General features: G+C 39.1%; 4 protein-coding genes and 1 long non-coding RNA gene across 10 annotated transcripts; 4 read left to right on the forward strand and 1 right to left on the reverse strand.

Annotated features, from left to right (window-relative positions):
* Positions 1-10,655: 10,655 nt before the first annotated feature.
* LOC147865580 (uncharacterized) lies at positions 10,656-13,386 on the forward strand. 2 transcript variants are annotated; one of them, XM_087318424.1, is made up of 2 exons: positions 10,656-12,477; positions 12,514-13,314. In XM_087318424.1, the coding sequence occupies exons 1-2, from the start codon at positions 10,755-10,757 to the stop codon at positions 12,657-12,659; spliced, it is 1,869 nt and encodes a 622-aa protein (XP_087174550.1). In that variant the 5' UTR covers positions 10,656-10,754; the 3' UTR covers positions 12,660-13,314. The 2 variants fall into 2 exon arrangements, with proteins under 2 accessions (XP_087174550.1, XP_087174549.1); XM_087318423.1 differs by having other exon boundaries at positions 10,660-12,779; positions 13,007-13,386.
* Positions 13,387-16,691: 3,305 nt separating this feature from the next.
* Positions 16,692-25,346, forward strand: LOC147865581 (ALBINO3-like protein 3, mitochondrial). The gene is made up of 14 exons (XM_087318425.1): positions 16,692-17,098; positions 20,638-20,744; positions 20,914-21,047; positions 21,438-21,509; positions 22,079-22,180; positions 22,279-22,332; positions 22,409-22,474; positions 22,576-22,623; positions 22,826-22,954; positions 24,216-24,271; positions 24,344-24,461; positions 24,565-24,627; positions 24,804-24,913; positions 24,996-25,346. Exons 1-14 carry the CDS (start codon positions 16,797-16,799, stop codon positions 25,081-25,083), a joined length of 1,449 nt encoding a protein of 482 aa, XP_087174551.1. The 5' UTR covers positions 16,692-16,796; the 3' UTR covers positions 25,084-25,346.
* An 11,070-nt stretch (positions 25,347-36,416) lies between these two features.
* Positions 36,417-40,506, forward strand: LOC147865582 (splicing factor U2af small subunit B-like). Of its 5 annotated transcripts, XR_015529667.1 has the most exons (7): positions 36,417-36,737; positions 37,844-37,930; positions 38,319-38,400; positions 38,573-38,699; positions 38,767-39,172; positions 39,253-39,378; positions 39,480-40,506. XR_015529667.1 is itself a non-coding variant. In XM_087318426.1 (6 exons), the coding sequence occupies exons 1-5, from the start codon at positions 36,501-36,503 to the stop codon at positions 39,170-39,172; spliced, it is 939 nt and encodes a 312-aa protein (XP_087174552.1). In that variant the 5' UTR covers positions 36,417-36,500; the 3' UTR covers positions 39,253-40,506. The 5 variants fall into 5 exon arrangements, 3 of the variants coding, with proteins under 3 accessions (XP_087174552.1, XP_087174554.1, XP_087174555.1); XR_015529666.1 differs by having other exon boundaries at positions 38,767-39,378; XM_087318426.1 differs by having other exon boundaries at positions 39,253-40,506.
* On the forward strand, positions 40,011-40,506 carry LOC147865583 (uncharacterized). Its single transcript, XR_015529668.1, has 2 exons — positions 40,011-40,123; positions 40,217-40,506. It is a non-coding gene; the product is annotated as an uncharacterized LOC147865583 (long non-coding RNA).
* A 5,488-nt stretch (positions 40,507-45,994) lies between these two features.
* On the reverse strand, positions 45,995-51,670 carry LOC147865584 (respiratory burst oxidase homolog protein F-like). Its single transcript, XM_087318430.1, has 15 exons — positions 50,962-51,670; positions 50,354-50,513; positions 50,220-50,268; positions 49,981-50,094; positions 49,459-49,881; positions 48,830-49,216; positions 48,625-48,720; positions 48,366-48,481; positions 48,167-48,269; positions 48,004-48,074; positions 47,482-47,641; positions 47,201-47,365; positions 46,696-46,824; positions 46,467-46,545; positions 45,995-46,346 (listed from the first exon to the last, which is right to left on the reverse strand). The coding sequence occupies exons 1-15, from the start codon at positions 51,653-51,655 to the stop codon at positions 46,237-46,239; spliced, it is 2,856 nt and encodes a 951-aa protein (XP_087174556.1). The 5' UTR covers positions 51,656-51,670; the 3' UTR covers positions 45,995-46,236.
* Positions 51,671-72,089: the final 20,419 nt, after the last annotated feature.

Genomic DNA, 72,089 nt, shown 5'->3' on the forward strand with positions numbered 1-72,089 from the left:
GAGATGTGAGCATTGACATGTTGCACCCACCATTAACATTGGTATTGCAAAAATAAACTCATTCACAAAGGAATTTGTCGATGCATCAAGAAGCAAATGCGATACATCCTATTTTCCAAACCATTTATTTATATCTTGCATCCATTTGAAACCCAAAAATTTGCTCCTATATGTCTCTTGAATCTTTTTGCTTGCTTCCTGTGCAATTATAGGAAGTTTGTGCAAGATTTTATTTTTTTAAACGATCAATAATCATATACTCAACAACAATTTTCATGCCCATGATCTTAATGGGACCAATCTTAAGAAGGAAGAGAATTTAATCATTTGTAGCTTGACTCGAAGAAACTTCATAAGGAAGTGCTTTAGGATATATTCTCTCTCTCTCTCTCTCTCTCTCTCTCTCTCTCTCTCGTAATTAGCTTACCCTAGTGGTAAGTCGATAACACTACAAGCATTGTGTCTTGGGTTCAAAACCCAATTTCCTCACCTCTCTATTATATACTTCATCTCTATCTCTCTCTCTCTCTCTCTCTCTCTCTCTCTCCGAGTGGACTTAATGATTCACTTGATAATTCAACCCCATAGAAAAACATCAATGTTGTAAAAATGTCAAAGAGATATTTTTTGAGAACTCAATATTTACTTTGTTTACCATTGCATATATTCTCAAATGCACAACAAGCAATCCATTAGAGAGGTGGGTAGCGTATATTGTACATAATGTATAGTTTATACTTATTTTGAGTCTTCACAAGCATAACCTTTGATTTGGGGCTATAACACAACTTTCTATGCAATAAAAACTTTTCAACATACTCTAAAGTATTTGCGAAAAAACACCACATAAAATTCCCAATTGTAACTTCTTCAATGCCTCCTTGCTTTACAAACCCATGAACCATTTGCCCTAATTCATCAATGCATAAAACATAAGGATTTGGTGAGAGTTGGCATCCTTGCTTAATGCCCATAATGTTGGTGAAAAAATCAGAATTCTATCTCCCATATGCACATGACATGTCACCTTTTCATAGATTTGATTCGTAAACATGTCACCTTTTAGGGGTCGTGAGATTGGGCACAAACTATTGGCATAAAAGGCTGACTCCTTCCAAATTGTATCGTAGTGTGAACTCGTCCAACAAAGTTAGGGCTTAGTATATAAGCAATAACCTAACGGTGTAAAAGAGAGAGAACTTCTTGATCATTGTGTATAGCGATCTCAGAGTGAGAGAGAACAAATGCAATAACAAAGCTTCCATTAAAGCTTAAACCGTGTCTATCTTCTGTTGTATCTTCTTGCCTCCATTTTGTGTAGTTTGCCAAACACATACGACATGTCCTCACATACACACACATACGTTTCCGCGCATATTCGATCAACAACTGGTATCATAGCAACTTGCGGTTCGGCAAAAACAAACAACAGAAAAAGCTGAAAGGAAAAAGACTAGGTTAGTAAAATCTCACTTTCAAAGGCGAACATGGCTTCAACATTTGGAACAGGAGTCGAAATCAGAAAATTCGATGGCAAAAACTTTGCCCTATGGAAGGAGTTGATGTGGGACGTGTTGATCATCATAAGACAAGTCGAAGCCATTCGACACAGTGAAAAACCTGCCTTGATGACAACCGAAGAGTGGAGATCTACAAACGAAATTGCACGCTCCACCATCTGAATGCATCTGGCTGAAAACATCTACGTCAGCATGGCAAAAGAGACGACAACATTCTCATTGTGGGAGAAGCTACAAGCCGCGTACGAGAAAAAATCATCATCTTCAAAACAGATTTTGATCAAACAATTGTTCAACATGAAGATGAGAGACCAATCCGGCTACCTCCCACATCAACACCTTCATCCGGGTGTTGTTAGAACTCTCCTCACAAGGGATCAACTTCGAAGAAGAAGTCAAAGCTCATGCCCTCCAATCGAGCTTGCCGACGAGTTGGGAGGTATTCTGCACGACATACGCCAATAGCCGACCAATCCTAAATCAGGATGAGACGATCGACCAAGTCCTCATCGACGACATTCGGCAAAAATTGATGGGACTCACCATCGTCGAATCGGTAGAAGCCTACCACTCGACTGAGTCGATCAAGAGAACAAGCCGACAAAGTCGGTCGACACCATAGTTGATCGAAAACGAGGGGAGACCGACAACGGTCGAAGTCGAGAACAGGCCGATCAGGCGAATTCTGCACACATTGCAAAAAAGTTGGCCACAATGTTTCCAATTGTTGGTCGATCAAGAGGAAAGAGAGTGGTCGACGATCTGACCGGAATCGAGGACGACCCGACTTGGACCATTCTCCAGTCAGCAGCCAAATCAACCTTGCCGACACCCGATCAAGAGAAATTCTCTCCTTAGCGGATTCAATTATCGGAGAAGTCCTCTACAATGCACAAGATGCACACACGCGGTTACTGGACTCCGGTGCAACATTCCACATGACCCCAACCAACGAATGGTTTTCAAATTATTCAAGCGGCGCTAGTGGCATAGTCCGACTAGGCAATGGGCATGAGTGCAGAATAGCAAGAGTTGGAGAAGTAGCAATTCAATTGTCAAATGGCAACACAATAATCCTGCACCAAGTCTGGCACGTACCCGATCTTAAAAGGAGTTTGGTCTCCATCGGCATGCTAGCCGAAGACAGGTACCGAACGACTTTAAGTGAGTCGGTATGGATGATCAGTCGGGGAAATCTCAGAATTGGGAGTGGACACAAGTACAATGGTGATCAATCCAGAAGGGGTTGTGAACGTGGCCAAAAAGACTGACCCAAACCTATGGCATGGCTGACTTGGCCATATGTCTCAAGCCGGACTTGATCGGTTGATGGCAATCGGCTACATTCCAAAACTCCAAGCAAAAACGGACTTCTGCGAGCATTGTCGATACGGGAAACTGACCCGAAGTCTGCACTCTCTCCACTACGAGACGGTATGGCAACCCCTAGAGCTCATGCACACATATATATGTGGGCCCATGCTAGAGCGATCACTAGGAGGCGCCCGATACTTCATCACTATTGTAGATGACTACACACAAAAGTTCTGTGCCTACTCCATTAGGTCCAAAGACGAAGTGCTCAAGGTCTTCACTCGGTGGATATTTGAAGTGGAGAACCGGTCGGGATACAGGGTGAAGACACTCTGATCCGACAACGGAGGTGAGTACACCTCTAGAGCCTTCAAACAATACTTGTCCGACAAAGGGACATCAAAAGAGCTTTCCCTACGCACCCATGTAGAATGGGGTGGTTGAACGGATCAACCCAACAATCCAAGAGAGGGTGACGACAATGCTACAACAAGTTGAACTAAAGCTGGAGTTCTGGGCGAAGGCATTGCAGACGGCAGTATACCTGGTAAATCTATCACCGTTGAAAGAAATCAAGCTCGAAGTGCCACAAGCACTATGGTCAGGCAAACAACTGACCTACGATAGGCTCCGTATATTCAGATGCGAAGCCTATGCATTTATCCACAAGGAGAAAAGGACCAAGTTGGCACCCCATGCGACGAAGTACATATTTCTCGGTTATGGAACTGATGGGGACTTCGGCTACAGGCTATGGGACCCGGAGAACCGGAAACTGATCCGGAACAGTGATATAGTCTTCAATGAAGACTCTATCTTCTCTCAGCGGAACCAACAGAAAATAGTTGGTAAAAAGGTATCCTTCGAAGCCAACAGAGATGTCGTAGAAGGACTGTCCCACCAAGCCGAATCGGAGATTCGACAAACAGTTGAACCAGACCAAGCCGCCAACATACCTACCAACTCCAAATCGGTAGGAGGTCCACTAGTTGAACTCGAAGACAAAGCCATCAAAGACAAAGCTGATTCAACAAGAGTCGAACAAGGCAAAGTCAACCAGATTCAATTTGGAAACAGACCCGAGTCGGCAAAGTCCATAAGGGAGGACAACATGACATCGCCGAAATCCCAAGATGGGGGCGAGTCACCCAACAGGACTCCTGACTTGAGTGGTTCCACAAATACCGATCGAACAACAGAGCTGATCCAAGAATCCAAACCGATCAATATGGCATTCAGGAGATCCGGACGAAATCAAAGGCCAACAGAAGTTTTATCAATCGGGCCTTGACTACGTCCATTACATCGATGCAGGCGAACCCAACACATACGAAGAAGTTATGGCCGCACTAGACGTTGATACATGGCTACAAGCCATGAAATCCGAAATGGACTCAATTCATCGGAATCAAACATGGGAGTTGGTCGAACAACCAGCTGGAAGAAACCCGCTACCTTGCAAATGGGTTTTCCAATACAAATATGTATCTGACTCAGAGAAACCCAAGTAGAAAGCTCGACTTGTCACGAAAGGATTCAAACAAGAACATGGAGTCGACTACAACGAGATATTGTCACCAGTAGTCAAGATGACCACCCTCAGACACCTACTAGGAGTTGTGGCGACAAACGAAGGAGAGCTAGAGTAGCTAGATGGAAAGACGACGTTCCTACATGGAGATCTGGAAGAAGACATTTACATGTCTCAACTGGCAGGCTTCACGACGACGGGGAAAGAAAGTCACCTCATATGCCGCCTGAAGAAAAGTCTCTATGGCTTGAAACAAGCGCCAAGGATGTGGTACCAGAAGTTTGACTCCTACATCAGGCATCTTGGATACCGTTGATCGGACTCCAACCCATGCATGTACATTCGGCAACTAGCCCACGAGTCTAGGATTTATCTGATCCTATATGGCGACGACATGCTGATTGCAGGAAGCAATCGAGTAGAGATCGGAAAGCTGAAGCGGAGCCTTCACGACAAGTTTGCGATGAAGGATCTTGGACAAGCCCGACACAAACTGGGCATGAGGATTAGGCGAAATTGGATGACCAAGACTCTCCGACTCTCCCAGTCCGACTATATCCGAAAGGTGTTGAATCACTTCAATATGGAGAATGTGAAGCCAACACCAACACCACTTCTGACGTCAATCCGAATATCGGACATAGACTCTCCTTCAAGGGACAAGGAGAGAGAGCTTAATGGAAAGATGCCCTATGCATCGGCCGTAGGAAGTATCATGTACGCAATGGTGGCGACCCAACCCGACCTAGCCTATGTCATAGGGGTGGTCAGTTGGTACATGTCGAATCCAGGACAGAAGCATTGGGATGTCGTCAAGCACATCTTCAGGTACCTGAGAGGGACCGAAGGTATAGAGCTGACTTTCAGTTTGACAACCTCAGTCGAAGTCAAAGGCTACACTAAATCCGACTATGTCGGCAATACGGACAATCGGAAGTCAACATCAAGCTATATTTTTACCTATGGTGGCGGTGCTATATCATGGAGGTCGAAGCTTCAAGAATGCACGGCCCTATCGACCACAGAAGCCGAGTACATAACAGCATCAGAGGCAATGAAGGAAGTGATCTGGCTGCACCGACTCTCATCTACAAGCCGAATCGACCAACCAACGCCAAGCATTTATTGCAACTCACAGAGCATTATACACCTATCTATCATGCAAAGACAAAGCATATTGAGGTGCGGTATCATCACATCCGAGAGCTCAAAGAGCGTTATACACCTCATCAACAATCATGTCTATCATGCAAAGACAAAGCATATTGAGGTGCAGTATCATCACATCTCATCTACAAGCCGAATCAACCAACCAATGCCAACCATCTATTGCGACTCACAGGGCGCCATACACCTCACCAACAATCCTGTCTATCACGCAAAGACAAAGCCTATTGAGGTGCGGTATCATCACATCTCATCTACAAGCTGAATCAATCGACCAACACCAACCATCTATTGCGACTCACAGAGCGCTATACACCTCATCAACAATCATGTCTATCACCGAGAAGAAGCTCGAAGTCCAGAAGATCAACGCCAAGGTGAACATCGTTGATTGCCTGACGAAGCCACTCCCAAATGAATGCTTTGGAACACTAAGGACAAATATGGGACTATGATAAGCGACCGAGCATAAGAAGGCCGAACGAGGAGCAAAAGGTAAGTCGAACCGATCAACTCAGACAAGTCAATCTGATTGACTAACCGAACCAGGCTAGACATTGAACACATCTTTGCCGACTCAGCCACATGCCGATTGACTTGTAAATATAAATTTAGATTAATTTTGTAATCTAGGTTTACGAGGGAGATAACCCCAAACACTTGTACATGTCACGGACACACCAAGTGCGGACTAAGACGGAGCACGGATGATGAGGCTACGACGGAGCGAGGACAGAATGACACAAGAGCATAAAGATAGAGATGAAGATTAAGGAGAGAAGATGGGCGAAACGAGAATACTAGATTGATATGTCCATGACTGGCGTTGTTCACCTTGAATTCCTTCAAGGTGAACTCAACTATTTATACTAAGTGGCATGCATACCTGTTGCACGCATGTGATACAATAGAGCATGTAGGCAGTAGGTACGCATGCATGTGCCAAGTGTAAATAATACAAGGGAGAAATTATGCACATGATGCTAGCTAAAACCTACAATGAGGAAGTATATACATGATTATATGCTAGATGTGTGGTTAACACATAACACTCGATTATAACATGGTCATGTCAAGAGTTCGAATCTTGACAGTACATGCCGGAAAGAGTAGTCCTTTTACGGGGGAGTTTGTTAACATAAAAGCCCGACTCCTTCCAATTTGTATCGTAGTGTGAACTCATCCAACAAAGTTAGGGCTTAGTATATAAGGAATAACCTAACGGTGTAAAAGAGAGAGAAATTCTTGATCGTCGTGTATAGCCATCTCAGAGTGAGAGAGAGAGAATGAATGCAATAACAGAGCTTCCATTAAATCTTAAACCATGTCTATCTTCTGTTGTATCTTCTTGCCTCCATTCGGTGTAGTTTGCCGAACACATACGACAGGTCCTCACATACACACACATACATTTCCGCGCATATTCGATCAACACAAGCATAAACTCATCTGCTCAAGAAAATTAACAAGTGATTAATAAACAAGGGGTTGATTAGTCAATTTTGGAAACTCTGAAATTTTTTTGTTATGTATTTTGTGTTTATGTATTGTAGGTTTCTCTACACCAAGTTGTTATCCCTTGGGCATGCTAGATGTTGATCCTCCGATGGGGACATCTATTAAATACAACTCATGCCCAACAATATAAATTACAACTATAGGATATTTTGCTTGAATTATAAAGATAAATATTAAAGAAGGGCATTTTAAAGATTTAGGGTTACAATATATAGTGATATCTTACAAGAGGATGTGGAAGCTGAAGTGTAAGAGCCATCCATAAGAAAAAGTAAATATTGTTGTTATGTGAGTGGCGGTTCATCAACTTAGTCTTTCCATCCCTTTTCCTATTTAAAACCTCGTTTTAGGGTTTGAAGTGCCAATGTTCCTTTTTAGAGATTTTGTGAATCGTTAATTTAAGATAACTAGGAGCATGAAGCTTACTTCCTCTAAACTCCTCTTTGTATTTAACCCTCCATTAATGAAAGCTTGATTGTTTATTAATTCAATATCTAAACTCCCTTTTGTATTTAACCCTCCATTAACGAAAGCTTAACTCTTTATTAATTCAATATCTAAACTCCCTTTTGTATTTAACCCTCCATTAATGAAAGCTTAACTCAATCTCTAACCTCTTTAACTAAATGTTTATTTCTTGCAATGGTAATTAATCTCTAATGTGAGGGAGTGCATATAAAGAATTTCATCAGTCCATTGTTTATCAGTCCAAATAGAGCCACAACCTTGAGTCCCCCCATTGCAAACCATGAGTAATAATACTATTGTTTCAAAAAAATTTGTGAACATCTTTGGAGACATGGAAGAAACTCAAGGTACTAAGTGGGTATATGTTTTTTTTTCCATAAAAATATCCTCCATTGGTATTGAAATTAAAGTGGCCAAAGGCAATATATAGAATAGTCCACTATTACAATGAATATTGCATATCCCTCTATTTACAAGCTGACTACAAATTTCTTGGCCTTTTCAATGGCTTCTACGCCATTGCAAGCTTGAAATCCCCAAAAAATTGTTATCGCATTTGGAGACACTCCTTGAAGTTGCGAACAAACTTTGGCAAGAGCCACAAAAATATGTGTTGTACCATGTATTACTCAACATTCCTTCAATTTTTAATGCAGTTTGATAGCATCATATAGCATTCCACATCTCACATAACCCATACTAAGGGCATTGGATGACTGTTCATTTTGATTAGCCAGCTTCTCCTAAGCACGCCTCATCCCTGCGTCCAAGGTTCACAAAAACATGCATACAAAATCCACCAATTTAAAAATCCCTATAATGTGATCAAAACTTTGCCGATGAATTCCAATGGTTGGGGTAAATGTATTCTGATGACAACAACACGTAGGGCCTGTGTTGTTGTGTATTCTAATCTCACGACCCCTGAATGTGACATCTAGTTAATGTAAAGAGTTAGATATGATGTGTTGTTTTAAGGTTGAGAGAGAGTGTATTTGTGGGCTTCCACACATAAAGCTCAATGTTCACATACTAATTCATGTATGGGTTATTGATTGTATAAAAGGGGGGGTCTTCACCATAGTTAATTCTTAAGAAGATCAACATGGTTCATTGAATACAAAGTTCATATATTGTTTCATATTATCTTCATATTATAATACATCTTATTCCCTCATCTTGTACAAGCACCATGATGTTGGATTTCGTTCCGAAGTAGCTCAACCAAACCATGGTGGTCCGTCAACAACTTCAATTAGAGAATAGTAATGTCTAGGTGTCCCTACACAAGATCCAAACCAATGCACCCATAACATCAAATTCTAACTCTCCAAACCCTTAGAGCCTAAGAATTTGCCTCCCCAAAAAATTTGACAACATTTGGATCCACCTATGGGGATTCCTAAGTAAGATCCCATTGGTTATTTATCTAAAGGTGTGCGAATATTCAGACAACTTCAGGTGAGTCAAGATTGGCACAAACATGGTTCACACCACAAATGAAAACTTGTCACCCCATTTGAGATATTTCTTAGTCATTTTCATTGACTTTGAAGCAACATTTGGAGATTTCAACAAACATAAATCTCGAGTGGACAATTTTTAAAACCTAAAACAAGGATCTAACATAGTGTTGACATATGCATCAAAGTTCTAGTATTTGGCACATGATGCCCGATAAGCTTTCCTCAATTAATTATGTTCTGGACTGGCTAGGTGGAGTGATTACCCAAGCTATAATGTGTGATAACCAACTATTTGAATTTCATGAAGAACATTACTTGGTGTGTCAACTACAACCAATGTTAACATCAATGTTGCCTCCAATGCCTGCAAATCCCACTCCAATTGCTAGATCTAATGATCACATAAAGATGGATAGGATCAGTTTTTAGCCTCTCATGTATACCCAATGATATCATTCCTTATGGGAGTGGAAGTGACCAAGGGGTGAACCTCGAAAGTCATTTTTATTGGGTGCGGAAAGAGACCATTATGCTAGAATATCGGGATGTTGTGTCACTTTAGTGGCTTGGGGGAGAACCAAATATTTGCGCAGGTATGGTTAAAGGTGCTTGATGAAGCTTACCCATGCAACCGCTCTCGTTACTGTCTACCATGACATCAGTGTTGGTGTTGAGGTTGCATTCATTGGGTACTATTGATGGAGTTTCCAATGATCATGTGGGAAAAGTTCTTATTGTTGGCCTTGCGATCCCAAGTATTGTCTTTGTTGGCAAAACACATCATGAGTGACATATGGGTTGGTGACCACGGTTTGTCACCAAGTTTGTATTTGTAGGACATTGTCAATGATGCCCAAGTTCTCCCTCAAGACTTTATAGAATGATGTAATATAATTGTACATATGAGATCCCAATAGTGACAATCAAGAATAGTTCTATCTCGACATTTCTCAATTTCCTACAAACATTGTTATAGCATAAAAGTCATAAATTCAAGAGACCGCAAGTTTGATTTTCTTCATGGACAAGGCCCCACCCCACAAATTGTGGTCAGTCTCTTGTGGGCGTTAAAGTGACAACCTACCTATCTATTTTATGGTTTTCTTTCACACATGGGTGTCCTAAGACAAAGTGTCGGTTTGATCCTTGTAGTTTCTTTAACATACATATAAGATCGGTTGTGAAAACTCATCGTGTGAAGGCTACCCATGCGCAATGTGGTGTCCTCCGACAAAACCTAGGTTTGCCTGTCTACCTTGAGAACAGATAGATAAGTTTCTCAGCTCTTGATGATGCTTCTACGCGGACAAGGAAAATCCCGGATCGATGAAGTGGGTGACAGGTGTGGTCCTGGATGGAGCGAAGTGTCCGCCACAGTGTGAAAGCGTCCACATTCATATTCCTCTGTTTCTTCTTCCTCTTCTTCTTCTTCTTCTTCTTGATGTGTGTGGCACTGGACCAGCCTCTGTTTAACTGTTGCAGAAGAAGCTTGAGGAGAATTTTCGACATTCGCAGACGCCCCGCGTTTGCGCTCTTTCTGCACACTTTCTAGTGTGAGCCTTCTACCCCCTTCTTTTTTTCTCCTTTGAATTTCCATGCCTCTGAAATGTTTGGTTATGGTTAGGCTGCTCAAATGGTAGGAAAACGAAACCTATAACAAACTCAAGATGATGCAATTGTAGTATAGAAAACCATATGCCGGATTGAGCTCAGTTCTTTGGCTCTAACTTGTCTGCATATGTGTTTTCTTCTCTGTCTTGAGAGAGAGAAATGTCGTATGCTGGCGTCCATGATGATGTGGTCGACTATGGAGAGGGTGATGAGATGATGCCACTTCCTCAAGAAGAAGAAGAGGTTTATGATGACCTCTACGATGACGTCAACATAGGTTTCTTTCAGAAGGAAAGAAATGATGAATTTGAAGATGGGTTAGGCATGATGGATGGCCATGATATTGAAAATGAAGAGAAGATTGATGTGAAACCATCCCTTATATCTAGTCCTACAATTGAACACATTGCTAGCCATGGGGAAGAGGAAAATGTCAAAATCTTCAAGGATGATCCCAAAGAAAGCAGAGACAGTAATGCAGGGTTTTCAAGTCACAATGAAGAGAAAAACGAGGTTCCTCCACCTTCTGCTCCATTGAATGAGAAGGATACAGAGCTGAGCCCTGATAAAAAGCCTTATTCTCCGAGAATTATGTCGACTGCTCAAAGTGATAGATCTTTGGTTGATGAATACCCTAAAGCTTCATCTGGGCCCATGATAGCCACAAGTTTTGATTGTAAAGAAAGAATAGATTCATCATCACTCAATGTGGTCAATAGATTTGTCAACTTACCAACGGTAGAGGCTGAAAGTGCCCCTCGGATGATGACGACCATGCTTCAACAAGCCTATCCTAGTGAAGGTGGGAACACTATGGTTTTCATTGGAGAGTTGTATTGGTGGACAACTGATGCAGAACTAGAGGCTGTTTTATCTGAATATGGGAGAGTGAAAAACCTCAAGTTTTTTGAAGAACGAGTCAGTGGAAAATCTAAAGGGTATGCTCAAGTTGAATTCTTTGATTCTATGGCTGCTCATGCTTGTAAACAGGGGATGAATGGTAGGAAATTTCATGACCGCCCTTGTGTTGTCGCTCTGGGAAATCCAAAGAGCATACAACAGATGGGTTATCAACAAGAAAAGAAAACGCAAGCACAAGTCCAGTCGCAGCAGGAGCATATGACAACCAGAAGGAACAATAACAGCAGTACTACTAATAACAATCACAACAACTCTAACAATAACAATAGTTCAGGTACTGGGAGAGGATCCATTTACCAAGAAAGAGACAATGGCCGTGGCTATGGTCGTGTAGGAGGGGGTAGAATTGGTAATGTTGGCAACAAAGGTGGACAAAGTGGTGGAGGCGTAAGGGGCCGAGGAAACTACATGGGTAAGGGAATCGGCAGTGGCAGTGGGGGGATGCCATATGGTCAGGGACACTCTGGACCAATGGGAGGCCATCAATCTGTGATGATGATGCATCAAGGAATGATGGGACAAGGTTATGATCCAACATATGGACCAATGGGAAGAGGCGGGGCTACATATGGTGGCTATGTGATGCCTAGTCATCCTTATCCAGGGATGATAGGGCCCTTTGGAGCAGGAACTATTCCAGGAGTGGCTCCTCATGTGAATCCAGCATTTTTCGGTAGGCCTAATGGTATAGGGATGATGCCAATGGATGCTACACACCAAGGATGGATTGGAGAGGGTGCATGGGTTGCTTCTGGAGAGGACCAATATGAGAGGCGAGGCATTAGAGATGGAAGCTATGCGACAGAAGATAGTAGTGGCGGGGGTGTCGATCATGGCTATGGAAAAAATGGTGTCCATGAGAAGAGCAGAGTAAATGGGGATTGGCCAGAGAGGCATCGAAGAGATGATCGGGATGGAGAATGGCAGCAAAGAGATCGTTATCGAGAGAAGGAGAAAGATGGTTACAGGGAGAGGGAAAAAGATCTCGGAAAAGAAGAAGACTGGGAGCGAGAGAGACCAACTCGAATGAGGAGTAAGAGTCAGTTTGTGGAAGAAGAGGAAGAGGATCCCCGGGTAAGGTTAATGGACGAGGACTTTGGAAAAAGGCGGCGTGTGATGGATAGAGATCTATCCAATCTGTAAGAAGTGAGAGGAGTATGGGAAAATGTCGCCAGGTGTGTGAACAAGATGTTTTTGCTGTTATTTTATGAGAATCAATGAACTTCTCGTCATTGCCATAGGCATCAACCATATACCATCCAGGTATGCATGTTTTCTTCCTCTCTTCTAAATCTATAGGTGTATTCATCACCAATAGAATATGCATTTCCTCTTCCTTTTTTCAAAAATGTATAGGTGTATCAGCCGCTGATGAAAAATGCTGATATCGATGAATCATATATGTGGGTTTACCTATAAAGACTTTTAGTTATGAGTTATTGATTGGACAGAAACCTAATTATGTTTTTAATTTTCCATCAAATTCAAAGGCTTAAACAGGAGCTTTACAGAAAGGATTGGGAGCTTCTATATCATAAGCAAAACATTATGGATTGTTAAGTTTCAGGATACCAATATGGACATGTATGCCAAACATGCTTAACTCCCTCGGTATTGCAATATTATTTTTTACTAGCCAGTTTTTCAGAGAACAGGAGTTTGACACACATGGATATATTGTATGGTGATCATTTTTTTCTTAAACCCATGTAAAAACAATTGTCTTCTCACATGAGTGGTCCCGATGATGATGATATGGTTATACACTCTCCAATTGTAAAAATATAAGCTTTATCAACGTTGTGATACCTGTTTTTGTAAAATTCTTTTTATGCCATGCAATAAAGTGGGAAAGTTTCATGTATCATAATGGCACCTTGTGTAAAGCTTAATTTCAGTATATTTAGAAGTATTCGGATTTTATTATTGATGCGGAACTTTCCAAGCAAACATAAATAAAGTGCATGTATATCCTTGGCTAGTCCAATTATAAAGTGTTAAAAAGGTTTGATTTGTTTATAAAAATGGCATTCCCGATTTCAAGCCATCTCAATGAAGATTTATTATTGTAACTTATTGTGAGTGGTTCTTGATTAGATGGATGTTTGATATTGAGTCCATATCTTTATGATCCATCTTTCACCCAATTCCAACATTGTAGCCTAATGTGCTTGACAATTGGGTTGTCTTAACTCACTCGCGTGGGTGTTAAGGGATGGATGGATTGGAAGTGAGTTTGGACATAGTTGGAGACCTTGCACAATCTATCCAAAGGCATTTCTTTGAAATTTCATGATGAGATAGAAAGTTGTGCATCCATTGAAGAGTGTAGCACGTACCAAAACATTGGGAAATATGATTGCTTTGCTTACTCTCAATAGATTAATCGATTCCATTAGTAGCAATGGGGGTTATAGTTTTATCGGATGGAACATAGTGCTCGTAGTGGTAAAATTTTAGGTTCCGGCCTTGCTATTATTGTTCAATAATCCATGCTAAGAATGGGGAATTAATGTGGACAAATATTCATGTCATCAATTAAATCATATTGTTGATTTGTTGGTGACATTTAAATGGTTCATTTCTCTTGGTTGTTCAACTCATTATGTGGTTCCTTAAGGGTGTTCTAGGCAAGAAAAAGTGCCATTTCCAGCCCTAAAGAATATTGCTTTAAAGTAAAATGAATAAAACATCTTTGCCCATTGATTAAAATTTTTTCATTATAGTTCAAATAGATGGCGTGCCTTTAAATGACTTCACTATTGGAATTCTTATGAAAATATAACATTCAGTTGTTTTTATCATACAAAGTATTGTTGTAATGTTTCTTTCATAAATGTTTTTCGAAAACGTTGATGGTAGTCTATATTTACAACTAGCACTTAATAATCACCACATGCAAATTGGTGAAATGCATATGATATTGGTAGTGAAGAAGGCCAACTATAAGTTATTTTTGCATTTTCCCTAGGTCATTCTTGAATATGTATGCAAAAGTTCCGTGTTGTTGGGAGGTGGTCTACCTTGACAACATTTTGTTCTCGTAGTCATCATTGATGAACCTAAAGGAGGATACTACATTTGCCATATTTGTGGGTATGAGGGATGTTACTTATGATTGACTTTGTCTTCCACCCCTTTGGGATTGGTAATAAATGTCGTGGTCATTGTCTTGGTGATAAAAAGAGAATGGGATCTTATATTCTAATGCATTTGATATGGTAACACAATCTCCATCTTACAAACATGAGTTCCATACCTTGTATTTAATAGTCATAAGTTGAAGTGACACCTCTTTAATGTGGTTTGTGACATATTATTGTACGTGGATTCATGTAAATATTTAGATAACTAGATGGGTACTCCTCATGTAGTAGAAAATATGTGCATGTTATGTGTTTTGTGTGTAAGGAGAGAGACAATATACTAGAGGCAATAACTGATATTAACAAATAAATGCAAGCATATAATGATAACAATGCTCGTAATCAAAGGCTAATCAAGAACTTTCCGTAAGGAGGGGGGTTGGTTTTTATAAAACTTCTTTTACAAGCACACATAGAAGATAGGATCACTTTTGTAATGATGGGAGAATGAATGGAATATATATGAAGTATCCACTTCATTCAATGTACAACATCTCTCATTCATATGGTGGACTTTAACACACATATGTACCCTACGAAGCATGTTCACACACAAGGTGTGTGGTTGAGCTTGGTATCTAAATACACCCCTCAAGCTCAATCATGTCATACAATCAAGCTAGTGATGAGGGCGGTGTTCATTTGCTCCCCCTCAAGGTTCACAAATCATGGGGTTCACCTGATTGTTAAAACTAATCCAAGCTTTTCCACTCCAAGAACTTTGGTAAATACATTTATTGTTTGTTGATCAAACTTGACGACATTGATGTCAATCCAATCTCAAATGTAGTGGTAATGCACCTCGATGTGATTCATGTGTGTATGGAACATAGGTTATGTGCTAGTTGTATGTTGCTAATGTTATCATAATAGATCTAGAACAAATCCTTAAATTAGATGTTGAAGTTTTTTATGATTCTCTTGAGTCAAATGGCTTGACACACAACAATCATTTTGCCTCTTTACTTTTCCTTGTGCTTGTCGTGGCTACAATGGATTGGTTCTTGTTGCTCCACAAGATGACATTGCTTTCAAAGAGGAGTGCAAAGCTTGATATTAATCGCCAATCCATTGAACTACTAGCCCAATGAACATCTATGTAGACTTCTATTTGAACTGAAACACTTGCTTTGCAATAGATGTTGTAGATTATGATGTTGTTCGCATACCATGTTACTTGATTATAATATTTCACTTGTACATTGCACAACACTTGCATGAATCGGCAAGAAGAAGAACAACCATGTAGCTAAAGTTGGGGTAGGTGATTGTTAAGTAGATAAAGGTGGAGATTATTTGCCGATACCACGTGAAACCTCGAGAATAGAGTTAGAGTTAACTTTTCATCAAGCATGTCATTCATGAAAAGATTAAATAAGTTCAAGACATCGTCGCATTGGTAGAGCAAAAATCCATGAGATGTGCAAATGACGTTGATGCAAAGGTAGTGAAGCTTATCCATATCCTTTTGCCCAAACTTGGTAGTCGGGATGAATGTAATACCTTGAGGGTCGGTTTGCATTGAGAGGGCATCTAATGCGAGTATTGCTAGCTTCAAAAGTGCCATATACTTTGTTTATTCGAAGCTACTGAACGGTCTCTTAAGCCACCATGTAGCCCGAATCAGTTTGCATTGAGAGGGCATCTAATGCGAGGATTGCTAGCTTCGAGTGCCATATACTTTGTTTATTCGAAGCTATTGAGCGGTCTCTGAAGCCACCACCATATATCCCGTGAATGGGAATCAGACTTGAATCCATGTGGTTCTTCTGGTGGTGTACCATTTACATACTTTCTTCATGTCCATTTGATTGAGGTGTCCACTGCCCATCTCTTGGCCACAAATATAGTGTGTGAGAAGTGGAGAATTCGATCCATCGAGCGTCCACCTAGTTGTTTATTTTAGTTATGATGACCGGATAAATACTCATTTTGTTGTAAACCAATTGTCTCATGGGCCAATTTTGGCCTTAGAAGACGTTAATATATATTTCTTTCTTTCTTTAGTTTTTTTTTTTGCTGTTTTAGGGTTTAGGGTTTATTCCATCCATGGCGCTCTGCATCAGATCCTGATCAGATACGCGAATTTCTGCCGGGTTCTTGTTATTTTGTTCAACGTTTAGGGTTTAGATCCATGGCTCTTTGCAGCAGGATTCGACATCCTGCTCGTCTCTTCCGGATACCTTCCTCTGTCTGCCCTTCCTCGAAATGGCGTTACTTTTCTTCCTCTACAGCACCATCGTCGTCTTCGTCATCTTCTTCTTCTGATGAAACAGTTGTCCATGGATACTTCTCTGCTTCTGCTGATCCAATCTTCCAAAGAACAGAATCAGGGGGGGAAGTCGTCTCTCGACAGATCTCTGACGGAATTTACTCCCCTGTTGACGCCACATCTGCTTGTCTCGATTACTTTCACAACCTCACAGGTCTTCCTTGGTAATTCAGGTTCAGCCTTTCATCATCTTTTTATGCTTACAAATTTCATATCAGAGAAAATATCGCACCGTACGTTATATATATCCTAGGAAGGGGTCAACATTACAACAGACAGAGCAAAAACATATGTTTCCATTTCGTGAATTGTAAAAACTTTTACGAATTTCATATCCGAGAAAATATTGCACCTTACATAATATATATATTGCAGTAAGGGGTCAACATTGCAACAGGCAGAGTAAAAGCATATGTTTCAATTTTGTGAAGTGTAAAAACTTTTGATCTTCTCAGGATGGAAATCTATGTTCATTATAGAAAACTTAGAAATCTCAGGAAATCAGAAACGGAAAATATAATGGTTGCTCATGCAATTTCTTATTGTGAAAAAACTCTTTTTGTATGCCATAAGGTGTCGATTAGAAAGACAGGAGTAACAAGCTGATTAGTGCACCCATAAACTGCCAGAAAACCGTTCATAAGGAACATAAATTTTTATTAAAAGAAAACCGAGACTTTTACATAGAGGGGTGCACACAACACAAGCTATTTAAATACCAAATAAGTACAAGCGAGGAAAGAAGAGCCTGAGAAGTGGAAGAGGAAAAACTGCGTTTCAATGGAGGCTTAGGCTGCTTAGCCTTCCAAAAATGGAAAGAGGCAAAAAAGGTGGAAAATTGAGTAGTGACCAGCCAAATGATCATCTCCTAAAAAGGAAGTCACTTCTCTGTGGGGAAATTGCTACCTCAACAGAGAACTCCAAAACCTGAAATACTGAGAATGGAAGCTTCTCAACTCAGATGTTTCACCAAAGCTCCTTAGAATTAAAGTTGATACTCCAGATCCAATATTGTTTCTTTGGGAAGCAGCTTTTAATTGTTCGGTGTTTAAGAATCTAGTAAACATGTATGCAAGGTTAACTTCTGGAGGTCAACAGTCTAGCCTAATTATTCCTGCATAAATCTTCTCTCTAGTGAAGTGATCAGAGACATTAATATGATCGTCCTTCGTGTGGTGTGATTTGTTGGAGAACTGATGCAAAGTGTTAGCTGTCAATATTCTGTTCTTTTGTGAGTTAAAAATGATTTGAAACCAATAATTGACCTGTTCTTAGTGAGAATATTCAGAATCAAGTGAACCATCACCATTGCTTAAGAGGGCTTGAAGCTGTCTGCAATACTCTATTTTGTAGATTCCTTAAAAAACTTGTAATGAATGTGAGTCAGAGATGCTATTTTGATTATATTTCATAGCACAATTTAATAATTATTTGATCTAATTTACTTGTTACTTGATTTTGGGAACCCTTGAAATTGGTCATATATTCCATGGACAGTGTGAAACCGTTGATGGTCAATGCTTTGTAGCCTGGAGCAGCCACTGCCGGTAGTTCCAGGGTCAGCAAGTGGCCAGTCCAGTTAGGACTGTATTCTTTTGTGCGTGTCTCAAATTGCAAAGTTGTGCCTTACAAAGTTACGCTATGATAGGCTCTACATAATAAGTAGAAACGTGCCAGCATTTGGCAGATTTGCTTATTCAGACGAACTTCTTTTTTGATGGCACCTGTAAATTCAGTTTTAGGGAGAAGGAAGAGTCATCTTAGAAATATTTACTCTCTTGGCTCATATGCTTACGAGAGAATACTTTGGAAGTTCTATATATGGGTTTAGTGCTGAAATAGGTTCAAAATGCGGGCTATGTTTCAAGGATTTGGGTTTATTTTATTCTATTATCTTCTATTAATCATCAAGAAAAGTAGTACCCAAAAGGGCACCAATCTTTGAGGCCAGCAGGCTATCAAAGTCTTTTGTTGGGAGCAATCTAGCTTCTTGGATGTGAATTATAACTTATAAGCCATAGTGAATACAAATTTTTTATACATCTCTCTTCATCTATATAAAACTTCTCCCATGGTGAAAATAAGTAACATTGTTTGTACACAATCTTGTGCCCACATATGTTAATAATGAAGCCCCCATCTTCGGCTTTGTGTCTTTGAGTGCTATGTTACTGTTGTGATTTTTTCAGTCAAATATTTTCTGTAGTTGTGTAGAATCTTTTGTTCTTGAGGGATTCGTCAAACTGTAGGCTAACCAAACTTCAATATTATGTCTACCATCAAACCAAGTGTCATTGAAAAGCCATTGTAAAGGTTGACTTCTTCTAGAATTTTGGTGAGGAAGATATCCTTCTGTTTATCTCTATTCTCACAGCCAAATTTACTTTTCCTTTGCCATTTGTTGCTGGTCTTTCTTCTTCCTCAAAGAATTAAGAGAAATTTAAGTCTTCTTGGTGCAACAGTGGCAAAATAGGTGAGATAATTTTGAGAGTTTTTGGCATAAACTCCTTTTGATTTGTAAACTTGAATGTCCCACTTGTGCCTTGAGAAGAATACTTCTGCTCATCTTTGATTTTGGATGCAAAATCACCCTCAGTGCTCCTTTCTTTGGGGATTTTCCTTCTCTCATTTTAAGAATTACAGTCACAGGACAATGAAAAGTAGGAATGGAGTCCTTTAGAGTAATTTATCTGCAAAGGAATCCCAGACAACTCCCTTTCTGAAAGGACATTTTTGGATGGCTGCCAACTTATCCCGTTTAAGGATACAAACTTATAGATTCACTTTCATGGTTTGTGCATTTTTAAATTCTCAATTGGCATTTGGAAGTTATTCAGCATTCTATTGTTTTTTCACATTGTGCTTAGGATTAGGATCCTCATATTCAGCTTCGCCTCTGATAGGGCTGGAAGTTTCCTCCAACCTTTACCTTGCAGGCCTCAATCTCCTCCTGATGACGTAAGGCAAACACCTGAAAGCCCTCAAGATGAACTGAACCATGATTTTCGAGGTCTCAAAGCGTCCTCTCCAGCAAACTTGGCTTGCTTGACAATTATCAAATTCTAACTTGGATGTTGCTAGAGAGAAACGTGGTTTCAAAGGCTAGGGTTAGCTCTGATACCAATGCTAGAAATAGAAGAGTAACAGGCTGATTATTGAACTATAAGCTGCCAGAAAACAGAAGATAAGAAATGTAAATTTGTATTAAAGGAAATTTTAGACTTGCTAATTACAAGATTAAGAGGAAAAATGAGCTGAGAGTTCTCAGGAAAAGAAAACCTATGTCTCATCCTCTTTTGGCAAAAGTTTCATCTCAACACAAAAACCTGAAAAAATTGAAATACGATAAAAATACTTTTAAACTGAGATAGTCTCACCAAAGCACCGTCAAATTGAGTCCTATAGTCCAACATGCCTTAAAAGGAAAATTAAATCTGTTATGAAAACCTCTCATGACTATTACACACTCTTTGGGAGTGGTTAAATTACTTTGATGATTTTTTATTGGATGATAAAATATCATATGAGATCAAAGACATTTTGAGAAAGTTTTTCCGTTTCTTCAAATTTCCTTGATCTCATATGACATTTTTTTTCCAAAGCAAAAGTTTTAAACTCTTATTGTGTTCACTCACACCTTTTGTGTTTCACCTTATTCCTGGTGGTTTATCAGCCTCAAATTGTAATCTTTTTATTCTTCTAGGTGGGCGACGATTTCCGTCTCAGCCATTGCACTTCGGGCATTGTTATTTCCATTAAGGATCATCCAAGAAAAAAAAGTAGAAGAGATCAAGAAGCATGCACCGAAACGTGAGTGCTATGTATAATCACAAAATTATATGCAAGTCATTTCTTGAAATGTGTCTCTCCTCATAATATGTAAGAGACTTTAGGATAGTCACAAACTGTGGAATTGTTTTCTATAAGATTCATTTATAGAATGATTTGAGATGTTCTATTTTCTTTTCCTTTCTTTTAGTGAAGTTAGAACTTCTTGCAAGGGGAGCTTTTCAGTGGAGGTTTCTGGAAGAATACCGATCACTAAGAAGTAGGAGACTGGAGCTGAGCAGTCCGAACCTTTTGTGGATGATCGGTCCAGGAATTTTTATACAGGTTTCAAGACTATTCTATCAAACACTTGTAATTCATCAGTAATATGTGTCGAACCGAGTTTTGATTTGCACATAGATCGGGATGTACTATATCTAGCAAAGAAGTAGAAGCCTCTATCTGGTTTTTATGTACCAATTTATATAAAAAATTCATAGGTAGACATAGAGACAATTATTAGAATAGTTCATTAACACAATTATGAAAACCCCATTTGATTGAAGTTTCAAATATATGTTTTATTGTACCTATTATTCTTTGAAAATGATAAGGGATATTCAGCCTATTTCCTCCTATGCTAAATGGGATTTTACTATAATTAAGTAATTATTATTTTCCTCTGTTTCTTTTAGAGATGGCATAAATCAAGTTGTGATACAACTCTGTTTGCAGGTACCGGTTGTGTTAATGATAATGTACACATTGAGAACTATGGCATTGGATCAACATACCGGGTTTTCTTCTGTAAGTATTTAACAACCGTTATATAATCTGTTGTTACTACGTCATATGAACCTTCATATATTTCAATGTTTGGGTTGATTTTCACATCCAATATTCAGTGGTATCAGGCAATACAAATCTACTTAATTCAAAACATGAATTCTGAAATTGACTGATAAGAACATTAAGGGTTCTCTGGTTTTTTTGACACTGATACAACTTACTTTGCCAACATGATCACAAATAAAACTTCTATAAAGAATTCTGAAAGAGAGGTAATAATAGATTGCAGCATTGATCACTGTATGTATTTGTTTACTATTGATATTTTCTATCATCTGATCGATGTACACTTAAATAGTAATCAGTACCTCAAAATTTCTTAAGATTCTGCAATCAACTTATCCATAGTGCATCAAATGAGGTTCTCTTATTTGTTTGACAAGTTTCTATGTGAATGTTCATGAAGGATATTTAACTTGTGATATGCTTGTGTCTGTTTAGAAAGAGAAGATTAACTGTGGGGATTCTAGTATATATGAAGTGTTTCTTGTTTTTCGTTTTTCGTTTTTCTATGTTTTGGATAATAGGGTGGAATGCTATGGTTTGAAAACCTTACTGTTCCTGGAGATGGGCTCACAGGCATGGTCTTGCCACTTATAATAGCGGGCACCTACTTTGCCAACACACATGTATTGGAATTCCACATTTCTTTCTTCTTGCAAATTTCATTTACAGCATTAAATCTAGGGTTTTCCTCCCTTACTTTGCCTTGTGTGTAGAAATTTAGGTGCTATTCCAAGGGCGTCCTGTGAGGCCGGGGCCGTATGGCACCTTTTTGAAGGTATATTCCACAGTAATGGTTATGTACTTGGCGAGCAAAGCATATAATTTAGATTGTCTTTCCATTTCTATTATAGGTTTGGGAAACTATGCTGAAATTCTCCACATGTTTCATCTTCTTGTCATTCTACCACGTACCTCAGGTAAATAAGTACATTTAAAAAATTTACTCTTTCCTCTTTCCTCTTTTTGGGAGAGTATTGAAAGTTCTCCTAACTCCTGATATACATCTGGTGTTGAACAGGCCACTCACATGTTCTTTGTGCCTCATAGCATTATGACATTGTCTCAGGTTGATATCTGTATACCTTGCATTAGAATTATCTGTGTCATGTAACATTTAGGCAATATCTAAAAGTTAGTAAAATTTAGCTGCTATGTTAGAGGCACTTGTCATATTTCCTCACTTATCAAAAGCTATCTTTTTTATGTATATATTGTTTTTGTCCATATTTCTAGTTTGAACTCATGGAAGCATTACTCTCACCTTGCAGACTTTATTCTTTGAGCACAAGAAGGTTTCACTAAGTTTGGGAAGGAATCAAGCATCTGTGCGTCAAGATCAAATAATTGATAATACAAATAATCCTGCAGAACTAAGCTCATACGAAAAACTTCTCAAGGTTCGAATTTCTCAATCTAGTTTATACTACATGACCCATGTATGACTTCATGGGCTACCCTTTTATACTACAGTTGTTGGCGTAAAAGTTAATCAGTGAATATGTATTTTTCTGGAATACATGTGAGAATTATACATTTTTAATAAATGACCAGGAAAAAGAATCAGAGGGTTATAAGTTGTATCCATGCTTTCGATAGCTAAGTGTTGGCTTTCGTTTTCAAAGAATAGAGGCAATAGAATCTATGCATCAACATGAAAGCATCTGCAGTTCTACTGGATGTAAAAATATGGATTGTTTTAAAGAAAAATAATGGCAACAAATTCTTCTTATGGTTTGGAATGGTGCTATTGGTGGTTTTGTAAGAGATGCCTCCGACCATGGGAGTCCACTCTGGCAGATCACAGAGTCACACCATGTACAAAGCTGCCCTCTACTGAGGGGAGAGTATGATGGGCAAGTCTCTTTCTTACCCGGAGGTTGATATCTCAGAGCAGTATGACTAGAATTGTGATTTATTGTTTCACGACAGGTGGCTGATGACATATATTAGGCAGCTGATGATTAGAGCATGATTATAAGGCTTGCTTTGAACTAGTAGAATGAGCTACCTTCCTAAACATCAACCTATCACTTTTAAAGTACGAAGGTCATTGTAAAGCTCATTCATAAGAAGCTTAAAATTAAAGTAGGACGGTACATATAAGGTTATTCATAAAGCCCCTCCCCCTTAATCCTACTATAGAAACAGCAATGTGATGATCTTTAATCAGGGGGAATATAATTAAGCTTATTGCTACTATACCGTGCTTGAGCAACCTTCTCTCCACTTCGTGTGAATGAGCTTTACAATGACCTTCGTACATTAATAGTGATAGGTTGATGTTTAGGAAGGCGGCTCATTCTACTTGTTCAAAGTGAGCATTACAATCATGTTCTAATTTAAAAGTGGTCTATTGATGTTTAGACGGCAGTTAATTCCATTAATTCCAAAACAACCCTCTTTTCTACCTTTTAGACTTCCATCCTACATTTATAGAATTGTCATATTTGCATAATATCCTGTCAGATGGCTTACAAATGAAAACGCTTTTGATCACCAAGAATCTTAGATGATTGTACATCCGAAAATTAATTGTTGCATGATGTTTGTCCAACTTTAGTTTTCTCTGTTTTAATAATTGTCTACAGTAACCGCATATGAGTTTGGTAGATTAAGCTTTTACAATTCTGTAATTTTAATTCTTTATTACGTTTGCAGGAAGCTGGAACACATTTCTCTTCAGGGAACTCCTCTAAGGCGATTGAAGTGTTAATGTATGTTTTGAATAGGCATTCGTGAAGCTACAAAGCCATGTGTTAAGATTTTGATCTGATAAATTTGATCAGGAATGCTATCAAAGAAGAGCCCGAGGAAGATCAAGCATACGCTTTACTAGGATTAGTTTATAAAACCAGGAAAGACTGGGTGAATTCAGCATTTTATTACCAGAATGCAATCCTGAAGGTAAAGCAAGTGCCATGTTTGAAGTTGTTTTGTGTCTGGTGTACATAGATATAGAAGAGAAGTCAAATAAATCAGTTTTCTTTATGAAATCATCTATGTTCAGGGCAAAACAGATGATTTCAAGATTGCTGCACATGCTGGATGTGGGTTAGCTTTATTGAAACATGTATGTATTCCATGAATGAAAATTTGATTTCGGAATCAACAAATGTATATAAATATTTGTTTTGAATTTTCACTAACTTCATGGTGGGTATTGATTTGATCCCTATTCCGGATGGCTAACAGGAGCCCTATTACTGACATTTCCCATGTAAAAATTGTCTTGATTTATTTTCATAGGGAGCTGTTGATAAATGCATCGAAACAATGAGAGCAATAAGGAGTTTCAAAGTGCCGCTTAATCCAGAAATTAAGCACTTATATTATGCATCATTGATTATTTTAGGAAGGTTAGTCTGCTTTCATTTATTTATTTTATTACATGAGAGATAAATCTACGAAAAACTAAAAAATGTACCTTTTCCTTTGAAGGGCTTTGTCCGAGGCAGGCCTTGATGAGGAGGCTCAGGAAGTCAAGGCATTAGCACAACAACTAAATCCAGACAATACTAATGATTGATTTGGCTAGTAAGACCCATTTGAACATTTTACAATTCTCTATCACGTTTGACTTTCTTGTGGGTTGGTTTGGGCTTGCTTCAAACAGGTTAAAGCTCATTTCCAAACCAATAGTTAAACAGGTTAAATATTTGAAGATAATACTACTGTTGAAGCCAATATTTACTTTGTCTGTTTTAGTTTGCGAGCTGAGATATGCAAGAGGCTCTTAATTTGTAGCAAATATTTGTAATTAGATGGGTATTATGAAAGGAATTCAATAAAGATGTGGTCTTGTTCTTGCAAAATGTGAGAAGGCTGTTTTAATGCTTTTGTGAAATACTGAGACATCAAGATTTATTACAGGCACTAGTATGCATGTGAGACTAGATCCACCAAAATTGTGTACTTATATTTGAATTCCCACTGCTGAATCTTTTTTACACCAGTGGTGTGGTTCAAGAACTTGCCTGAGCTATGGTTCTAACAAGTACCAAAGTTTGTACAAAGATATATGATGGGCACCAGTGTTTGTCAAGACAACACATTCCTATTGGGCACAATCATCATTAGCCTTTATGGCTTGGAGGGTCATTTATGTCTCAATTGCCTTCTGTTTCATCGAGAATTTAAACTTGGATGTAAGGCTAGACATGGTGGATTTCAACACTCTTGATGAGGTGATGATTGTTTTTAGAGGGATAGTACGTGAGAATATTCTTATTAATTTTTATCGCATTGTTAATATTATTTGCAATCACTGTATTATAGTAATATATTTAATGCCAATGCCAATGCTAATGCTTTTTTTGAAGAATCAGATTTATTTTCCTATCTTGTTCTACAAGTTCATAAGTCTCTTTTTGTGGTACATAGTTGCAATTGTGGTACTCAACGTCACTTCTCTTTTCGTTATGTGTTCCACAAGTGCACAATTATGGGAATAACAAGATGGAGATATTTCCATAACCTTGATTAGTTCTAGTTGTGCTAGGTGATGGCATCAGTTGTGATTCTCTCCAGAGATTTGTAGGGCCGCATCAAACTCATGTTGGGAGTAAGTCTGTAATAGCATAAATAGTGACAACCTCTATTAGTCTAGTTGGTTTAGTTCTTCAACATTTTTTAGCAACTCTTTCAGGCACCTCCTTTGCTGTGGCAAATACCAAGTGGGGTAATGTTTGAATAGAAGTTCCTTGTGCATGATACACTTGAATATGCAAGATTACACGAGGGCTGTTTCTTCGTTTTACAGCCTTGCATATCTAAATGTCACTTGTAGAGCCACTAACTCTATGAGTGAGAACTTGCATTCTTGTAGTGTGTGGGTTACTTGGGATATTAATTTGTGTTCGTCTTTGTCTTCTCATACTTTCTTTATGCCATTGTGGATGGTTTGGATCGATAATAAGGGGTGGTTGGACATTGTAGCTAGTCAATTGCAATATCTACTCCAAAAGCTATTACTCATGAAGTCAAGTATCTTGTATATAGATGGGACACTCATGACATCTTTTGTAAAGAGGTATAGGAGGGCAGACATGAAACTTGGCACATAATTACTAGGTCAGTATGTGAATTAATTGTAAATTTGATCTTGGCTTTTATTTATATTCAGTGTAAACCTAGTCCAACATTTTGGGGTATTATGCCCAATACACAAACCATTGATTTATGCTTTCCACATTATCTAATACATTCAAGCCTTTGATTTGCGCATTGCTACAATATTCAAGTATCTCCATCAAGCGTCACTCGTCATTGACCTTGAATGTATCCAAGGTAGGGAGGATGACTTCTAGGAGGTGATCAGTTGGGAGGGAAGCCCCCTTTCTTGGGGAATGCACCACTTCACAAATGTATTCCATTGAAAAATGGAATTTGGTGGGTGGCTCATTGTTGAGTCATCCTATGATCTCTAAGGTAGCCTATCTAGGAACCTCAAGAGTAGCTCAACGTGAATTCCCCATGGGGTGATACTCGAACATAAATTTTCACTTTCAAGAGACATAAAACCAATTCTTCAAAATGTGTGCAAAATTGAATTGTGAATTCCAACAAAGTAATTCTTGGCTTGTTACGAAGAATTTTCAACTTCCTAATATTAATCGTTTATATTGGCTATGTGATATCGATAGATCATGATGAGTTATGTCATATAGTGAGGTCATGTTGTGACAAGATAAACACAAGTAGAAGAGTTGTGGGAATACAAAACATTGCCTTATGGAAATATGATGCATGGTATTTAATCAAGTTGTTGAATGGAAAACAACCAACCCATGCCAAAGGGTGTCTAAATTGAAGACTCCTAAACATAATGTACTAGAGGTTCCTAAGGGCTACATGAAACCATAAGAAACAATTATGATGAAGTTCCACATTGAGGGGTTTACTACATTGAGATGCACATGGTGTGGCACAAATGGAAATCTAGGGTTCCTTTTGTTGCATGATCTACAAGAGATGTATGAATGAAGCGGGTTAAAAATGAATGGGAAACTTGGTATGCCAAGAGAAGCTTTTATGTTTGAACTAAACACAACTAAAATTGTATCGCAAGCTCAAAGTCTTTGTGGAAACCCATGGATAGCATATGTGTTGTACAAATGACACATACTTTTATCTTTGATGAGCAAAATACATTAAGTCATGTTAACAAACATATAAAGTTGGTTAAGATACATATATATAATAACCCTATAAATCTTCTCATGAGAACTCTAGCAATAGAGGATTTATAGGTAATCTCATGGATTTTGTACTCTAGTACATGTACATAATTGGTCTTTATTCTCCTTTTAGAAGAAACGTTTCTATAAGAGGGAGGTTATGGAGCTAAAGGCAAATGCAAGCCCATTATGGTATTCAAAGTAGTGAGGACTTTTGATTCAATTATACATAGTCTTTATTTAATGAGTAAAGGTGCTTCCTCATTTGTGCCTCGCACTACATTGCATGCTTGTTCTCATTCTCTCTCCTATGCTTGAGCATTTACATAGCCAGGGTTTCTAAGAACAATTGAGATTGGTAGCGTTAAAGCTCCTAGATATATCTAATGGCATTATATACACATCCAAGAAAATACAAGACAATATATGACATGTTCAAAAGAGTGGGTGTTGAATGACTCTAGTGATTAACTACACTATTAATGGGATTCTATGATATTCGAAACAAATATGGAACAAACCTAAATTGAGGCACTAATACTCCCAAAAAGAAAAACATGAGCCACTTTAGTAGCATTGTAATGTTGGTTTATTGCAAAGATTATAACTAAGATGCCCACAAAATCTCAAATATTTGGACAATAGACAGATCCATTGATTATGAACCATTAAACAACTTAAGCATATAGACAATGCTCGATAAAATAGTTGTGATAGGTAAAACCAAATAGAGGTTAACCTCCACATGAATACAAATGGTCTCAAGTGCTAAACAATAATTCCTCTCCAAACATATTTTGAGCTTTTAAACATACATGTTCCATAATTAATGACTCCATGTTTTCAAGGTTTGGTGTGGCCTTAGTTATAGACAAACAAATATAATGATAATGTTTAACAATCATCCTGAAATTGAATATCATTGCATATGCATCTTGGTCTTGAATGGTATCCCTTAACCCCTCCCCCACAAATCCCCAATCATCAAGTTGTACATTATTCCTTAAGCTTGTTTGTTGGTTTCTTTTATGATGATAACATATTTTCCATTACTTAAGAAAGTGAAGAAGACAAAAGTTCCCACCTCAAAGGGCATGGAAATATCATTTCCTACCAAGTTCCAAGGTCATGACTCGTAAGACAACTAATTTTCATGTTATTCTTAAATAATCATTTCCTACCAAGTTCTATGGTCATTGTCTCTCTTGGTGGCAACAAACAATGTCAAATTTGCATGCTCCTTCTTGAGAGAAATTTTTTCAATTTTTGCATCCCATATAATAAATGTGATCATATGTGTGTCTCATGATGCATCATATAGTAATATCATCATCCACACAACTAGACACAACATTTGAAGATTTACAAACAACTATATTCCTTTCAAATAAGGTTTTCATGCTCTGAACACCTATAAGGGTCATATGTTGATCTATTTGTAGGAATGAGTAGCTTGATATAGTGCTAACAAGATCCCTAACTAGATAGCATGTAAATATCCTACACTCTTGAATTGGAGAATATGGCCAAACATATCGCATGCATTGTATGACAAAGAAATGTAAAGCCGGCACATATAAACTTAGACACATGCATTTCTATTACTTCATGAACATAATGGATCAATGTATATGCCTCAAATCTTGGAATATCTAATATTGTCCCATAAAAAACAAAACCTATTCATATTGGTTGCAAACTTGTAGTACTTCGAGGATATATGACTTCATCTAACTAATCATAAATAGATTTTGCACAAAATTATTGCTAGCATAATTTCCCCAATTCAAAGGAATCCAATACTTTATTAGACACCACGGAAATCATGCACCATTTGCCACATGCACACTGCAAGTGATTCTTCTAAAATAAATTATTTTTGCTTGATTATTCCACTATCGCAATTGCATTGTAAAGTCCCCGAACAAGCCCATTTAACATAGAGCCCAAATATTTAGATAATACATTGAGTCAGAACGTTACATCTACTTGGCATCTAACATGAAGATTTCTCTGTTGATGCCATGCATATTTCCTTAAGACTACAACAATCCTACAAGGTCTCTTGTAAGCTATTGTAAATACTTGCAGTATATGGACGTGTATTTGATTTTTATGGAAAATATAATATCCTATGACCTGAAGTTGTTAAATTCTAGAAATTCATGAAAATATGATGCTCAATTTGTGCTCCATCTTTTGGAACACAACTTTGATTCAGGCTTTCCAATCATTGAATCCAAAATCACGAGATAGATTTGACTTTCTTTATTTCCTCCTTAAACCATTGTGTTGTTGTAAGTGCTCACTACAACACTTCCTTTTCTAGGCCTTCTCTCAAAAAATCTAGTTAGTTAATCCCTCAAAAGCCCCAAACACGACTTACTAATTATCGGCTACAGTTTTGAGCTCCACTTTAACAAAGCGAAATCGGTTCCTTCAAAGCTCAAAAGGACGTCCCATTGCAGCCCTCAGTTAATTCCACTGAAGGGCCTAAACCAATGAGATTGACTTTTGCCTGTCTTTTGAAGATCGACATGTCTTCCGAGGGAGGATGATCACAACATGAAGCTTATGATCGCGAGATGGAGCAAAGAGGTAGATGGTCTTGTGGTTCGGGAAACATATAATGTTATGGTATATGCCAATCCGACACTATAGGGGGGGTGCATGCTATATGCCATATAGTGCGAGAGAGACTGATTCAACCAACACACTTGTGATTGGGACACATGAGACAAAGGGCACATTCCCTAAATATCCATGTCAGTCAATCTATAGTATATACACACACCTTATCCAATGGCCAACATTAGGAAAAACATCATAAAAACTAACAAACCAAAGCGTCCTCAAACTCTTTAATATAATAATAACGAGCAAAAATAAAAAGTAATTGTTTTTATTTCCGGCAATTTTGTTTTCGAATGCGCCCGTTTTTATTCGCTTTTTTCTTTAGTGGGCGGGGAGATATCTTTTCCTTTTGTGCATTTCTTTTATTTATTTTTATTTTGTTTTTGTTGTTTGGGTTTCGCAGGAGACCTGGCCAAGAAAAAGGGAGGCTTCCCTTTTCATTCTTCTGCTTTTATTTTTTCCATTAATTAGTGGAATTAAAATTAAAATACATGTACATACATATGTACATAATTGAGCAAAAATGGAGGTTAACCAAATAAATAAATAAATAAATATCCACGTCAGTAATTGCAGCACGAGAGTGGCGTGGCGTGGGCCCCTCCACCATCTAACGGCGATGGACGGCGACGCTAGCTGACGTGGACACCATCCGGTGGCAGCAGCTTCGGCGTGAGCCCACGTGGCTCCACGTGATTCGCCAGATCGCCGCCGTCAGAGTTGGTCCCACACATACATTACACAGAGAAGGGGGGGCGACCAAATCCTTTGGATTTTTCTCTTTCTTTCTTTCTTTCTTTTTTGTTCTTCTCTGTTTTTCTGTGTTCTTCCTTTGTTTCTTTAAATCAGCCCCCCTCCCCCCCCACCCCCCTATTTAGTCTTCTTCTCGCACGCATTCATGATCCTGTTATATACACATATGTATGTATATACATATATTAATTATATGACAACAATTAATCTTTGTTGTCTTTTATTATCCCCTTTTTAAATCCTAATGTTCAACATTAGGTTTTAAATTGCTCTGCGGGTCCCATTATTCAATTTTTTTAGTTAATAATACTAATAATAATAATTGGGTTTATCCTAAGGTTCAAGCTTTAGGTTAAAAGAAACAGCAATTATCCTTATTGTTGTTGTTCCTCCTTTATTCTTTTGTCCTAGCAATCGATATTAAACCTGACCAATTATTTTTGCGGCTTAATTATACAATACTAAAACCAATTGTTGTTGTTTTTATTATTATCCTACGGTCCCACCTTAGGTTCAAAATAATAATAATTTTTCGGGAGCTTCTCGGCGTATCATATCGCATATCGCCTGGGGGCGACCCAAATCGATTTAATTGTAATAAAAAACACTAAAATTCAGAAAAACAGAAAAAAATCTATTAAACAATTTATTACACACACACACACATATATATAAGAGGATTCTCTGTAGATTTTTCTTGAAAAAGATCGTCAATTATTACACTGGAGAGTTCGGAAGTAGAGATGGGTCACAGGGGCGCCGCCGCCGCCGCTTTCCAGATGAGCGGCGCCGCTGCGAGCGAAGCCACCGATCAATTAGGCGGCGGCGGCGGTGGCGCTTCGAACTCCCACAGATTAATGTTCAAGGGCAACAGCATGCCGGCGGAAATGGACATGAACGTAACGTCGTCCACGGCGGCGGCCCAGGAGCAGGCGCCGCCGCCGCCGCCGCCGTGCTGGCCCACTGGAACGGCGGCGAGCGCGCGGCTTCTATACGAGGCGGCGGCGGACCACAATAGCAACGGCGACACGGGGCGGCGCAGCTCCCGCGACTGCGGCGGCGGCGCACCCTGCGGCGCCTGCAAGTTCCTGCGCCGCAAGTGCGTGAAAGGCTGCGTCTTCGCGCCCTACTTCGGGGCGGAGCACGGCGCCGCCCGGTTCGCGGCGGTGCACAAGATCTTCGGGGCCAGCAACGTGTCGAAGCTGCTGGGGAGGATCCCGCCGCAGAAGCGCTTCGAGGCGGTCATCACCATCTCCTACGAGGCGCAGGCGCGGATCAGCAACCCCGTGTACGGCTGCGTGGCGCAGATCGCGGAGCTGCAGAAGCAGGTAAAAACAAAAATAATACTAATCAGGACTCTAATCTATCTAATCTGTGAAGGCCCGATCCGGTCGGTTGGAAATTGTGTGACTCAAAATGTGGGGGAAGGGATCGTACAGGTCCTGGAGCTGCAGAACCAGCTGAGCATCGTGCAGGCGCAGCTGGCGAGCAGCAGGCAGATCGCGGCGGCGGCGAGCCTGGCGATGCAGCAGGCGCAGTCGACTCACGCGGCGGCGGCGGCGCCATCGTCGGCCATGTTTGCGGCGTATGATCCGGCGGCGGAACATGGAGGGCGCGGTGCCAATAACAACAACAACAACAACAACAACAGCAACAACGTGGGCATGATAGACCCCCCCGTTCATATGCACCATTTGTCCATCAATTACCCAACGCGCTCGCTACTGATGATCAAGGCCGAGGACTCGGACCCTAACCCTACCCACCACAACCACACCATACCAATGTATGACATCTCCATTGGCCCCCCTTGTAGCACCACCCTAGTGTCTGGGCCCTTGTCCGGTCCCGGCCCCGCACCAGCTCCCCATGCCCACCCCCACCCCCACTACCTCAACCATTTGCACTCCTCGCACCACCACCACCACCACCACGATCACAAGTCCGATGGCCATCACCACCAACCCCCACCTGCACCCACCGCGACCTCCTCTTCAAACTCGTCCTCCGACCTCCACCCCTTACAGCTCCACACCACCACCAGTTGCACACAACATGCTTGTTTCGGTGACCCTTCCCCATCTTCTCATTGAATCGACACCCATGGTCGCGTTGATTCGCCTTCGGTCCATCACAAGGTAAATGACATAACGATCAACAACAAATGTCACTGAGGTTTGCTTGACCTCCACAACAAACAATTTCCTGACTAGGATGTCTCCAAGACTCCCTTGATCTAATCCCTTTGGTTACTATAGATATGAGCAATTAGGGCTATAACATTCTCCTTATTTATTATACCCCCCATGGGAGTGGAGATTCTAAGCTTTTCTTATATCCTAATGTATTATCCATGTTAGCCTTTTCTTACTATTCACAAGCACACATTCTTTGTTTTTGTCGTGTGGCTGTAAACTTAAGAAGTGCACCGAGTATGGATGAAACCCCTGCTTATAATATCAAACAAATCTCTTATAGGTAACCTCGCAAAACATGATGCACATTTCCATCATCGATCATGAAGATCACTTCTACGACAGACAAAATTATTAAATTTTTCCACATAGGTCTATAGAGCCTATCATAGCTATAAAGTGACAATTCTAACAAATTTTCTATGTCACATTCCTCCATGTTGTGTGTCATTTTCCCAAACAATTATAAATCCTTAAGAGATCACAACATATGATAGCTACTAGACCAACCCAATGATTTGTTCACATTCCATTTAATTACATTAACAATTGAAAAAGAAAGAGATGCATCATAATTACAAGATTGATTCATTTAAATTAGATTTACAAGGAAATCCACAAAATACAATTGAAGAACAACGATTTCTATTGTCCTTCGGGCCGCATATGGGACGCCCATCAAGTAGCTAGACATAAAAACCCATTTATCCTTTATGTGATATACTCCCTACACAATAGAATGTTAGACATTGTGTACTTTGTACGCTTGATACTTTTTTGTGTAGGAAGATCACTTGACTCTAATTATTTAGCTTGTACATATTATTTGCTTTTAATGCATGAAATCTTCACATTTTCACCAAAGTTGCTCTCAAGTATTCGCACAGTATGATTCGCATTTACGAACATTATATGTGTCTTTGGAAACTTGTTATGGGGTTTACTATAAAACTATGGCCATGGATAATAATACACTACCACTTTGTGCATGCTTAGTTACATATAAATTATCGTTCAACTTTTGAGCTATAGGAATATAAACAAGAGTCAAATTTGGGTCCTCTTAGATAACAAGCAAGTGAACACCAGAGTGGTGGGGCACACGTGTAATAAACACCATGACAACTTGTCATAATTGTATGACCACCATCTTTGTCATATGTAATGAGAGATACGATTAATATTTAGCAATGTGGATGTTATGATTTTCCACTCACTTCCATTTATGGCAAAATGTTGTTGGAATCCCACATAAACGAAGCCCCCATCTCTTATGTTATTGATTAGCAATAGTTGATTCAGAGGGTACTTATCATTGGTAATCTTCCAATTACTTTTTGTTCTCATAGGTCATATTTGACCTCTACAATCATTAATAAAATCCAAGTATATCTTTCTCCCTCATGTTCGACTCAAAGTAGTGCAATGTATCTTGATACCCAAGTTATATATTTTTTACCATTACTTCCTTGGATTAAGAAGGCATTACACATGTTGCAACCTCTACGGTTCATGTTGTAGCGGGAGGGAAAAACGGATTTGGCTACTCCCGTACAATTAGGTGGTGCAACAATATTGGATTTGGAAATGTGTTTGATGTCTTGTAGATTTGCATTATTATGAGCTATGTGTTGACAAGATCAACCATGAATATCTATGACGCAATATTTTATCGAGCATGAAGGATTGGTGCATGGGAAAACAAAGATTAAAGCATTGTGGTGGTCATTACTCAAAGGATGTATTCCTCTAAAGATTCGACATTTTGTATGCTGACCATAACTGGTAAGGTCATGGCAAGATGTATTATCTCTTTTTGAGTGGGCTCCATCGAGAATTTTGTAATTCGTTACAAAATGAATTGCTCATTTCTTCTCGAGTGTTGTATTGGCATGGAAAAGCGAAGCTGAGATCTCAATTCAATTGTTTATTTCTATTGGGGATTGTACATTTGGGAGATGTCATTCTTCATGAATCTTAAAGGTTGTCAAATTTTGAAGATGCTAAACGATGGTTATGCATTCCCCCAATTTATGGATTTATTTAGGAGAAATTATGTCAAGATATACCGTTGTTGCATAGATCTTTGACGTTGAAAACAAATGCACATCGTGGGAGGATTGGCAATTACAAGATGGTACACGCTTATTACAGGTCACTACAAATGTATTGTATCATCATGCAATGACCTCACTATCTTTGTTATCTCCTAACAAAAAAAAGGTGTGGAATATATGTAAGTTGAATGCAAGGTGGTGGAAAATATTACAATGTGGTTGGCATTCCCATTTATTTTATTTGGCCGATTTTGATGCCATAATGCAACTTCAATACCTAGGCCGTGTCATTGAGCGGGGAGGAATGTTAGGGCTCGATGAGAGTTAATCTCATGTTAGTAATGAGATAAGGTTGAATACGATCAATTGGTCTTCTTGCCTTATACAAAACCCAACATTAAGGGTTTATGTTTGGCTTTTAATTTTTCTCCTTTTAGCATCTTCCCACTTCTTCTTTCTTGGTTCTAAGAATCTTTCCTCAATAACTGCATAAAAAAATTCATAGCATCACTTGAAACTTCTAAGAGGGCGTCCACATCCCATATTTTGAACCATATTTTGATGGTCAACCCAACCAAATGAGAGAAATTTGTTTTTGCGATTCTTTTATACTCTACATTCAATGTTCCAAGCAAGATGTGGAGTTTTATGGTTTGGCATATGTATTCTTGATTTTTGCAATGTATCTATATACTCCTTGCAGTGCCGATATCTCTATATGTCGAACACTTGTTTCCAAGAGCATAATCTGGTAGGAGGTGATGGATTTAACTCCCAATTGTCTTCTTAAAAACATCATTTGAATCTTCTCAATCTCATTCCATGTGCTACGAGAGATAGTGCATGTCCACATCTTTGCTCGATAAAGCAAAACTTTGTGTTACCATGGCATTAGATAATATGTATTAGTTTCCTTTCCCCACCCCCATTCACGAGGAGGAGAAAGGAGGGTTAGTTTTGACATTTCCTGAAACTATTAGGGCTACTTCCGTAAATCCCACGAAACCCAAACAAATAACAAAAATACCTAAGTTCTCCCCCTCCACACGCACATGCAGACTCAGACTCAGACGACAGACGCAGAACGAGAGAGACAGGGAGACACAGAAGAGTCGAGAGGCGTCAGCGATGGCGGAGCACCTCGCTTCCATCTTCGGCACCGAGAAGGACAGGGTGAACTGCCCCTTCTACTTCAAGATCGGAGCCTGCCGTCATGGAGATCGCTGTTCCCGCCTTCACAATCGCCCTACCATCAGCCCCACCTTACTCTTCTCCAATATGTATCAGAGGCCGGACTACACCACTCCAGGTGTCGAAATCCCTGCTCAGAACATGGATCCGCGTAAGATTCAGGAGCATTTCGAGGTAAAAAGATAAAAGAAACTTATTTGCGTCTCCTTCCATGCTATCTCTTGTGTTTCATCCATATCTTTGCCAAACCAGCTGTTTCTTGTGTTTAGATAGTAAGGAGAAAAATGTAGATGTTGGTTTATCTACTCTGCAAGCATTTCGATTTTGTCTCTTTTTTGGATAAATCACATCTTTCAACGATGTCTGTTTTTTTTGGCTATGATGAATTCTGTTTTCTGTAGTTCTATGTAGCCAACGAACAGACTAGAAAGTTTATTTCTTTTCTGTAGAGGTTATGTCAGTAGATGCCCTTTGTTTATTATCTTTCAAGTAAGCTGATTTTTACGAAATATCTTTCAAATACGTCTGTAAAATCATTGCTTCGTCTCTGCAAAGTTGATCCATATTATCTATGGTAACCTTGTTGTCCTTCTGAAGTAAATTTAGCCTTCTCCTTCTCCTTCAATTTAGTGTCCGTTTTTGTAGCTTTCCGAAAGCAGTATTAGCAATTTCTTCTTTTCTAGACATGTTATGTATATTAGATGCATTTTTTATTGCTTCGTTCCAAATTTAACCTTTCCAGCATATCTTTCAATTATGATAAAGTCTATTTCATGAAAAGCTAGAGAAAAGCGGCTTTGAAAATTTGTTTTTTGTGCTGCAAAGATTATGAATTGACTGATTTTCCTTCTTTTCAAGTTTCATCGTTCATATTCCTGCGTTTTAGTTGTAATCATTCAGAGGTAATATTTCATTTGCATTTCATAGCTCTTGAAAGAAGTAGTTTCATTATTCCCTTTTTCTTTTATGCAGAAATTTATGTATATTAAATGCAATTTTCTTTATTTGAAATTTCATATTTAAAGTAGGTATCATGTTCACTTCTCCTTCCATGCACAGTTACAGTTAGTTTTTCTTACTTCTAGCAGAGAATTCTTGACAAGATGCTTCTCTTCTAGGAAGATTATGTGTACTATGATTCCTCTTTTTTAGTTTTTAATACTAATATTTTTGTTATTTTGAGACGTTCTTTTTGAGGTTACATCTTTCAAGTTCATTTGTTTTGATTTCCTGATGTGAAGCAGTTCCAGCTATGTATGATATCTTTTTCTTTTAAACAGAATTTTTATGAAGACATATTCGAGGAGCTAAGCAAGTATGGGGAATTGGAAAGCCTAAATGTTTGTGACAACATGGCCGATCATATGGTAATATTTTAGCTATAATATTTTTTGTAGTTTTGTGCTCTTTGATATAATAAACATGATAATGCATTTAGTTTCGATCATTTGCTGTGTGTGTTTTGGTATAATATATTCTGCATCTAGGTGTGATTAATTCAGCTGAATGGTCTTCTAGTTGCATCAAATTGTAGTCTATCATTCTGTTGCAATATGAGATTAAGCTGGCTAATAATGCGGGATTATGACTAGATGTGCTTTTAGTCATCATCAGATGTTTGTAATCTTGTAATGTTTTTCTTTAATAAATATGGGGCGCTAATCTTGTAGTATTATGATTTTAGCTGTGATGAATTTTTGTATCTATTCTATTATTTTGGTGAGCAGATCCTTACTCTTGATTTGTTTAATGCAGGTTGGTAATGTTTATGCACAATTCCGTGAAGAAGAGCAGGCAGCAGCTGCCCTGCAGGGAATGACAGGGAGATTCTATGCTGGTATGCTGTCTGTTTTCAAATTTTCTTGTTTCTAGTCCTAATTTGACTCTGAATGGAGTCTTGAATGTGTATTTATACTTGTGCTTTTAACTGTATTACTCTTTTTTAACATGCTTGCATGTTGGTAGTGTTAATATTGACTGTCTTTTATCACTTGCTTCTTTTTCGGCAGGGCGCCCTATCATTGTTGACTTCTCTCCTGTAACAGACTTTAGAGAAGCAACATGCAGGCAGTATGAAGAGAATACCTGTAACCGAGGTGGATATTGTAACTTCATGCATTTGAAGAAAACAAGCAGGTCAGCATAGGCCCCTACACTGTCTGAATCGTTACAGAGTGGAATTAACATCAATTTTTTTCTTCAGGGAGATGCGCAGACAATTATTTGGGAGGAACAGGAGGCAGAACAGGAGTCGTAGTCGTAGCAGGAGTAATAGCCCTCGCAGAGAGCAAGATAGGGGTGATAGGTACAATGAAGACCATCATGGTGGTCATGGTGGGAGAGGACATCGACGTGGTGGGGGTGACCGTGGGGCTCCAGATGATGGAAGGCATAATCGTGATGATCGTAGACAACATAGGCGAAGGGATGGTGACCGAGGCTATAGTCCTTCAAGTCGCCGGCGATCTCCTCCTCGTCATAGAGAAAGAAGTCCTGGGAGGGAAGCAAGAGAGGGTAGTGCTGAACGACGAGCAAAAATTGAACAGTGGAATAGAGAACGCGATGAGAAGCAACCATCCAACAGCTATGAGAACGACAATGGGCACTAGGTGTGTAATTGTGGCCCATCCATTTGAGCTTCTTGCTGGAGTACTCCTATAATGAGTTGTCTAACTTATCTAGATTACAGGTAGTTTGGTTGGTTTGTGGGTGTTACAAATCAAATCAATGACATAGGTAAAACTCAAGCTTTCGTACTATCGGGCCCTTCACTCTCTCTTTGTTGACCAAGCGAAACCTTATAAGTAGCACACAGGTAGATAACTTTTGTGGCTGCATATAAAGCGTAGTTCACACACAGGTAGATTGATTTTGTGGCTACCTTATGTAGCTCACAGGTAGTTTGATTTTGTGCAGGTCTGCAGGTTGATGATCCCATTCACTTTCTGTATGCAAGCTGTGTTTTTGTATACATTGTTTTTAGGCATTCCTAGGTTATTGTGGAAAGTTGCACAAGCTAGCTACGCTCTCGGTCTTTTTTTTAGGTTGGCGTTTACAGGTGCACGCAGTATTGGAATGCTGCTCTGGCAATACAAAAGGAAAACAGCTCTTTTAGCCCTGAGTTGTGATATATTGATGAAAAATTTGGGAAGGTTGGGTGGTGGGTCTGCTCAAAACATTGGCTTGTTCAAAAGTTGTGATTAGGTTTTAAGTGCAGGTTTAATTGACTATACAAGAAGCGTCTGAAATACTGTTTTTGTGGTAAAGATGGCACCTTATGAACATTGTTCTTCTGGGAATTGTATTTTAGAGGGAAAAGAAAGTGTTGGAAACTTGGAAAGATCAATCCATATATCCCGTGTGTCCCTTAATGGTGTTCACCTGTGAGATTGTGTTGTAGTGGGAAACAGAATTTTTGGGAACTTGTGTTTTTGGATGCAGGTTTCATTCAGATTGGCCTTTTCAGTCGAGGGGGTGTATGATGAGTTTTTGTCCTGATGGCAGTTTTGTTTACAGGTGTTATTTGTCAAAATTCAAATGGTGCAGGCGCAGGGATGCAGGTTGATTATCCACTTTCACACTTGATGTGACTCTGTTCATGCAGTGGACCTACTCTACTGGCTTTTCAGTTTGTTAATGTTGGTGTTGTGCAGGGCTACTATATTCTGTAATGCAGAATTTGGTTTTATCTTTAGGTTTATGGCCAGAGTATTTTGCAGGGACAAACTTTGAGTTAACTGTGCAGAGTTGGGACTTTACACTTTCCATGGTGCTCAAGGAATTTTGACTGAAAAGGAAGTCACACGAGGAAATTAATGAAAATTATTTGTTCGCTTTCCAGAGACCGATCTCAATAGTAGTGTATATTGAGCTGCCAATGTGCCACATTGTATGTAAAGGATCAGATTGATGACTAAACTAATTTTGTCCTTGCTAATTTGGACACAGATCCCAAATGTCAATCATTGTGAATTTATATTTTGTTTTATCCTACATGCAAGCATGCCACTTTTTCAGTTTACTTGTTTTCTTGACAGGATTGTATGGAAAATATGAAATCATTTGACAATGCTATAGGAAGAAGGTATTAGGTATGATTTATTGTCCATGGTAAATGGTTGATAAGGTGGAGAGTTAAAATCTCTTAGAGCTTTCAAGTGATGCTACACAATATGTAGTTATTTGAGTAAAGGTTATTGAAACCACCAAGGAAGATGTGGGATGGTGTGAAAAGGACAAAATCAGAACATGACACTGTAAACATCAACCTTGAATCTTGGGTGCAATATAAGTGAAGAATGTAAGGTATGCAAGGACAACTTCATAGTGGATGAATATTAATTGATTTATACAAGCTAACCATATAATGCAACTTGTAAAAGCCATAATGAAATATCAAGAGATTGATAACATGTTGTATGGAATGAGGAGCTTGATAGAGTTACTCAAGCACGTGCTATTCTTCATGCATAATTTCTAATGAAATGGAATTGCAAATGGCCTAAAATAAAGGAGAATGTCAGTCGTGCACCAAAACTATAGTAATAATCACTAAGAGGAAAAGAAATCATAACACTTGAGATTGAGTGTGTTTGACATTTTTTGGTTACAAAATTACATGGTAATATGAGAGTTGCACTAGACTTGCCTTAGAAACCTAAATTTCTTTATCATGTACTTAGCAATTTCTCACTTGTCTGATCACCTGGACTTTCACTTTAGTGTGTTTCATTTGCAAAAATCTCCCACTAATGGTTGACACATGGCAAGACATTTACATCATCTACATATACGTTTGCAGGGAACTATCCAATCAAGTAGTGGTTGAATCTAAATAGAACTTAAGTGGGAACATTGGCATGTTATGTGAGCATATTCAGGATTTGCAACAATGGCAAAAACATGTTACAAAAAGAGTGAGGGATGTTTATTGTACATGTGAAAGGTTGCATTGGTTTGCAATTGATTCATGGCGAGGACCCAATTAGTATATCTTTTTACATCTACTACTACTCATTTAGAAGGAGTTTGAGGTGAACTTAAAAAGTGAGCATGAAGGGGAGGATGCTCTTGCTTTGTTTCCTTGAGAAGAAAGCCGTAAGTCACAATTCTATTGTTGAATAGAGTAAGATGTCAGAAAAGATTATCGCCACTGTGTTAGACATAATATGTGTGGGCTTCTTTTTCTACCAAACTTGATAATATATATGGGCATAATATATGTAGGAATATCCTTTTGTGATCTACTAAGGTGAATGTTCGCTATTAGCTATACCACATCATTGCATTCCAGATTTACCTTTTTCTCTCGTTTGCTTGTCTACAAGGGTTCGTACATTCTTTTAGTGTTTCTAATAGTTTGGGCAATTGTTTGAAATTGTTGGTTTCTTGGGCCTTTTAGTGAGAGGTTTGAAGTGCTAGGTTAATATTATAATGTCACGTATTTGTAGCTCACAAAAAAATTATGTGAAACAAATAATGTTGAAGATGTCATAAGTGGATGGAATTATTTTCAAATTTTCAGGTTTTACTTGGAGTCCGTGGCCTTAGAGATGATGTACTTTCTTAAGTTATGATGTTCTACAGGGTGGACGATTAGGGATGATTACCTAGGAAGATGAATGTTTGGCTAAGGCTATATTAAAACCTATTAGAATTCTAGCTAAGGTAGATAAGCTTTGGGTCCTTGACCCTAATCCTAATGATGTTCATCCATGGTGGGATCTATGGGTAATGGGGAAAAAACCATTATGTGAATTGGAATGGGACCTAGGAGAATGGAAGTGGCTGCCTACATCATATTCTAGGGAGGATGTTAGGCCGATTCCGTTTTTTCAGTATTCTGTTCGATTGGGAAGGGAAATGATAAGACGTAGGGTACCCCATTGGCCCATAGCAGCTACAAAATGGTTGACTTATAATGTGGATCCTACTCACATGGCAACATTTTGGAAATGGCTATGGGCTATACAAATTCCAAAGAAGATTATTCCATTTAGATGGTTGATTGTTTATTATGCGATTCTTGTTAGGGTTTGGATGTATTGTAAGGAAGTGGATAAGATGTGTGATTTTTGTGGGTTAGAAGTGGAGTCTCTTCATCACCTATTATGGTCATGTATGGCTGCCAAATTGGTTTGGAAAAGATATTTACGTCTCTTGCATGAGGTTTATGCCTCTAGAATATATAAATGGGGGGCAATGATGTGGGTTGGTATTAAGGGTGAGGTACAAGATTATGAAAAAGAAAATGTTGACTTTGCATTATATACAAGAGGTCGATATGTTGCGTAAGTGTCGCCATGTATGCCTATTAATTCAGTCCAAAATGGAGTGGTTTGGGAGACGATTAGTTCAATAATCATATGGGTTTTGTGGACCAGATGTCGAAGGATATTTCAACAAATTCAATGGAATGTTGTGGATGTAGTCAAGGAGGTTTGGGTGACCTTGGTGCATACACTAAAAGGAGAATATGATGCTATCAAAGGTGATTCAGATGTAGTCTTTTGAAAACAAGAGGTTTTTAAGAAGAGATGGGAAAGGATGAAGGTATTTTGCATGGTTAATGGTGATATACATTGGAGGTATCAACCACCACTCTCGGTATTTCCTCCACCGACATGAGGCATGTGCCCATGTATAACTGTTATTACTAATCCTTTGATATGTCTATAACAGTCCAAGAGCAGTTGAAAGGGACCATGGCTTTCAACAGAGAGGTGACCTTTCATATTGAGTGCATCTACATAAACAAGTATGGCAGGTCGTGTGCGCATTGGGAATGGTTTTTGGTTAACTGGTGTTGGTCAGCTTCATGCAAGGATGGAGAAGCTAGCGAGAGTGCAATACTTGTTTGAAAAGGATCCCAAATTTGTGCATTGTCATACCTTGCTTTACAGCACAAGAATGTTTTAATGAGTCTTTTAAAGCTGAGCAGAGACGAGAAAGATAAAGTTTTGTATGTAATGCTAACTCAAGATTTTCAGTAGTGGAAAAAACAGGTTGTTGCAATAAAATGTATATATTCTAATGGAAAACACCGTCGTGATCTTGTTGTAGCATTATTCCTTCTTGATGGCGATTTAAGATAAGATCGGTTGACATGGTACAATTCATGCATTTAACATTTAATACAAGATTTCTTTTGTTGGATAATAAGGGCAACATTGAAGCTGAATCAGAGATGATAGTTCTCCTACACATGGTATGTTGAAAATGAGCATGTTGTGGAAGCACTATGTGCTTTAAGCCAATTCAGCCTGCGGGTGTTTCTCCAGATATTTACATTTGCATGTACTGTGAAAGCTTCTAGTATCATTATATCCACTAGGAAGGGTAGGGAAATACATGCTATGATTGAAACAACGAACCTCCTGAAACAAATTCCGAATACTGGAGCTGGAAATGCCTTGGTTAGTAAGATACATGAAACATGGTGGTGGTATTGGTGAGGAAATATTGAACATTTTTGGGCAAATGCAAGAACGAGGAGTATCTCCAGATGTTATTACTTAAGACATGCATAACTTGTGGTAGGATTGGGTCCATGGTTAAGGGCAAGTCAATACATGATGATAATGAAAGACAAGTTTTGGTTGAGACAAATTGCATTGTTACTTAAATGCAAAATGTGGTGGAGCCCATGAAGCATGGATTATCTATCTTCAAAGGTCTCTTTGCACAAGATGTGTTATGAAATGTTTGGAATAAACCAAGATGGATATATGGCTGTCCAATGTCTCAAATGTATGCCGAAATAATGTCTAAAACATGATGCAACCACATTCACATGCAATATTCATTGTATGGAGTATTTTAATACCAATGGTGGAAAAAAACAAATTATTTACGAAGGCAACCTTCTCGACAAATAGATTAAACTTGCTAGTTTTGGAATGCTTTTTCTCAAAGAATGTGAGCCCTGGTTTGGATCACATTATTTCAAGCGTCTAGATTTTGATTAATCACAATGATAAGGTTCATCCTATGGGATACATCTCCGATATCAATGCCCTCCAAAGACTTGATGTCAAAGCTTTAATTGACAAATTGAAAGAATGGCAATGCCACAATTGTAGAGTTGTTGACACATCCACGTAAGTGGCAACCATCACATGCCATGCCACCATTGGTGAATTCGTTACTCAAATAAAAATAGAGAGATTTCATCTCAATCATAAAAAGTAGACTGAGAGAATAAGACAAACACACATCATTAAAAAAGGGAAAGAGTAGACATACTTAACATATCCAACTTCTTATGCTACTAAAAAAGAAGTTGAGCACTAAAGTAACTTTTGGAGGTAGAGAGAACATTCGTAGAATCCATCGAAGCAACTTGACGTAGGGAAGTTGACATATCAACATTTACAAACTTGTCATAAAGAGGTAAAACTTGTAATATGATTTCTATTGGAGCATGTACCTAATTCAACTTGGAGTAATTCTTTTAGGATACATTGGTTCATACAGTGTATAATATTGAAGGCATATCAAGTTGTTTACCATTGTATAATATACTTTATTTGATGGCCTTGGCCCACACACTAAGAGGATTACAATTGGATTTTAGCCAATTTGAGGCCATGTCATCATTTAAAATGCTAGTGAAACTAACAAACTAACAATCCATGAGATCAAAGATTTTATCAAACAATTTCCTATGATTGCTTCCAAAAGGTTGTATTTAAAATTGTTGCTTAATACAAGTTCAAGTTTGTTATATTAACCAATCTACTTCATTGTAGTTCCCAAAGCATATGAGAGTCCCCAACCTTTTGAGGCCAAACACATGGATTCATGTTCAGGCAAAATATACAAACCATTTCATTTCTATTCTACATCAATTATCAAACCAAAAACTCGTTGTAAGGATAGGGTTTAGGGTTTAAGTAACCAACCCCTCTAAGTAGAGTCAATAGTTTGAAGATGAGGACATGTAATTCAGTAGATAGAAAATGTTGTGCATCATCACAAAATCATTCTTTATAGATTCATAATCTTTATAATTGTGGGGCTCAAATTTCAAATATATCAACCATAAAGCATGTAGATCCAACAATAGAATTGCAGATTTACGTCATGCACAGTGGTTTTATTGCTACATTAATAATGGAAATTCTTCAATTCTATGCTTTTCCAGCAAGTGGAATGACATTTAATGTAGACTTAATAAACTTACAATTGTGTTTTGTGACAATTGAATGTGTTTTGTAAATGAGTAACCCATATCAGCGAATATTGGATTGTGACAACAATGTTTTTGTGAAAATGTGGTGGTTAATTAATATGTATACAGAGACACATTCCTAACAATTAAGATTGACTGTTGCTCGTAAATGAACAATCTACATGGGATAACAATTGAATCCAGCTTGTAAATAACTGATATCTGTATGTGAATGCTCAAACTATTGACAGAGATTGCATTGTTATAACATGTATATGTATATATGTATGTATATAAAATGTAACAAAAATCATTTACAAGGCGAGAATAAGAATGGGCAATCCAGAGTGGGCTTAACTCGCTTGATTTTGATCAAACCCACACCCATTTTGTCAAGAATTTTCTTGGTTTCAAAAAAATCCTTTTCACTCAGGGATTAGGCATTCCATTCAATAAATAAAACAAATATAAAATGATACAAGCGGTGTGACCTAAAACAGGCTAGAAATTCTCCTTGTGGAATTCAAACCTTGTATTTGATTTGTGATTATAGTCTCTTGCAAGCTCCTTCAGCTCCTTGGCTAGAATAGATGGTCCACAATAGAACACACCTACACATTCCAATCAAGTAAAACGAAATAAACGAACTTTCTTTTCATTTAGCATCAGACAAAAGAACTAAACATCAAGTCTTGGGGTTTGGGTTTCACTTAAAATTATCTCACAAATACCTATCCTCGAATCCTTGTGAGCATTTGCTACCCTTGAAAACACCTTTTTCCAATTGGGCCTTGCAAAGTGGGTCCTCACCTGAATGAATAACACCATGATAACCCAGTATACCAATGTTAGAAAACATTATTACCATGGTTCCAAATTGCTTTTATAAGTTGCTCATATCTGCAGATATGTCAAAAAAACGCTATTCATTTGATAACATATGATTAGTTCGAACAGTACCCGTGTTCCGGACACTATGTCAACCCCATTCCGAGCATGGTGCAAAGATTGCACCATAGTGATAAGAGCTGAACGAGCATCACCTTCCTCATACACACTTGTAAGGTAGTTATGAAGCTCAATTACAGCCTGCATATGCAACCATTATTGAAACATTACTCGAACAAAGACTAATAAGTGCAAAGGTGGATAGATCCGTATAGATCAGGAGAGTACATTGTCGTGCCAATGCCTAAAGTTTATACACATCATATATGTATGTATGTGTATTTATTAATATTTAGCATTGCCTTGGGAGAAATGATGCTGCTTTTACCCCCTTGGCTTGTGGAAAATGATTTGTAAAACCTTACTTTTATACTGATCTCAAAACTAAAAATACAAAGAGTTTTAATAATGAGCTTAGCATACGTTGTTATAGAACTAAATACACTATATATAATAAAGTAGGTGTACCAAAGCAATGCCTTTTCATATTGTGCTTTACATACACACTTGGGATTACCTTGTTGTCTATCTCTGCTACCTCATTCATAATCCCTTTGAACCAATCGAAGGACCCTTGCTCTTTCGTGACCCAACAGAAGTACGCATTTGTCGGGCACCTTGGCTTCTTTTTCCTTCTAGGACTTTGATTGTCCACAACAGGGCTGAAGTCTAGAGATGTATCCTACATTAGCCAAGCAATGTGATGGCAAAATAAAGCTGTCAATTAAGTGTTCATCCAAGGATGAAAAGGGTCTTGTAGTAGAAAAGTGTCTATACATTAAATACCAATATGCCAACCTGTTGTTGCTCCCCCATTTTTATGACATGAAGGAGGTCTTTCAAGATGCTAATAAAAGGTGTTGCCCCGATGCCAAGCCCTATGAGTAGCAGCACATCATATTTTCTGTAGTCCTGTGCTGGAGCTCCATATGGTCCGTCAATCCGAAGCCTTGGAAATCTGCAAAGACCCAAAATTAACTCATCAGCATTGTCCACATCAAACAGTGGGTGTCCCTGACAAGATATTTATATTTACATAATGTCAATGTATGTAATTATATATGTCTATCTGTAATTTATTTATGTATGTGTGTGTCAATACATGAATGTGTATGCAGGTGTATGTGTATGTGTATGTGTATGTGTATGTGTATGTGTATGTGTATGTGTATGTGTATGTGTATGTGTATGTGTAGGTGTAGGTGTAGGTGTAGGTGTAGGTGTAGGTGTAGGTGTAGGTGTAGGTGTAGGTGTAGGTGTAGGTGTAGGTGTATGCGATGTCTATGTATGCACACACCAGACAATGCCAACTTGACTAACCTGCATTCATCGCCAGTCTTGAATTCTGCTCGAAGAAGACCACTTTTACCTCCTATGGGAGGTGCCATTATCTGCATTCCGCCATTCCTTACAAGTTTGAGCTTATATGTACAGAGCGGAAAAGGCAGAAATCATGGTAGAACAGAAGAAGAGTCCGATTCACCTTAGAAAACACATTTCTCATTTCTTGGGTCCAGTCACCAGCGGTTCGGATATGTACACTAATGCAATTGTCGTCAGGTGCGGAAGTGATGGAGAATGGATGCCTACAGAAGAGATATATATGGCATGAGAGGACTGGCATAGAAAGCATAGACAAAACTTCAGGGATGTGTCATTGCAACCACAGTTTGATTGCTTACCACTCAAATGGTGAAATCTCAGGGCATTGAAGGAAAATATACATCCCACTCTTGTACTTAAATCCAGGAGGCTTGGTCATATGCAGTGCAAGGACATTGCCAGGATAGATTGCTGCCTGCATAGATTAGCATGTCCATGTGCAAGCATATAAGGTGAAATGGTATGTATGGATCTCATTTCGATGTTAACACAAGTAATTGCATAGAATTTTGTTCTGTTCAACCAGTACAAATCGGGTAAAACCAGCTTACTACCTACCTTCACAATGTTCACAGGGTAATGCCCTGCTCTAAGCGCCCTAAGCGAGCGCTCGCCGAGATATAGCATTACCGGAACAGATAGATAAACCCATGTCTGCAAGCATTCATTCATGCACACACATAATTAGAACATGTTACACCAATGAGAATCACAACAAAGAAGGCTGGACAGTATGATATCCAGAAAGAGCATCATCACTCACAGTTTTCTGGTACCATTCATGTGAGAGATACAGGAATACGGAGTGGATGATAAGAAGGATGTAGACTAGCACAAACAGGTGATGGGAGTACCAAAATGCATTGAAACCAGTGAGCCTATGAAGCGGCCAAGGCAGCTTCACAAGGTTCCGTCTGAACCACCGGCTCGCCAACACAAAGGCTATGGTCATGAGAATTACCATAGCAATACCAGAAAGCCCTTCTACGGATAACATAATTTGCATGTATGTTGGTCTTTTGTAATTGAAGTCGTCAGCTACATATCGCTGGAAATCAGCGTCATTCGCACAAATAACTCGAACAAAGTCACACGATAAGTGTGTACCGGCATGGACAAAGACACCAATAACTATAGCCACCGCAATAGTCTGCATAAGCACATCACTACATTCTCATTGCCACGATCATTACCATCAATCTTGTACTTAGAGATGTGTAATTGATTAGTATTCATTAGGGGCTCCATGACCTATGTTGTGGATCGGAACTTGTACATACCCAGGAGAAAGAAATTGCTCCATGGATTTACCAGTGGTGCAGACTTCCTAGATATGATTAAGCCCAACCTTTTCACATATATATGGAAGCTACAGACATTTGAATATCACACCTTGTGAAAGTTTATATTGTCATCGAATGGAACGATTGCCCCTAGACGAGAGGAACGAAGCCACGTGATTGTGTTGCGACAAACTGGGAGTAATATCAAGGCCATGTTCAGCTTCAGAGTCTCAGCAGCTCCTTTGGCGGTGCAAACGCAGTAGCCCATCACGTGAAAGGCTGCCCTTTGCCTATACTGGAGGAATTTCCATGTAAATAATCCCGCCATCATCAATATCCAGAGAGCTATCACCCATATCCTCTGCCAATTCTCATACACAAAATACATGGTTGATTTCATTTTCCGGGGAACAAAGCCTCTTCTCCTTGTAGGTGGTCCCAAGTTTTGGCTCAATGTTTGGCTGTAATTCGAATGCCGATCCTTCACAAAACCACCATATTCACAAAGCAACAAGGACTCTAGCTGAGCTAGCTGCAACAGACATCCAAGAGTACAAACAATACCATTAATCCACTCATGCGAAGAAAATAATCATCTACATTCAATCCCTGATCAAGACAAGCTAGTCACCTCAATGTAACCAAGGTTATCAGGATCAAGCTCTTCCATGATTAAAGCTGCATATTCCTCAGCCTGATCTTTGAGCTTAGAGAGCTTGTTGGCCGAAGCACTGAGTGCAATGATCTGTAAGCAGATGACTCAAGTTTTAAGACCATTAAGTTACAGATATCTCGAATGAGAACAGCAGATTAGAGATACTGCTAGCCATGTAATGAACATAAGATACATATACATATACATAGATTTACCTCCTTCACTTCCTCCTCAGAGATGCGGCCATCGGCATTCTTATCACACCTGCATTGCATTAGAGTACCTTTTATTCAGTTCTTTTATTGCTCAGATCCAAATATAGGCTTCATCCTAATGAGAAATTGTTTACATGTCGAAGAATATCTGGAGACGGGAATCGAACTTCTGATCAGAGATGAGGCACCAGAAGTCTTGCAGCTCGTTCAGAGAGATGGCATTAAGCCGCTGGCCTCGCCTTCTAGCGAGAGCATCGAATAGCTCTTTTGCAAAATCACCCGAGTCCTTCATACCTACACATAATCTCTCCCTCTGTCTCTTTCTCTCACACATACACATACAAAAACATGTTTAATCTTTGCTATGGGCTCTATCTATCTATCTATCAATCTATTTATCTATCTCGTTCTCTCAATTCAGTTGGTTGGGCCTGAGTATCAAATTCTACTCCCATTCCCCACCTCCAATCACATTAGAACCTGCTTCCCTGAGATATGTTATTACACGATCATGCATGCCTAGTCGCCTTTCTCTTAGGATTAAGCACTGATCTTTACTAGAATTGTTGAACATGATCAAACTACTGCACATGAACACAGTCAGTGAGAAAAGCTTCAGTTTTCTCCCATTCGTCGTCACATTTGAGGTCCGAGAGAGGACCATGACACTTATGTTGTATTATTATTATTATTATTACTATGCCTGTCTCTGTTTCTCTCATGCGTGCGTGCTTCAGCTTACCGATGCAATAGCCGAAATCCTCTCGGGCGAGAAGGCCGTCGACTGCAAGCTGATGAAACCTGGTCTCCACGCCTTTCCATAGATCATCGCTCGCATGAGCATTCCCGGTGGCTTTGCTGATGAATTGGAGTCCTTGGAGAGCATACTGCGTACCTGAGATTGATCTTGCCAATACCTTCTTCTTCCTCTTCATGAGCATAGCAGCCCTGCTACTGCCATGGCTAGAGCCATCCACAGTGTTCCCAATCCCCAGATTAGCAGAGAGCTTCCTCATCTCCGCCTTGAGCTCTTGCGAGAGCTCTTGCGAGACTTGTCTGAGCTTTCCGGCTGCGGAGAGTCCATGGGGGGCCGTGAGTCTCTTCTTGGCAATGACAGAGGAGTCGAGAGGCCGTCGCCTGCTCTGTGGGGAGGGCCTGGCGGCGCGGCCCCAGCTTTCTTCGTCGCCGCCGCCGCCGCCATCGTCGAGGAGGCGGACATTAGATTCGGGGTCATCAGAGGCCGCAGCGATGGAGTGGTCCAGGGTCGCCTCCATGAAATGCTGGTCTGCTTCCTCTCCGGCTCTGGCCACGATCTCTTCTAGCTTCCATGGCGTCGAGCTGGCCTTGGCGTCTATGTCCAGGCCTAGGTCGAAATCAAAGGAAGAGAGCGATGGCGGGCCTCCTGCTGCAGCCGCTGTTCTTCTGAACCCCTTCATGTCTCAATACTCACAGGGGGGGGGGGGAGGGGGGGGGGGGGGGGGGCTCTCCTCCTCTTCTGCTTGCTGCTCTCAGCAGTGGCACTCACTCATTCACTCACTCATCAATTCATTCAATGAATGGTTGGTTCATTCAGCAGAGAATGTGGTAGTGTGATGCCTGCTGCATTCACACACACACACACACACACAGAGATGGCGATGGAGAAACAGGCGAGTCTAGAGAGAGAGAGAGAGTCAATGTGATTAATGATTATATGCGTCTCTCTCTAGAAAAGAGCGAGGAGGAGGCATTGTAGAACGTGCAGGCAGAGTGGCAGATGAAGAAGATGAAGCAGAAGAAGAAGAAGAAACAGAGGAGGAGAGAGAAAAACAGAGATGGCGAAGAGAGAGAGAGAGGACATGGGGACGAGAGGGAGAGAGAGAGAGAGAGAGCCTAGAGAGAGAACGTAGAGAGAGAGAGGGAAGGGGAATTAAACCTTTTTCCCTCACCTTTTTTTTCACCTTTTCTTTTCCTTCTTTTTTTTTTTTTAAAAACAATATCGATTTCTTTTCTTTTTATTTTCTGCTCTTTAATTTATTTATTTTCTCTGTTTTTTTTTTTGTGTGTGTGTGTCTCTGTTCTGCTCGCTTTGTTTTCTTCTTCTTCTTCTTTTTGTTTGTTTGGAATTCCAATTCTTTTTCTTCTCTCTTCCTTTTTTCTGTTGTTTTGCTTTTCGGTTTCTTTTTCTCTCTCCTCTCTCTCATGCGCCTTTTTTAAACGTTTGAACATGCATTGAAGGCGCCCCCCCCCCCCCCCAATCCCCCTTCCAAACAGTACGATCGGCCGACGTGGCACCGAGCGCGCCTACGTGGCCAGCGCGCCTGGCCCGGGCCCGCCGACGTGGCGGGAGAGGCGGTGCCACGTCGGCGCGAAACTGGCCGGGGCGGCGGATCCTACACTGTCAATACCAGGGCCTCGCGCGCCTGACGTGGCGTGGCGTGTGCCAGCTGTCGGGTCGGTTTCACACTTGGTGTCCGGCTGATCCTTCCCCTCACAATCCGCCAATCCCCTCATCCTCTCATTGAATGCCCATCCACCTACCCACCTACCCACCCACTTTTCCCTACTATGTTTTTTTTTCTTCACTCACCCATGTATGTATATGTATGCAATTGAATGAATGAACATGTGACGCTTTTCTGTATACATCCATAAAAGCACATCCAAACATGGATGGATGGATGGCCATTGAAGTAAATGGATGCGTGTTTGTGTTTGTTTCCTCGATGATTCATCTACTCTCCACTCGATTTAAAGGAACCAACGCAAATGTGTAAATAAATTCATATGTGCCCCACCGGTAACATTGGCGCTAATTGATAGCATAACATCCTCTCACTCACTCACACACACACACACACACACAATCTCTCTCTCTCTCCCTCCCTATGATACCTTGTCAAATTATTAGATCCTTTAAAAAGCATTCCCATCAAGCATGAATGTCCATAGTTTACTTTATTGGTGTGTTGCAATATATTGGGCAATGTATAATCCATGCACGACAATTGAGGGAAAGTGGTTCACGAATTCGATTGAGAAACACAGAGACTAATAGAGAGAGAGAGAGAGAGAGAGAGATTCTTTTCTATTGACAAAAAGACTCTTTCCTAATATCTAATCTACACGGTAAAGAGTAGAATGAGTATGTAGTGTTTATGCTGAATTTTTTCGTTCTTTCCAAAGCTTTCATTAATGCAACAACGGAGTGTGTGGTGTACCTTGCGAAGAGTCAAGCAGTTGGTGAGCACGAAGGTGGGTAGATGAGAGAATACACTAAACTTCATCTAGCATATGGACTAGTTTGACGCGAATGGCACTTGTACTTGCTTGCTAGTGAATGTGTTTGTAGAGTCTAATCCAACACGAAATAAGGATTATTGAGAGATCTCGTTGAGACCAAGTCACCATGCATCGCTTTGTTAGGATTTAGTGACCTAACCTTAGTGGTATCGTTTGATTTATGTGAGTTGTGCTTTGCTAGTCGAAGCAATGACACATTGCACATGTTGGTGACGCACAAGCCGAATGTGGTGTTGATAAGAATTTAATATGCACAACCTTCAACGCCATTTCTTGGATCTGTAAGAACAAAAACAAACATGTCTTGCGTCTAGGAGGATGTCCATATGTATTGGCTAAAAGTGTTACTACTAGATATCCTAAATAGTGGCTAAAAATCCTATTACTTTTTGGAGCAATGCACTACAATGCTTCCTCTCCTTCATGGAAAATGTACTTCTTTAAATTCTCATCCTTGGACCCCCAGACTTCCATGTTCCTCTTGCAAGAGAGTTTCTCTATTCGTCAATAGATCTTTGAAATTCACGAAAAAGAGGATAGTTGCCACTTTTTTCATTATTATATGAGTTCTTCTTCTCACATGATTTTGATTTTTTAATTCAGTTAATTTTCGAAAAGCACAAAACAAAATTTTACAATTTTCATAATTAAATGAATTGTTGGGTAGAAGTTGGAAGCAAGAAACATTATAGGTTTTGTCAAATGTGTTATCCATTTAAAGAGCATGTTATGTAAGATGTTGGTTCTTTTCACATGAACATCTCACTAGCCTTAAAAATTACTTTTGCAAGTCTGTTCTTGGAGCCACGTACAAAGGAGCCTTTGTTTATCTTGCTAACCAATTGTGCATCTTTTACATCATTGTTTTCGGGTGGGATGAATTACATATATACATTGAGAAAAAACTTTTTATCAAGGCATGGCTAATTTAGATTTTTGAAAACCCATGTTATAATTCTTATAATAAAATGTACTCAGTGGAATTTTGAGAGAAGAAACACTATTGGTTTTTGCATGTCTTTTATACATTCAAAGCACATGTAATTGAAAACATTGGTTCTTTCCACCTGAACAATATCTTATTACTCTTAAAAAACACTTTATAACTTCAGAAAACATAAGAGTGTCCCTGGAACTACATATGAGTGCGTCTCTCATTTGCCTTGCAAACCAAGCATACATAATTTACATCATTGTTTTTTAGTGGGGTGAACTATATACATCAAGTGAACCCTTTTCATTGAGGCATCGTCATTTGAAACAATCAATTTGTAGATTAAGAAATTTAGAAGATATGTCTATGAACTACTTTTGTCCATGTTGCAAATGTCCATTTCCAACCGTTTCTTTCTACTAGCGAAATCACTAAAAAAGATTGATGTTGTAGTATTGTTTTTTCTTTAGGGAGGTGGAGGTTTTCAAAAGTTGATCATTCCCATCTCTTTCCATTGTAAACCAAGAACAACATAATGTCTAGATTGATGTTCTAAGATGGTTCTATATGTATACTTGTCAATTGAGAAGATTTAAATGAAATACAAATCCCTAACAAGATCATCCAAGATCCTTAGTAAGTCTATAATTATGAGAGATTTTTGGGCATTCAATGACATTGAAACTTTTGAGTTGATCACACTTAAAACTTGCATATTTGGACATTTTAGGTAAGTTGAACGAAGCCACTTTGACAATGTTGAGAATTGCCATCTTTAAAGTTGAGCTTTGTTGACCAATGGTAGTCATTACTTTGCACACTAGCGTGAACCTTACATCTTCAAGTTCATGCGTACAAGCATTGTGTTTTGAATTGTATGTATACATGCGCATGGCACATTTGCCACTCCTATTTAACTTCAACTCTAACGTAGGCATATAGGCAACGCTCTGATACATGCGATGTTAACAAATGTTGTGTATGTTTGTGGATGGATATGCTTAAACAAAGTTTGTTTATCATATTCAAAATATTTCTCCTCATATGAAGTCGAGTTATTGCATTTCTTGAGAGGCAATTCACTCATTGCTTTTTAGATCATACCCACAATAGATAAATAATAATTATAATTTAAATCCTTTTTTTTTAAGAAATCATTTTCATGCTACCTTCTTGTATCACAATACTTTATTCTTTTCAAACTCTAAACAAAAAACATGTTGGTAAATTAAATGTTATACTTAATCAAGGCCTCAATTAGACATGAAATAAGGCATAAAGTTCCAAAGAAGATAGTTTCTTATTCGTCGATGATGAAGGATTAGTAATAAAAGCATATGTTCTTATCATTAATATAAAGGGGACAAATAGAGGGAAAGTAATAAATGACAATGGTCATTGCATGGAAAACAAGGAGAAAGGATGAGCATGATGACACATTGCGTTTCAATGTGAATGTTCAAGAATAACATTTTGAAATGGGATGTTTAAACACGAGAAAGGGAAGATAGGAAATCTCTACTTTTAGAATTAAACATGATCATAAATCACTATTTGTGAGGTCTATGGTGGTTTCAACGTGACATTGCACATTGTACAAAGATTTACAATATCTATATATTACCCCTTTGTGTGCAACTTACAGATAAGGCCATGGCATTTGAGCACAATATGATTACGTATTGGATGGTTGGGAAGAAACCCATTGTCATGATGTTGTGGGTTTTTAAGTCATTGTGGTATTTTAAGTCACGGTCCTCCTAATGGTACTAGAGCATGCTATATTTTTAGAAGAAGGGTGTTTTTAAGGGAAATATAGATGTGTTTTGTGTTTTAATTTTAATTCAGCATAAAGAAAATGTTGATGCTTTCTCTATGTATAGCCTTACATCTCTAGACTCTCAACATCCCTAAGTTATCATTGACTATTGTTTGTCATTGGTGGTTGCTCGCTCTTGTTGGTTGACCTCACCACTGTCGATGTTGCTCATCGTCACTAGGCATTGCTAGTCTACACCCTTATCATCTTTGCCAACAATGTCCCTATTTTTCATTGTGCGCAATATTCATGTTTTTCAATTGCTTAGCATGATGTTGATTGCTAACATTTTCATTGCATGTTTGCTCTTTCCAAGTTTATGATACAATGTGTATTAAAGAAGGATTTGTATATATCATTATGTAGGTGATGTAAGAGTGATTTTTCATATAAAACAAAACGATAGATTGTAAAAAGATGATATGGTATTTTCTACACTTAATGTGTCCACGCATTCTTTGTACTTGACTATAGACCAACAAATGTGATGGAGGAATTTTAGTAATGAAAACAAGTTATAATTTCATAAATGAGAGGATGTGTTTACATGGACCATGATGACACATTATATCCTTCATGAATGTTGCGTTAGTCCAAGTGTAGGAATTCCCTGTATATGACATAAAACATACGTCCACGTGTGCCATTAGTTTATTGGTTGTGCTCCTACATGAAGCAAAGCAAGAGACTTGTTAATACTATCATTGCGATTTCAAAATGGAAAGTGGGAAAGTATCTGAATGGATTATGTCGCTTGTCGGACTTCTAAGAACCAATAAAGGCCATGGTAATTTGGGTAGTAATACATATAAGTCTTACTAAAATGAATATTTCTATTGCCACAAAAATACAACCACAACACTGCCAACTTAGTACTAAGTTTTAATGGTTCAAATTTATTGTCTTGTGGTTTGCCCATGTAAAATGCATCTAATTTTATCAAATGTTTACTGACATTTTTGCATTGGGTTGTCACAATCAAACACAATTATGTAGATAGATTTTAAAAGCATAGACTAACCCTTTCACCTTGGTCAACATAGAGGGTGGTTGAGAAGTTAATGTAGAATATGTGTTGGCCATTAGAGTTTGTTACCCAATGTTCTATAACAACATTAGTGAGAAACAACTAAACTTAATTCTTCACTTTAAGCCACTAAGTTGTATTTGTATATACTTGACTAAGAACACATGGGCACAATGTTGTCTACCATTTGTACGAATTACTTTCAATTGACAAATATTCTCTTCAATGTAAGAAGGAACATTGGGGCAAAAGAGACTAGAGCCGCTACTGATGAACTATACATATTTTGCCCTAAATGATTTCATGAGTATGAGTATCACACTTGGATACATTGCTCCACAATTTACCACATTCAATTTTAAAATCACAATATGCATTCCCAAGTACATTACTAAAATTCTTGAACATCCGGAGTCACTACTGTAACTCCCCACACATATTGTGAAAATGTTTCAGTTTTGGTCCCATTGCATAAATCATAATTGACCTCTATGGCCAATAGTAAAAACTATATATACATTTATTTAGCTTAGCTAGTGTATTGTCTCGATGTCTTTCATTGTTTCTCTTCATTGCTAATTGTCAATGCAAACTCTATATAAAAACCCCTCCCCTCCAAAATAAATAAATAAATATACCCTAAATATGGCACGAGGGGAATAGAGATTTTGCATTGTTTGACCTCAAGAGTTATGGAGGGTATACAAATAGAGGCAATGATGTTTAAACTAGGGCTTATGAATATTTAATCTAGTGGTGGATATGATTCAACGATAGGTAGTGGAAGAGAACCTTGATAGGGATAGGTCGTGACTCGTGACTATCAATGATTATGGAGGGTAAGCTCATAGAATGACCTACATGTTGTGGAAGCTCAAGATGACCACTATATATTGAATCGAGAATAATTATGGAGATGGTTAGGGTTGTAGATCCAAAGAACTTGATAGTATGCAGACATGACATCTATGATCTAACTTCATCCAACATGCTGCTTTACTTCGATAGGCATTGGTAGTCCTTAGTTTCTGATACATATCCAGTTTGCATTTGGCCTCTTCTAGTCAAGCCTCAATCCATACATTATTCGGGTATTGTTCTCGTAGTCGTTGCATAGAAACGGGTGTCCATTGCATTCTCTGCAGTTTCTCCCTCTTCTCTTTTCTAATTTTAGTTGCTTTCTTCCAAAAGAAACATGCACATTCCTCAATTTTCCCAGCCAACCTATGAGCGGATCATGATACATCCATTTAACATTAGACCATATTCTTCTTATATCATTAATCCATTTATTGTCGATGTTGAGAATCAAGCTCAACATAGTGCAACATGTGAACACACCTTTTGAGAATCTATGATTACTCAAAGGTCAAGAGTCACACCACTACTCTCTACACATTAACTATGTGTCATAGAATCATATTCTATCACACATAACTAATGAGTTACATATTCCCCATTACTATGAGTCTTCACATTCCCCAAGAGAGAGTGGTTGTTGTAGTAAGTTAATGAAGAGAGAGGGTGACTATATATAAAGCACCCTCCTCATATTTCAAATTAAGTCGGTTGTGACTCCTTGTAATGCTACATTTTGTAATTCTTATTCTCCTTGTGAATATACGCCTTCTTCTTGAGTATTCCCTTTTCTATCTATCTTGTGTTCTCTCTTCTCTCCTCTAATTCCTCTCACACATACACATAACACACATCTCTTCCGCTACACAAGAATCATACCCGATTCTTTATAGTCGATAACCAATTCCTTGCTCACCTTCACATTATGTGGCATGCATTGATTGTTTTCTTGTATATGCAACAAAACTGGTGCATGGTCTGAGAACATCATTCTAGGACAAATAATGCATTTGCTTTCCTATCGATCAACCAAGGGTCCAAATACCATCTGTCCAGCCTGGACATCATCCTCCCATGCATGCTTCCTCCTACTCTAGAGTATAGATGAGATTTTTCTTTTTGCATCTGAAAGTTAGATGCATTCCAACATTCTATCACATTATATGCTAAACAAAATTTATCCCATGGATATTTTTCCGCCCCCTGCACCGTGCCATTTGCATTTCCTCTTCTATCTTCTTGTTGATCCACCATATTAAAATCTCCTCCAATGATCCACAACTATGCATCTGGTTTCTTGTCTACTAGTTGCAACCGGAATTCTTTTCTTTCGGCGACCGAATTTGGGGCATATATGTTCAGTATGCCCAAGTGCCCACATTTGTATTTTATCCTTATATAGAAAACATGGCCCTCTATTAAACTCCCACTGCTTGTGTATGTTTCATTAAACTTAGCTTTCATTGCTATAAGTACTCCCCCATGAATTTGTCTATCCGTCGTAGTTGCAGTCCATGTATTGGTCCAACTCCTAGGGCAAATGTTTTCAATTTTGTCGATCTTATCCCCATCTAAATGGTGCTCCTGCATCACGATAACATCAACCACCATTGCCTCAGTGCATCGCTGAATTTCAACAGCCAATACATTCTTCTTCATCTGGAATTGGGTGCCACCAATTCCTTGTATATTCCCTATGAGCAAGCTAAGATTCATTTCTGCATATAGCTTGCATCTTTTGTGGCCCAACCAATGTATTTTCGGCTTCCACTAGGCTAGCTAAGATCTTATCTTGGAGATTTTCCTTTTCCAGTGTCAATGTTTCAAGGTGGTATACCATGAACTCCGTGATCATTCTAGGAAGCTTCCTAAATTTCACATTTATGTAGCATATGCCTTACTCATTCGACTTGTCGGAACTCCATATCATGGCACCTTTCCATTGTCTTCTCATTTTCACACCTATTGCATTACCATATGATGAATCTACATGAGCACCCATTTGTTGTTCCAGCCATCCGAGTGCTTCTTCTCTGTTGTGGGGTTCCTTATTTCCAGCGACTAGCATATAAGATTGTCCAACGATCTAGCATTCGTCATCACAATTACCATATATATTGATTCTACACATGCCGTCCTTCATCTCAATTCCACACATTTCCCTAAACCACTTTTTGGCCTGTCAATTTCAATTTGATCTGTTGCCCATTATTCGATAGGGGGATCGCTTTGTATTGAAGATTCCATTTCACTCTAGGCCATTTACGCATACCTTTATTTTTCTCCATCCCATTCTCCTCCTCTCTTCTAGCATGCATCTGCCTTTTCATTTTTGTTATCCCCTTAATATGTTGGGTTGTCACTAGTGACTTATCTTGCTCTTTCAAGGGGCTTACAACCTTTCCAATACTTATTTCTCCTACCTCATCCATACTTTCATGATGCATTTGATCAGTTTTATCCGCTAACAAGCCGTCTTTCGGCTGTAATTTTTGCGTATCATTAATAGCTCTCACATAGTTGCTCTCCGGATTTGCTTTCGTTTCTTGCTTCCCTTTCATTAGTTACGTTTTCATTGTCGTCTTTAAAGGTCAAGAGTTCATATTTGTTACTAAGTGGAAGCCATTCTTCTCTAGCCATAATATTTTGTTTTTCTTTATTGTTCTCATACTTCCATCCACCTTCATTCATATGCACTGCATGGTTTATTCTCGGATTGTTCTGTTGCATCAGACTTGTTGTGCTTTTCTATTCTTGCTTCCCATTTCTACGATGCATGGTCTCCTTACCTCTAGGGCATTCTTGAGCCATATGCCCCATATGTCTACATACAAAGCATTGCCCTGGGAGTCCGACATATTCCACTGTTTGTACATGGTCGGGCATTAGTTTGCTGCTAAGCAACATCGATTTCGATAGGGCCTTTACGTAGAGGCAATTAATTTGATCCTCGGTGTTTCACTTATTCTCTCTGTTAATGTTTTTTCCAAGCATTTCCCTCCCATACTTTTGCCAATGGTCGAGAGAAAGGACTCCCATTGCTTAGGTTAACCAAGGAAAAAGGCTGTTATCATTGCTAGATTACCCATACAAGCATATACACATGTCGAAGTCTGCATCCCATTTGAATACATAGGCTCTTCCATTGTGCCATGTCAACGGGTTGCTCTCGATAATTTTGCATATGTTTGTTTTAGGCATCACATTGACATGGTAAAACCCATTTCCCATAAATGTGATGTCTTTCATTCTTCCAAGGTCTTCTTGTAGTCAGATCTACAACCAGTCACGCGACAACTCTCGATTCGGTCGACTACCGACCACTTTCACCACAAATGATACCTATCTAAGACATATTATTTCACTCCCCATGATGCATTCTTCTTCCGGGAGAGAAGGAAGGCTCCCATAGCTTGTATTGAGCTACCACTCCGAGTGTCCATCCCATCTATCCCCTGTTCTGGATCATCACCATAACAATTATACCTACGTTCCCGACATACATGCGTCCCCTTGTTGGCAAGAGGACTTCGTGCTGATGTTCGTGCAACCTCCAATGCTCCCGAATCGTTGTTCAATGACCCCTTTGCTACTGTTGCTCCTCTCATCCCTTCCATCCCCGTCGCTCATTGGTCTCTCACACATCGGAGTCGACAAGTAACTTGCACCAAAGTACAAAGAAAAAATATGTCAAGATTTATCAATGATGATTGTGGATGAATGCAAAAGTTGCGGCATCAAGGCGTTGGACACTATAATTTCTTGATATCGTGAAAAATGAAGAAAAATGCGTTGGTGCACAACTTGCTTGGGTTGGTCATAGTACCTTGATAGTATGGGTTGTGCATGGTGGACAATAAATGGAGTACTTCTCATAATATACCAAGAGATTGAAGTATGTGTTGAAAACTTAGTTCAAGTTGGCTATTGTACAAAGATAATGACAAAAGCATAGGTTAGATCATCATATTTCTTTCTTATTGTGGATGATGAAGAAGGAATTGGAAGAAAAGCTAAATTCTCTTAAAACTAATCGATGAGATACTTGACAACTCTATATATTCCCCAATGCTACAAAACAATGGAATCAAATTGTAAGGCTCAAATTATAGACACACTCATACTTGATACTTTTAAAAACATCAATGAGCCAAGTTCAATGTAATGAAGGATTCAACGTGGAAGAAGACTATGGAGTTTGAGTTGAACGATATGGCATAACCACATTGGAATTTAGTTGATAGACCAAACAAGAAGGTCATCAAGATGAAATGGGTTTGGAATATTACATATCATCAACAAAATACAAAGAGAGAGCTAAGATTGGGAATATGTTATTCTCACCAAAAGTCTACTATACTCAAATGTGATACAAGACCACACTTAGTTTATGTCATGGGAGTACTAGCAAAATTCTCAATATGAATTGAAGAAGAGGAAAATGCAAGATTGAATACATGTTCTAATTGCAATTGCATCAAAATTGAAGATATGGAAAGCAAGATGTGTGCGGACGCGTGTAGATGCATTTATCTATATATGTATATAAAATAATTGTGTAAACTCTATTGTGTGCATTGACTTTTGGTGGGATATATATATATAAGGAATTTCTTGAAGGAACACAAAGGTAAGCATGATATTAACAATGAATGAAATTAAAAGATAACGAGTTGAAGAAGACTTTTATGGTTTGATATATGAGAACATACTCAAAGTTTTAGTTAGGAAATGTTTCAAAATAGAAGTAGTCACTCTTCTAGTCAAATACTATAATGGTGTCACTACAATCATTATTTTATACGCTGATGATATGTCATTAAATGAGAATGATGGAAAAAGTGTTGATGGTCTTTAGTAAAATTTGAAGCATATTTTGAAGATATCAAATTTGGCTTATTGCACTATTATCTTGGAACGAAGGTTCTATGGATTGAGGAGGGCATTTATATGCATTGATATAAGCACACAAAGAATATACTTGATTGATTTAATCTACATATCCTACGCTCTATGCTTGTGTTGACGAAGGGGGTGCTTAAGGTAGTTAAATTGGCAACTAAGTAAAAAAACACAAGGTGAAGAAAGAACTATAACAAAGAAAGATGAAGCTACTAATAATCTTCTCAAGTTTTTGACAAAGTCAATTGAGGAGCAACAATCCACTAATCTTCGAGAGAATCATTACGAGAAATGGCCAAATGAATTTTTGGCCTAGCGAAGGATCACTCAATCAGAAGCATGTAAATGACTGGGGCAAGGGCACGTAGAAACATGAGGATCATAAAGTTGACAAAGGCTCATATAGACACAAAGGCTTGAGACTTTTTTTTTTACGATTGAGATGCCTTCTTATCGAATGTATGTGATGTCAATGAAGGAAGATATGGCCCCTCAGTCAACTAGAAGGTTATAATTTTGGAGAATTTGGGAGTTGACATTACTTAGCACACGGGTTGTAAAAGTTTGGGGCAAGATTGGTCATCGAACAAGAAACTTAATATTTTTAAAATTGGAAGGCTCCTATTGTGAATGTCCAATTGGATATTGTTGTTTTCTTATGGATTCAAAATGTCAACGACAACCACTTGTTGCAGGCTTCTTGCACTAGGTAGCCTCGACATGTTGCAATAGAGGCAAGGATTGTTTAGACATTGATGTTGCCTCTCAACATTGATCAAAGGCTTTTCGACTTGTGTCGCTTACACAGTCAATTTCTTCCCATTGTGGGAACATCAAGTTGTAATGATGAATACAAAGTAGCATTCGATGCTATTGTTGAGTGTGCATGTCGTAGGAGACTATTATCAAATTTGTCACTTGAGCAAGTACTTGCGGCTTGCATGTTTAAGCATAATCTTTCAAACATGTACAAAACACATTGAAGTGCGTTGCCACTATGTTCGAGAGTTGTTCCATGTAAGGAGATAACTTTGATCTATGTACCAACTTAAGAAATGTTGTGGGAATTTTTATCAAGGCTTTGTCTTCAGAAAAGTTTGAATACACTTTCACAAGGGATAAGGGATTAGGCATTCTTTGAATACATGGATTCAAATCTATGATATTCAAGTACGAACATCGGGAGTAGGGGATGATGTTGGTGATAAAGGCACAAGAGGTTTTGTTTTCCACCATTGATAATATCCACTCAACTCCTATTAATGCCAAAGCTCAAGTGGTGTTGGAATTGGCCAACCCAATAACTCTTTGGATTCTCGAGAAACAACGGTGTAGACGGGTCTTTTCCAATCAAACTGTGAATCAAGCAATGTTATTGCAGGAGATACGGAGTGATGTTGTGACCACTCTAAAGATCCAATACGATGGCCTCACGAGCGGATCCGATGGAGTTGAAAGACAACGGTTAACCTTCATCCAACAATGGTCTTCCTCTCCCTTTCGGTTAACCGTCATCCAACAATGGTCGTCCTTTCCCTTTTTTGAGTCAGTGGGCCTCCACATAAGATGGAACCATCGTGTCCATATTGGGATTTGTACATAACATTCTCATCGATAATATTTTATAATTAATGGAAGGAGTTTTTTTGGGGATAAAAAAAGGCTAGGATATTCATTTCACAACTTTCAGTTCATGGGGGGATGTTACAGTCAATGTGTACCTATGCACGCATTGGTTTGAACATATGTTTCATGGCCACTTTTTCCTCTAGAACCAACTTACGGTTTAGATCCCATCTAAACACATTAGTTAACCATTGGGCTTCCCACTTCATTATTTCTTGGTAATAGTAAGCAACAATTAATTATGTAAGAGTCAAATGTTTGAAGAGCTTAGTGGGTTTTTTGAGCTAATACATAGTACAATCGGTCTTGTACACTTCTGATTACTCCGCTTGTTTCATGAATCTTTTTTGTCTTTTGCTTATTCTTATTATGTGTGAGCTAGTCAACAATTGCCCTCATGTCTTAAATGTCTTCTCAACAAGTAACAATATATTTTTTTTTCCCAAAAAAAACACTACTTCACATTAGTTAGCAAGCAAATTACATCATAGATCACCAAAAATTCCTCTCATCAACCCTCACTCTGGCCTTCCCACCAAAGTGGACATAGTCCCCACCTCATTTTCAACAAAAGTATCCAATTAACTCCTATAACCTAGTAATTTGTACCATATCTATACATATTTACAACACCTAGTCACTGATGGAAACCATTGGGGGAAACAGCCATCGGGGTGCTTGGTAGTTCCATTGAGGCCCTGATGATGATCTGCCCACCATAGGAGAACTACCCCATTTCAGCAAGAACTTTGATCGAGTTCTTTCAGTTGCATCAGATTCCCCCTTAATCGATTCGTATTGTCCCTGCAGCCAAGATACCAACTCAAACCAGATATTTAATAACACCTCACCGCTAGGGATCTTTTGATGTTGAAAAACCAACTTACACCGCCTGGTCCAAATGTGCCAGACCGATAAACAAGCCACCATCATCCATATCTCTTCAAAAAATTCTGAGTTAGTGCCAAGTCGAACTCCAGCCCGTTGAAACACCTTGCCACCCTGCACTATAAATCCATGACCGTGGGGGTTTAACTGTTCAGCCTAGCCTTCCCATGTTAACTTCAGCCCCTGTACGGACCCCCATACAACTCTCCCATTCACGCCGCATGCTGCCACTATCTTGAGACTTCTACCCCAAATGCTAATAGCCTCTTTGCAATTCCAAAAACAATGAGGAATTGATTCCAAAGGGTGTCCACAAATCTTGCAACCAACCTCACCACCACGACACCTAAGCCACTCCCCCACCGGTACCGCTTTGTGACTAAGGAGCCACAACCAAAGCTTTATTTTTTCTGGCATATCAAACACCCATAGCCTCCTCCAAAAAGACTTCAACAAGTCATTAGAAATGCCTTTATCCTTCCAACTATTGCGAGTTAGAGCAGCACCCATCGATTTGGAGCCAATGATTTGCCTTCCTAGCTTAGTAGTGTACTCGAAAAACTGTTCTAGTTTGTCCATTCCCGGTTTCTGCCACCACACCTCTAGTGGATCCCAATCCAAATCACATATGGGCTTGTTGTCAACTATCCAAAGCTTACAATAAGATTCTAGCTTCCCTGGGTCCGGGTTTACTTGCCACTTCTTACCTTCCAACACTGCCACTCGCACTACCAACCACTGGCCAGTGTTTGCCACAACACTTAGGTTGCCCCACAAGCGATACTCATTAGATGGGCATCTGCCTTGGATAATTTGTGCATCACCCTCACCTACAAACCACCCAAACTAGACCCCCTCTTCTTCATTCAGCCTAACTAGACCATCAACAACCTTATCTATCAAACGGGTCACCTTTTCTAGCTTGCAAGTAAACCTAGGACTACCAACCAAACCCTCCCTTCTTTTCCTTTTGAAATCCTCCCAGTCTCTTACGGAACTAACATTGTACCCTACCACTTGCCCCCATGGTAAGTATTTATTCTGGCCAAGCATCATACCGTCATCATCTCTAATCCTGGGGTTCCAAAACAGTGGTTGACAGAGTTGTTCCTCCATCGTTTTTGGCTGCATTAAGACCAACCCCTCTCTTAAACTTGACCAGGCCCTCATTATGGTGCGGGCCACCCTATCCTCCATGCTAGTAGGTTCTTTTAACTTTAGTCCTAGACTGAACAACCACCACTTCTTTGCCTTCCAAGGGCCACCATTCCTCAAACACCAGAGTTCAGTTTTGTCTCTAAGAAGCAATTTCCACAATTCTGGCCCAGGTTGGAGACTTCACACCAGGAGCTTACCGAGTAAAGCCTTACTTTGGTGAACCGGATCCACCATCCCTAGTCCACCTTGATTTTTTGCTTTGATCAAACAACTCCAAGCCACTTTAGTTGACATCATCTCGTGGTCTCTACTCGACCAAAGGAACCCTCTCACCATTGCCTTGATATTTTTGATGCAATCTTTAGCTAACATCCAACATGCCAATGAGTGCCACATGGTGGCCAACAAAATGTGGTTTACCACAACCACTCTACCTGCAAGGGAAAGCTTTACTGATGCCCATAACCGAAGTTTTTTTCTAATTTTGTCTTTCACTTGCTCAAGCTGCTGATTTTTCTGAATCTCTACTCCCACCAAAAAGCCCAGATATTTAACAACCCTTCCATTAGGGACCCATTGAAAATCAGCATTAGGTTGCCAAAGCGGCCATGAGTTTGGACTTACCCAAAACCCTCTACTTTTGTTCCAATTAATTTTCCTACTTGATGCTTTACAAAACAACTCAATCCGTTTTTCAGCTTGCTGTAAATTAGCATCATTGCCTTGTAGATAGAGCATAGTGTCATCTGCATACATGGAGTCCAACAAGTCCTTGCAAGCATGTGGGACAACCAATCCCCAAATTCCTGCATCCGGTCTATTTAAAAAGAAAGAGAATGCCTCTGAAATAAATAAATAAAGATAGGGGGCCAACGGGCACCCCTGCCTGATAGACTTGCATAATGGAATTGATGGGCCCCGTTGCCCTAATACCATCACCCTACTGCAGCTTCCTTTGTAAAGTGCCAACGCAGCTGATATCCATTTTGAGGGTAGTCCCAGTCGTTCCATGACTTTATCTAAAAAAGGCCAATGTACTCTGTCATATGCCTTCTCGAAGTCAAGCATGAGACATACAATATGTTGATTGGTTTTCTTTGCCAGGGCAATCGCCTCCCAAAAGGTCAACACATTATCAATTATACATCTATTTTCCATGAATCCTGTTTGTCCAACATTAATTAGCGCATGTAGGTGGGGTTTGACCCTCTTCGCCAGAATATTAGAAAAAATCTTATAGATTGTGTTGAGCAACGTAATCGGTCTCCATTGCCTCACATCCGTTACTATACCCTTTACTTTAGGAATTAGAAATATTAGTCCCTCTTTAAAATGCTCAGGAAGGTACCCATCATCCCATGCCTCATTTAGTCCAACAATCAGATCAACCTTAACTACTTCCCAAAAAATTTCAAAAAAATCTTTTGATAATCCATCGATGCCTGGACAAGATATACTACATATACTTGCCAGAGCGTCTGACACCTCCTCTTCCAAGAGTGGCCCTGACAACTTAACTTGTGCAACCTCTGAAATTCTTGGTTGCATTCCCTCAAGTACAAATTCTGGCAGTGAAGGTTGGTCTGGGAGACTAAAACTATTTGAGAGTAGCCCACTATAGTGAGATGTGACTGCCTCCATGATCTCTGATACATCTTCTGACAGTGACCCATCGTCCTTAATCAGTTTAGGATTGAAGTTATCGTTTGTGCTCGGTTTTTTAAACTTAAAAAATTGTTGGTTCACCTTGTTCCCATTCAGCTGCTAAACTCTTGAATACCATCTTATTTCTTGACATAATCAATCGTTGTAGTGTTTCTTTAGCAGCCTCCAGACCTGATCTCGACCATAGGCACTTGGGATTTTTCTGAAGCATTCTTTGGGCAGCCACTATCAATCTTCTTAATCTCACCTCTCTTTCCGTAGACCTCACAATTCTATTTTTAGTCTCTTCATGCAAATAATTTGAAGTTTCAATAATCTTTCCTCGAAGATTATCCAATGCACCACAACCAGCTAGATTATTTTCCCATATACTCATTATCTTACTTCCCACCTCCACATCCTCAAAAAGCTTACTACTAATCCTCAAATTGCAGTCCCTTTTTTTTCGCCTCTAATTGACCAGTGTAATCGTAACCAGCATGTGATCAGAGTAAGCTGACCCTGCGATGATTTCAACATTGCTGCCATATTTTTCCAGTTCCGAGCTTATGTATATTCTGTCTATGCGAGACATACAATAGCCATTTATATTGCAGCCTGCTCTTGAGAAGCATAGCGAGCTCCGAGTCTTTTTAAGTAAATACCAAGCATCTTTCACTCCCATTCTGCCCATCAACAAATCCCATGCAACTAACTTTGCCCCCTGCACCACCGTATGCATGCCCCCCACCTTGTCCTCTGTGTGCATAGTCATGTTAAAATCCCCTACGAGGATCCATGCATCTGCTATCGGCCAATTGCCTCCAAAAAAGGGCCCGCATCGTTGTCGAATTGGGCGCGTACACATTTATTATTCCAATGATGCGTTGTTGCCATTTGACAGTCACATAGATGGCACGTCCCTCCACGATGGTGCCTTGGCCCACAACAATCATATCTGGATTATTCTTGATAGATGTACAAACACCCCCTTTTCTACCATGCTCACCCTGCGCTAGGGTCCAACCAAAAAGTATGCCAATCCCCCGCAAGAGGATTGCCAATACTCAAGATTCTGTTCGCACTCAAATGGTGCTCTTGCAAGAGCAAAATGTCTGGGATCCCCTTAAAGCTAGGGGATTTGAACACTTGGCGGAGGTTCTTCCTCTCCAACATACATTTGCTACCGCCTAGACCTTGTATGTTCCATGTGATTAATTTCATGAGATCAATTGTGAAGTCTTCCAAGCCGGACATAGTCCCTCCCTACGAGCCCACGCCCAACCTCCCGCCTTGATCCTCTCCCATCCTAAAACAACATCTTGCCTTGTAGCTTCTGCCATTTCCTCCTCATGGAAGTGCAACACCTCATCGAGGGAGTCTACCGTCTCCTCTAGGCATAGTAAAATCTGTTTTTTAATGTAAGAATTATCAAAACTCCCACATATCATTCCAGCATTCAGCCACGTCAACATCCAATTATCTCCATTCTAGGTGATAGGCAGGCTGTGAAAATATTTGTGTGCCTTGACTTCTATAAAGTTGGAGATCCGTGGCATGTTATTGGTTGTAACCTCTAGGTCTGTTAGATCAAAAGAGAAGCCTATAGCTGACAACTTATTTCGTTCAGCAACAACTACATAAACCCTTAGCCCTAGAGCTTCCCCATGTGACAAATCAGTCAGTCTTGTGAGAGCCTGCTGACTAAACCTATATCCCTTGTCCAGCATGTCCCCTTCCAATATTTTTGACCTAACAAATTTGCTTGGAACTCTAACATCTGCCTCCTTACTTCCTTGTCCCAACGCTTGCAACTTCTGAATTTCGGGAGTCACGATGGATGAGCTTTCTTGACACCTCCCATTACGTAACCAGTCTTTCATTGCTCTCAATCCCATACTTCCACTTTTGCCAATGGAGGAAGGGGAGCTCATGGTAGATTCTTGTCTAAGTGTTGCACTTTTTAACATGACCTCGGGTGTACATGCTACCACCTCTTCAACAATAGTTTTCCTTGAATCCTGTGCTAGGTCCTCCTCTTCTTGCAACACTTCAAAACGATTTCTCAAATCTACACGAGGCATATCCGTGTTTACTTCTCGTTGCAAGCCATTTTTGAGTCCCAAAACACGAGTATTTAATCATGTTACTATGATAAAGGATTAGTAATAGAGCGTACAGAATCGAGATTGAAAAACTTAGAAGTCATTAGATAGAAGATAAGAAGAAATAATGAACAAATTAATTAATTATCAAAATCATTTCATAACAGAGATTCCCAATTATTAGTACAAGAGTCTACAAATGACTATAATTGCCGACTATAGATGAAATTAGAATATGAGCTGTAGAAATTGTTACAATGGGAGAAAGACATTTTTGTTTGTATAGAATTCAACAAATTCTAAGATATACCTAATCGAGCCTTTTCACTTAACGTGTGCACAATCGCATCAATTGAAATAACTCGTGATCTTTAAGTTTTTTTATTGGTCTACTTTCTTTTGATATCATTTTCAAATGGACATGGATCCAAACATTTTAAATAATTAGATAAGACATGAAACACATGAATCCTAGCATAACATTCCTTCCTAGTTCGATTTTGACATACAAAAGTTATTTGAGGTTCATTTAATGCTCGAGAAGACATCTCTAAGGTAGAAGACTACTTTGAAGTCATGAAAGTTTCGTCACAAGAAAAAAGTGATAATCTTTGAAACAATTCTAATTATTCACTGCAAAAAATTAACACCACCGCATAGCGGCATTCCCATTAACAAAGTATGAAAACAAAAAGGAGGGAAGAAGTGAGCACACTCCCAATACTAGTCGAAGGAAGAGGTATGTCATGCTTCAACAAGTAGCTTGCTATCTTTCCATTAGCAAAGGAGTGACATGAAACTGTATGAAGAGAATACGACATATTCCAAGTATGTGGAAAATGTGTAACTATTTTTTTCCATATATTTGCCATCCTCACAAATATTTTGTTCAAACGGCCTATCATTTGGAATAACCAAATTTTATTTTATTTTCAAGAAAAGTTCTTCATCCTTCAGTTTGAAGAAGTTGATAGATACACAACCCAACTCGAAAAGGTTTGAAACAACCCTTGTGCTTCTCACTACAATATCCCAATTTTGCAGCTTATTTACCATGTCCTTTGCTTCACAAAAGCATGCCACATTTCACATACATGTCAACCAATGTTGCTCAGAATATCATTGCCCTTCAGAAATCCTGCATCACAACCCTCACATATATTTTTTGGCCCTTGTAAACTTCTCCCAAGTTTCCAAATGCTAGCATGCAATGATTTTCTTTTCCCTACGACCCCTATGTTGCCACATGATGCAAGCAAAAGTGAATGCATTTGGTAAGTAGCTACCAACTTGCATCTAGTGGAAACAATTTAGTGCGTACATGGCCACATGCCTCATGTCGGTGGAGGAAATACCCAGAGTGGTGGTTGATAACCAAATCTAAATTGTCATTTCCTTAGATAAATAAAATGTAAATTTGCTTCTTTAGCTAATGAGAGCTTTTCAGGACTCAAACACAGTCCTTTAAACATCTTTAGGGTTGCTTCTTGCATTTAGATAAGTTATTTATGTATGTTAAGTCTTAACATAATTAGTTTTACATGGTAAGCTCGGTCCATGTATTGAATGGAATGATGGTAAATTTGTGTGAAGTTAATGACTTTTTCTAATGTTTTAGGGCTAAGTA

This window comes from Azolla caroliniana, unplaced genomic scaffold, assembly GCF_043228905.1.
Source record: "Azolla caroliniana isolate FFs.n. ecotype wild unplaced genomic scaffold, voAzoCaro1.0.p SCAF_4, whole genome shotgun sequence".
In the NCBI taxonomy this organism is placed as follows: domain Eukaryota; kingdom Viridiplantae; phylum Streptophyta; class Polypodiopsida; order Salviniales; family Salviniaceae; genus Azolla; species Azolla caroliniana.

Excerpts from the sequence above, each read along its gene's own strand:
- LOC147865581 (XM_087318425.1), top strand. The coding sequence starts at position 16,797 with ATGGCTCTTTGCAGCAGGATTCGACATCCTGCTCGTCTCTTCCGGATA. Across the intron at positions 21,048-21,437 it reads GTCCAGGAATTTTTATACAG|GTACCGGTTGTGTTAATGAT; the intron begins GTTTCAAGACTA and ends CTCTGTTTGCAG. Across the intron at positions 22,333-22,408 it reads CGTATGGCACCTTTTTGAAG|GTTTGGGAAACTATGCTGAA; the intron begins GTATATTCCACA and ends TTTCTATTATAG.
- LOC147865584 (XM_087318430.1), bottom strand. The coding sequence starts at position 51,655 with ATGAAGGGGTTCAGAAGAACAGCGGCTGCAGCAGGAGGCCCGCCATCG. Across the intron at positions 49,882-49,980 it reads ATAACCTTGGTTACATTGAG|CTAGCTCAGCTAGAGTCCTT; the intron begins GTGACTAGCTTG and ends TGTCTGTTGCAG. Across the intron at positions 46,347-46,466 it reads TCACAAGGATTCGAGGATAG|GTGTGTTCTATTGTGGACCA; the intron begins GTATTTGTGAGA and ends TGGAATGTGTAG.
- LOC147865580 (XM_087318423.1), top strand. The coding sequence starts at position 10,755 with ATGTCGTATGCTGGCGTCCATGATGATGTGGTCGACTATGGAGAGGGT.
- LOC147865582 (XM_087318426.1), top strand. The coding sequence starts at position 36,501 with ATGGCGGAGCACCTCGCTTCCATCTTCGGCACCGAGAAGGACAGGGTG. Across the intron at positions 36,738-37,843 it reads AGATTCAGGAGCATTTCGAG|AATTTTTATGAAGACATATT; the intron begins GTAAAAAGATAA and ends TCTTTTAAACAG. Across the intron at positions 37,931-38,318 it reads ACAACATGGCCGATCATATG|GTTGGTAATGTTTATGCACA; the intron begins GTAATATTTTAG and ends TGTTTAATGCAG.